This window comes from Sceloporus occidentalis, unplaced genomic scaffold (genome assembly GCF_023333645.1).
Source record: "Sceloporus occidentalis isolate IW3139 unplaced genomic scaffold, rSceOcc1.0.p SCAF_10, whole genome shotgun sequence".
Lineage (NCBI taxonomy): Eukaryota > Metazoa > Chordata > Lepidosauria > Squamata > Phrynosomatidae > Sceloporus > Sceloporus occidentalis.
In genome coordinates, this window is record NW_028316990.1 from 10,948,132 (window position 1) to 11,020,220 (window position 72,089).

At 40.9% G+C, this 72,089-nt stretch overlaps 1 protein-coding gene across 1 annotated transcript; it reads left to right on the forward strand.

Annotated features, from left to right (window-relative positions):
• The first annotated feature begins 6,492 nt into the window (after positions 1-6,492).
• On the forward strand, positions 6,493-36,372 carry SHCBP1 (SHC binding and spindle associated 1). The gene is made up of 13 exons (XM_089540798.1): positions 6,493-6,649; positions 7,982-8,164; positions 9,072-9,187; positions 10,021-10,229; positions 12,107-12,199; positions 14,585-14,818; positions 15,615-15,783; positions 16,908-17,028; positions 28,054-28,185; positions 30,880-30,998; positions 31,634-31,720; positions 32,613-32,754; positions 35,764-36,372. Exons 1-13 carry the CDS (start codon positions 6,493-6,495, stop codon positions 36,072-36,074), a joined length of 2,073 nt encoding a protein of 690 aa, XP_089396924.1. The 3' UTR covers positions 36,075-36,372.
• Positions 36,373-72,089: the final 35,717 nt, after the last annotated feature.

Sequence of the window (72,089 nt, forward strand, 5' to 3'; positions counted from 1 at the left end):
TAATTCCAAATGGAAACTGATTTTGCATCTGTTAAATTGCTTTCTGAAGGACTCTGAAAAGATAAAGGTATCCAGATGGCAAAAAACAGGGTTTCTTTCTTTCTTTCTTTCTTTCTTTCTTTCTATCTTTCTTTCTTCATGGCACCTCTGGGGAAATGTTGGAGATGACTGCCAGTTTAAAATCAAAGCAAAAACAAATGCCTGTCTACAAACTAGTGCTTGGTGGGTGGCCGTTTCTAGTTCCAACAACAGCTCTTGGCAGGTGGAGAAGTGTGACAATCTTCCCCGTTGCCATCAGCAGCAATGGCTTGGGGTCACCTAGGGAGAATGTGAGCCTTCACTGCTGCTAAACCCAAACTGCCAAAATTAAAGCAAATAAACATGTCAGGAAGCTCTGGTCTGAGTGACTCAGACCTACATGTATCAAAGAATAAAGCCACCCTAGGTCAGGATTTAAAAGGCGGCACATGGCTAGCTGGCTCTGGGTGTCAATAGAGGCTTGGGGCTTGTGTTTTTTGTTACATGGCGAAATGCTTCTGAAACTGCACTCTCCAACATGTCACAGAATCAATAGTCAAGTTTGCAGAGTTACTTCAAATAAGTAATGAGTCCCAGCTCTGGGGACAAGTTGGTATATAAATAAATAAGAGAGAGGAAAAATCATTATCTTTACTTGTGTATAGTATTACTAAAAGATTGTATGTACAGCGCTGTGTAAATTTACAGCGCTCTATAAATAAAGGTTAATAATAATAATATTCTTCTTGTTATGTGCCATCAAGTTGATTCTGACTTATGGTTACACTATCCCTGGGCTTTCTGAGCAAGATTTATTCAGAGGTGATTTGCCAATGTCTTCCTCTTAATCTGAGAGAAAATGTAACTTGCTCAATGGCACCCAGACTAAGCAGGGATTTGAACCCTGGTCTCACAGGAGGGTTGCTAGACTGAAAACTGAAAAGGCTTCCTTCATGTTTAATGGTTGTGTAGAAGAGGGAACTTCAATAAGCATTGCTTGTCATGCACTCAGGTAACAACAGAACCCCACAGAACAGAAGATCCGTTCACCATGTTTTGGGAAACATTTTATGCAAAGCTAACAAAGGCTGCGTCCGCACTGCAGAAACAATCCAGTTTGGCACCGCTTTAACTGCCGTGGTTCAGTGTTTTAAATAATTTACAATGTGTTAAATAATGTGCATGAAACAAAATTTGTGTACACTGAACTATCAGAAAGCAAAGGTGTCACTATTTCAGCCATCCATGAAAATGTTTGGGGTTTTTGGAGTATTTTGGAATTCCAGATAAGGAAGACTCAACCTGTAGTACCAAGTAGAAGGTTTCGGATAATGAGTGCCATTGATTGTGCTTAAGAGTTTGGGGATGCCTAATGTAGCCATGGATTTCTCTTGGTTAACTACTGTATATTCTTTTTGCAGAACTTCTGAATATAACATTCTGAATATAATATTTTATTCAATATAACACCAGGTTGTTTTTTCTTCTTTTTAGTAGGAAACAAGAAAAGAAGGCATTGCAGCCACAGGGCATTAACCTTTTCACTCCATGTGCAACCACTCCAATTTTAATTGGTCCTTTGTGGCTATTGTGGGGCTAAAATGCTTTTTTATAATCCATTCTGATGGCCAATTTAAACCATATCTGAGGATGTTCTCTAGAGTAATGACTGCTATAAAACACACCGTTCAATGCAGTGCCTTTTCTAAACCATGAAATAAATGTCAGGTTGACTTCTAATTGTTTCTGTTGTGAATATTGCATTTATATTCGTCTTTGTATTCATATTTAAGGAGCCAGTGTGGTGTACTGGCTTCAGCACTGGATAATGATTTTGGAGATCAGGGATCACTTAGCCATGGCAACCCACTGAGTAACACCTTCTCAGCCCCAGAAAAAACCCATGAGTGGTCGCCATAAGTCGAAAACAACTTAAAGGCAAGCACACAACAACATTTATATTTATCTAAGAAAAGTTGTATTCATTGTAGTAAGTACTGGTTGAATGGAATCCAGATGAACTGTTTTGCTTTGGCTGCAGAAGAGAACCAGAGTACTTTAATTATATTTCAAATTCAAACATTGCAATTACTTCCATGAAGATGAAAACGAAGGAGTTTTGTGTCAAAAAGTTCTCATGTCCCATCTTTTGATTTTCCTCCTTGATGAGATCTATGGAGAAGAATGCATTTTACTTTTATGCAATTTGTGGTACATGCTGTACCTGAAATTAATGGATAATGAACTTATTAATAAAGGCATACACATAACATGTGTTGTACCTTTCCTCTCATTTTTCCAGTTTTGAATTGCACATTTTCTCCCAACCAGGGCATATTTTTTGTCCATGTGCAAACTTTAAAAACCCTGGCTTGGGATCAGTCCTATTTCATGTCCCCATCAACATGACAAATGTATGATGGGGCTAAAAGAAATACTTCCCTTAAAGATCTTAAAACTCAGGCACTCTCCTATGGGATAGTATTGTCAATTGGCATTCAAATAGGTTGGTCCCAAGTTGTCTAGTCAGAATTCACACTTAGTTCAGTGTCATTTATTCACAGGAAATGTGTATAGGAATCTAGCCTAAACTGAGTTTATTAAGTTTAGCTATGGTGACAGAATAACTTACAAAGGAGAATTGGGGGCTAGACAGATGGGTGGCTAAATGCCGCCCCTGTTTGCCCCAGATCATTGCTACGGCAACCACACGCCACGGCAACGATCCACTCCCTCTCAGGAGCAAAAACCTGCTCTAAGCAGCTTCCTGGAAGGACCGCCATAGTTGTGCTCATGCGTCATGATGATGCTTCTTCTGGCCAGCACCGTTTGGGTGCTCTGATGCCCGTGCATCATCATGGCGCACCCCGTATGGACAGGTGTGCCCCAAGATGGCACACGGGCGGCAAATGTAGGGCTGGGCATGTGTAACCGTTCAGTCTTATCTAGCCCTACTTTTGGGCCCAGGCTGGCACAAAGTGCTGGTCTGTTTAGGGCCCAAGAGAACAAAATTTCAACAGATCCAAGATGACACAAATGGAAACCAATAAGCTCTCTTTTACTTGCATCTCAGGAAAGATGTACAGTTTAATTGGTTTGAATGGAATGACTTCTGGCATCTCCTTAATGAGACACTCGATCTATTCTGCAAACTGCCAGTGTTGTGGGTTGTTTTAAATTGCCAATGAACATAATAAGGCTGTTCACTGAAAAACATATTAGCTTCCTGTTTACAATAACGTCATTAGTGAAGGGGATTAAAAAAAAGATGTTATATATTGACCCCAATGTTGTCAACCACTTTGGGGAAAAATATGAATCCATTCAGTGTCATAGATATGTACATGGAACTTCCTAAGTTCCATCTCTTGGTCGCATTGCCAAGTGACCATCGCACCCAATTTTACAGTGGCATTGCTGAGGTTGGTGTCACCCAGTGCAAGGGGGGGAAATGCCCTTTGGGGGTGTGATCTGCACCCCCTGCACCACCATAGTGATGTCTCTGCTAGTTTATGAAGGTATATCCCCATTTGGCATCTTTCCTGGACATTCTAGGTATTTCTGGAGCCTTCTTGGGACATTTTCTGATATCATATGGCAGACTTCTTGCTCCAGAACGTCTTTCCGCAACACATGGAAGACATAGGTGACAATGTGACAGAAAGGGTGGGGCCATCACATTTGGGCTCCTCTCATGCAACAGGGATCACATGAAAGTGAAGATCTTGGAGCAACAGGCCATTTGAGTTTGCGCAGGCTTGTAAATAGGTTGGATCTGGTCAGCTAGGATGACAAGAAAACTTATCCAGGTGGCAATGTCAAAATGATGCATAACACTGGGGGAAACATGGTTCCTTATCTACTTTAATAGATCTCAGAATATAAGTACATATGTGTGTGTTGTGTGTGCCTTCGTCATTTCTGACTTATGGTGACCCTAAGGCGACCCTATCATGGGGTTTTCTTACTAAGATTTGTTCAGAAGAGGTTTGCCATTGCCTTTCCATGGCTGAGTGGAGATTTGAATCCTGGGCTCCAGTCATAGTGCAATGCTCAAACCATGCCACACTGGCTCCTAGCCTTTGTGAACAGAGCAGAAGAAATGCAATAAAATACAATAAAATGCAATAAATCTTTCCTTATATTCTTCCATTTTGCACCCTTCCTTTTCCTGCCTATCTAAAATGTGATATGGCAAATTCTTTAAGGCACAGACTTCTTTTCTGTAATGCACCATCTGTAGTGGTGCTGGTGGCAGTATTTGAAAATTACAGTGAAGGCAATGACAGTTTGGCAGTACATAAAATTTTTGATTCATGAATGACTTTGATTAAAGCATTTGTTTTTTTCCCTTTGGATGAGATCTGCAGAAATGAGGAAGTCTGCAGCAGCAACCACAAATCAACCATATGTAACATGATGCAACCTATCAGTGGGTCAGAGACTGCATCCGCACTGCAGATATAATCCGGTTCGACACCACTTTAACTGCCATGGCTCAATGTTACGGCATTCTGGGAAGCGTAGTTTGTTGTGGCACCAGAGCTCCAGATAATTTCCGCAGTGCGGACACAGCCAGAGAAAGGGTGGCACACCTGGACACGGGCATGCGCCGCATGCAGAAGAATGAATGGAATACTGATCAAACTGGCATTGAGGCTTCCTAGCCTGATTTGAAACATTGCGTTGCCCTCTTGTGGTGATAATTACGACATATTCCAAAATGTCTCAACAAATCTATTGTTGGAGCAGGGATGGGGAACAAAAAATAAGGGGGTTTCAGGATATTAGGTCAGCATGGCATAGTGATTTGAGTGTTGGAATATGACTCTGGGGACCAGGGCTCCAATCCCCGCTCAGGCATAAAACCCATTGGGTGTCCTTGGGGAAGTCACACTCTCTCAGCCTCAGAGGATGGCAATGTACAAATCTTTGGAGTTTATCAGACAAGGGGAATTGGAAGTATACGCCGATGGCAATCTGAACACATTTATGGGGTTTAACATTTTTGTGTGATAGACTGCTGCACACAAATTTGGGCAATGGCATGCTATTTTCAGGCAATGGGGAGCCAGTTCGAACGCAATGCGCATTCACATAATTGCGCGAAACTAGCGACTTTAAGTGAATGCATTCTGGCCCCACTTTCTTTTCATTCGAATTTAAGAGAAATTCCTCCCGTTTGATAAACTCCAAAGAAAACGGATAACAATAATGAATATAAATGAATAATAAATAATAATGATAGCAAATAACAACAATGAATAGGAATAAATAACAATAATAGCTGTGGATGAAATACGAATGAATCATGAATAATAAAAATGAATAATAATGACTATGAATATGAATCATGAATAATATTAATGAATAACAATAATGAAGATAATGAATACCAATAGTGGATAACAACAATGAACTCGACTACCAATAATTAATATGAATAATAATGAATACCAATAATGAATATTTATGAATACCAGTAATAAATCTAATGAATAATAATGAATAGCAACAATGAACATGAAAAATAATATTGAACAATGAATAACAATGAATAAAGAATAATATTGATAATAATGAATAAAGAATATAAATAATAATAATACTAATATTATTAACAAATAATATGAAAAATAACAATAATGAAGCTAATGAATAATAAGAATTATTAATAATAGTAATGAATATGAATAATAATAATGAATAACAACAATGAAGAAACATGAGTAATGAATAATAATAAATACCAATAATGAACATGAATAATAATAATCATGAATAACAATGAATAATAAATATTAATGAATACCAATAATAAATCTGATGAATAATAATAAATACCAATAATGAACATAATGAATAACAACAATCAGTATACATGAATAAAGAATATTAAATAATAATAATAATAATAATGATAATAATAATAATTTATGTATAGCCCGCCTCTCCTCAAAGGATCGAGGCGGGTAACAATCATAAAATCACAATGACATTAATTAAACAACAATTCCCTAACAAAAATAAAGCTAATGAATAATAACAATAGTAACGATAACAAATCAGATAAATGAATGAATAACAACAAGAAATATACATGGATAACGAATAATATCAATAAATAACAATAAGGAAGCTAATGGATACAGATGAATGATACAGAACAATAATAGCGAATATGAATGAATAGAAGAGTCAGGAGCAGATGCTGCTGCTGCTGCTGCTGCTGCTGCTGCTTCTGAGGATGAGCCATGCATTCCTCCTTCCCTCCCTCCTCCCTCAACGTTCCACGGCCTCCCTTTTCCGGCTCTCCTATTGGTCCGGAGGCTCTGGCGGTGCTCCCGTCTTGGCCAATCCCTGCGCTCCTCCGCGTGACGTAGAGGCTGCCCGGGAAAGTTTGAAATCGGAGTTGCGCTGAGCAGTATCTGCTCAACTGAAGGCGGAGGCTCTTCCTTGCTCTCGTTCGCGGCCATGGCGCTGCAGCCGGAGGAGCCCCGGGCGCCCCTGCCCTTTCCGGGCCTGGAAGAGGAGGCAGAGGCCGGGAGGGAGCCGCCAGCAGCAGCAGCCCAGGAGGAGGAGGAGGAAGAGGAGTCTCCCGCTGGGCTCCCTGCTCCCCTTCCTCTCCTTGGTACTCCCTTCTCGTTTCATTTATATTATGCAGAAATAACCCGCTTTGAGATCGCCTTAACTGCCCCGGGCTCAGTGAACGTTCTGTCTGTCTGTCTGCCTTCTCTGTCCCGGTGCCACTAATGCTGAACAACAACCCCAAACCAGCCCAGGATTCCAGAGCATGGAAGTGGGCTCAGACTGGGTTATTTCTGCGGTGCGGATGCAGCCATAGAGATAGCTTGTGTCAAGGTCTACCTAAGCTATATAAACTTTTGCATTGATGCTCAATAGAAAGAGCAAAGAAAAAGAAGGATCTAGAAAGAAAGTGTGTCTGTGTGTGTAGTGTGAGTACATGTGTGTGTGTGTATACTGTATTTGTGTGTGTCTTTTTGTAAAGTGTGTGTAAATATATATGTGTGTGTAGTGTGTATATATATATGTGTGTGTGTGTCTGTATGTTTAGTGTGTATGTATATATATGTATGTTTGTGTGTTTGTATACTGTGTGTGTATAAATGTGTGTGTGTGGTAGTGTGCATGTGTGTGTGTATATATATATATATGTATGTATGTGTGTATTTGTGTGTGCATATATATGTGTGTGTAGTGTGTGTCTGTCTATCTATCTATAGAGAGAGAGAGAGCTGCATCTGCACTGTAGAAATAATCCTGTTTGACACCACTTTAACTGCCATGGCTCAGTGCTGTGCAATTCAGGGAACTGGAGTTTTGGGAGACATTTAGCCTTCTCTGTCAGAGAGCTCTAGTGCCACAATGAACTACAATTCCCAGGATTCCCTAGCAGTGAGCCATGACAGTTAAAGAGGTCTCAAACTGGATTATTTCTGCAGTGCAGGTGCAGCCTCTATATATGTGTCTCTCTCTCTCTCTCTACAAATATACAGTATACAGTGAGCCTTGGAATCTGCTGGGGTTTGGTTCCAGGATCCCCCTGTGGATACCAAAGTCCATGGATGCTCAAATCCCATTAAATATAATGGTATAGTAAAAGGGTGTCCCTTGTATAAAATGGCAAAATCAAGGTTTGTGTATGGAAATTGATTTTGGAGTATTTGGGGATTTTGGAATTCCAGACAAGGGAGACTCATCCTGTATAAAAATTAAAAGCAGTTGAAGATTCATAAGAAGACAGAATATAAAAATCAGGGAAATAGTATCATTAAAAAACCATTGCAGTCAATAAAAACTTAGGAGCCTGTTGGAATAAGAAAGTTTTCACTTTCCAGTGGAAGTAAGTAAGGAGGGAGCCATTCTAGCTACCCTAATTATTATTTTAGGATAATAAGCCTTATTAAAAATAGCTGAATATTTTTTTTCTATCTGGTCCAAGATGGGAGCAAAGAGAGTGATGGCAGTGAATATGGCAGCTGCAGTGATGGCAGGAGTCAGGACAAGCCAGGGACTGCTTTGCAGAGATTCGCGCTGGAAAATAACGCTCACTTCCCAGATACGTTCCAGACAAGTAACCTCCTTTTCTATGAGCGGTTCAAAGCCTACCAGGACTACATGCTGGGTAAGTCCCTTCCAAGGTTGTGATCCTGATGTCAGTGTTGGTCCACAGTTAGGAATTATCTGTCATTAAATGAATTTAGATCCTGTGTTTCTGCACTGCAGACCATGTCAAGGCACAAGTATGTTCAGGCTGCGTTCACACATCAGAACTAATCCAGTTTGACACCACTTTAACTCCCATGGCTCAATGCTATGGAATCCTGGGAACTGCAGTTTGTTTTGGCATTGGAAGAGAGGGAAAAGAGAAATGGCCTTGCCTGCTTTATCTCTGGTCTTGTCTATCACTGGCTTTAGCCTTCCTTATTGCTGGCATGTGGTCCTCAACAGGTTTTCCTGCAGGGACTATGTCCTTTAATGTAAGCAAGGTTGCCCATCCCTGCCACAGACATTCTCTGTCAACTTTCTGGAGGAAAAAAGGATGAATTGCTGATCTTTTAAATAGGCTGTAAAACCATCCCAAATTATTTAATATGGAAAAATTAGCATTTTTCAAAACTAAAGTGCACTTCTGGACATTGTTGGATTATTTATTTGGCATTTTTATGTGCCCCACCAGAGCAGAAATTGAACCCTCTGCAGTTAACCTGTGTGTGCCTTCAAGTTGTCTTTCGACATATGACAGCCTCATAAATTTCATAGCATTTCCTTAGGCAAGGAATACTCAAAGGTGGAATTGCCATTTTCTTCCTTGGAAATAATTGTATTGGTTGTGGCAGTCTCCCATCCTAGTACTAACCGGGACTAACCCTACTTAGTTTCAGGGATCTGGTGCCTTTAGGACATTTAGGGTCTCTGTAGTTAACTACCTCTGGTGTAGACCCTTCACAGTCTAGTATTGACATATATGTGATAAGCATGTTGGTTTCCTACCCACCCATCCTCTCTTTCCTTTGCAATTTGGTTTTAAGCTGACTGTAAAGCCTCAGAAGTGAAAGAGTTCACCACAGAGTACTTGGAGAAGGTCCTGGAACCATCCGGATGGCAGGCAGTGTGGCGCACCAATGTTTTCGAGGTGCTAGTCGAGGTAAATGTTGCTCAGTTAAATGTTTGCCTTCACTGTTAACATCAGTTAATGGGTAACTGAAATATATTAATGGAGAGAAAAGGAGGGCTACTTAAATGGCCAGTGAGAGACCTGGGATGGTGCTCAACCTGCGGGTAGTGCGGCAGGAACATCTGCTGCATTGTCTGGTTCAACCTGAAGGCAAATCTAACTAGGTATTTGTTAACATCTACATATATTCAGCTATTTGTTAATGTCTTTCTAACCCAGTGTTGATCAGCATGTTTTAAGGCGAGGTACAGTCATTCAGGTTGTTTTTACAACCAGTCTAAAATGATTCAAGCAAAGTAACTATTCAGGGGTAGCCATGCTGGCCATTGGTAGCACAGCCAGGGCTTTACTATTACTATTATAAATGTATATATGGGGAATTGTAATTAGCTCAAATGGAATTGGCTGTGTTACTTAGGAATCTTTTAAACCTATGTATACCAGGTCCAAAGTTATAAAGAACTCCAGAGGCAACTCCCAAGTTACAAGTTTTATTTAAAAGAGAAAAGTCCACGCGCGCGTGCGCGCGCACACACACACACACGTATTTGGTTCAGCAACTCTTGGAACCTGATTCAATTCACCCATCCATCTATCGAAAGCAACCCACCTTCTATCTGGTCTAGAATTTCTCAGCCAGTGGGGCCACTGGTCATGCTGACTGCATTCTGAGAGTGGTAGTGCCCCTCCCAAGTAACTTTTCCAAACTGGTATTTGGTGGTTCTTGTTATTCTGCCCTGGGGTGGTGTGATGCAGAAAAACTGCATGCCTTAGCTCTTCACTCATCTTCTGTAACACCCCAGGTTGTCGATGTGGAGTACTCTGCTCTCAAAGCTGTAGTGCGCCTCTGTGAGCCATTCCTGTGTGAGACCTGCGAATGTGCCTTTACCCTGGAGCGCATGCAAGAGCTGCTTGAACTGAAGGAGCATCAGCTGCCATTGCAGGAGTTGTGGGTTGTGTTTGACGAATCGGGGGAGTTTGATCAGACCGCGCTTGCTATTGAGCACATCAGGTACATTATGAGGGGTGTGTGAGTGAGTGTGAGAGGGACTTCACAAGGCTGATGGTAAACTAGACACATCAACTCAAAGTCTTCTAAATTCCTTTTTGGAGTAGCTAAGTAACATCTCCTAGGGCACTGGACCTCAACTCTTGAGATCCTTTATCGAAGGCTTCTGGGAGTTGAGGACCAAACTCATCTGGGGACCAGTGTCTGAAAACCATCAATCTAGGGTAGGAGAAACACTAGTGGCTGAAAACACCAATCTAGGTGATGATCATGTGGCCCCCTGATGTCATTGGCCTGCAATTTCTGTCAGATAGAGTAGCCCAGGGGAAAAGACAGTTGCAGTCCATCAACATCTGGAGTGCTACACAGTCCCCATGTTCTAGGGCAGGGGGTGGGGAATTTTTCTCTTTCAGATGTATGCAGACTCCAGCTGTTATCGTCCTTGATAATGGCTGCAGATGCTGCAATGGCTCTTCCCTAGTTGTCCTTAACGGGATGTTAAGAAGTAAACCACCTTGAGCCCCTTACCACCATGGAACCCCAAAGAGGTATCTTTCTAAGTTGGCTCATTTCACTATGAACTTCAACAGGGAGAAATGTAAGGTACTGCACTTAGGCAGAAAAAATGAAATGCATAGATATAGGATGGGGGACACCTGGTTTAATGAGACTATGTGTGAAAGGGATCTGGGAGTCCTAGTAGACCACAGGATGAACATGAGTCAACAGCGTGATGCGGCAGCTAAAAATGCCAATGCTATTTTAAGCTGCATCGAAAGATGTAAAGTGTATAGATCAAGGGATGTAATAGTTCCACTGCATTCTGCTTTGGTCAGGCCTCACCTGGAATACTGTGTCCAGTTCTGGTCAGCACAGTTGAAGAGGGGTTTTGACAAGCTGGAGTGTGTCCAGAGGAGAGGGACTAAAATGGTGAAAGGTCTGGAAACTATACCCTGTGAGGAGTGGTTTAGGGAGCTGGGTATGTTTAGCTTTTGGAAAGGATGTTGACAAGCTGTAGTGTGTCCAAAGGAGGGCCACCAAAATGGTGAAGGGCCTGGAAAATATGTCTTATGAGGAAAGACTTAGGGAGCTGGGTATGTTTAATCTGGAAAAGAGACACTTAAGAGGTAATATGATAGCCCTGTTATTTGAGGGGGTTTCACATTGAGGATAGAGCAAGCTTGTTTTCTGCTGCTCCAGAGACTAGAACATGGAACAATGGATGCAAGCTCCAGGAAAAGCGATTCCACCTAAATATTAGGAGGAACCTCCAGACAGTAAGAGCTATTCGCCAGTAGAATGCACTTCCTCAGAGTCTCTTTGGGAGATCTTTAAACAGAGGCTGGATGGCCATCTGCTGGGTATGCTTTGATTGTGAGTTCCTGCATGGCAGGGTATTGGACTGGATGGCCCTTGTACTCCCTTCCAACTCTATTATTCTATCTCTGAAAATTCAAAGCTTTTTCGAAGCACTCTGCAACTCAGCCTAGCTCTCAAATAAGCCAGCACAGATTGATAAGCACTTTGGAACAGAATGGTTAGCTGGACTTTGTATTCTATGTATATTGTAGTAAAATAATTTTAGCAAAATTCTCTTGATGTGAAACGATGCTGAGTTTTAACTCTTAGAAATGCAGAGTTTTTTTCCCTGATAGCAGAATATTCTGCTTGGGATATTGGTCTTGTCCAGAGTGTCAGCAGTCGATGGGAAAAGCCTCAGCAGGAAGCCCTTAAGAGCAGACAGTACTATAACAGGAGTGGGAAAATATTGCAGTTAGAGGGGAGTATTAGCTCCCGCCCTCCAAGGATCTTAGATCCTGAACATTTCAAGACTCTCTCCAATATCCCCTTTCTCATTTTTTGTTTTTCTTTTTTTGCAGGTTTTTTTACAAGCACATTTGGCGGAGCTGGGATGAAGAGGATGACGATGACTTTGATTACTTTGTCAGATGTGTGGAGCCTCGGCTGAGACTGTAAGCCCCTCTACTTGAAGATATTTTTCAGCCTTTGGGGTGGGAGTTACTGAACAGCCTGTGCTCCTAACACCATAGGCTGTGCATTGCATTGTTTTGTGCTTGTGACATAGGTTTGGTGCAGAGCGGGTGTGTTGGCTTCGAATATTCAGCTGCTAGGGCAACAGAGCTTTTTTGCCATCCATCTGTCAGGGAAGGAGATGTCATTCAGTTTGACAGTTCCATACCCAATACAGAAGACTTGAAGGATCCCTTAGAAGTAGTGGGGATCCTAGATGATGAGGAGACCAAATGCAAATCAGTTCAAGGAGATGCAGTATAAGCACTGCAGATATTTGAGAAAGAGGAACACACGTGAAGTACAAGTCGAGACTGAAGAGATGAGGAGTCAAGGCAAAAGGGGTGAGCTATGTATCGCCCTCCAACCCGTGGTTGGACTGTATCCCCCATTGACCTACAATCAAAACAGATGCAGCTAAAAAAAATTACATTATACAGTTTAAAATATAATTAAATTATCAATAAAATTAAAAAACAGTTAAAAGTATAATCATTAAAAAGGAAAAATAGACAGTACACTACATGAAAAAGCTCTCATGGCCTGAACAGTCAGCTCTTGAAGGCCTGTTGGGTGCCTTCAAGTCTTTTCTGACACTAAGGCCACTCTATCATGGGGCTTTCTTGGCAAGATTTGTTCAGAGGAGATTTGCCATTGCCTTCCTCTGAGGCTGAGAGCATGTGACTTGCCCAAGGTCATCCTGTGGGTTTCATGCCTGATCTGGTAATTGAATCCTAGTCTCAAGAGTTGTCGTCCAACACTTTGAGATCTTCATCTGTCTACAAAAGGCTAGCAAAGAGGGTGCCAATCTAACCTCTCTGGGAAAGGAGTTTCAGAATCTGCAGGTGGACAACAAGAAGGCCTTCTCTTATTTTCTCATCTGATGTAACTGAATATAGTGGAAGAGAGAGAAGGGTCTCCACAGAAGATCTCAAAATAGCCATAGCAAGATACAATCCTTCAGATAACCTGGAACATTGGGCTTTGTAGATCACAACCAGCACTTTGAATTGTTCCTGGAAACTGACTGGCAGACAGTACAGTTCTTGCAACAATGGAGTTGTGGGCTCCCTGGCTTCTTTTAGTCCTAAAGAAAAGAAGATTTGTGGGGTGCGGAGAGTCCCAGACATATTGTTAACTCTATCCCATGCATGGTACCTGCATGCCACTAGATGGCACAACAGAACTGCTTGTAGGATTTCTGGGCAGGAGAAGCTATTTTTATTTCAAGGCATTCCAACCAAGTTAGAATATATCAGATAATCTGAGTTTTCTTCATAATCCAGCTCTATTCACTGCAGTAGAATGAGTGCGTTTGGAAACCTTTGACTCTGCGGATGATTTGGACTCCAGTATCTGCCATTCCTAAGATGACCTGGGCAGTGCCCTGCAGTCATGGAAGCTGCAGTCCAACAACATCTGGAAGGCTACAAGTTCTTCACTCTTGTGGAAGGAATAAAGCAGGATTTCATTATATTATTCCTCACATGCACCTCTGCTTCTACCCCTCACCCTCTCCTTTGATCTGAAGTGTTACAGCTAATCCCTTTTTGCGAACCACTGGATGTGCACCAGAACACCTTTTCTTTCACCTAGGAGCTTAGAGTAGCCAGATCTTTATGGGCTGAATTACCTCCCTCACCCTTCCTTCCCCACTGGTAAGAAACAGTAGCCCATCCCAGGGCTTGACAGCTACAGGGTATTGGAGGTGAATGGAATGAAAAAGGGCAAGAGAAGAACCCCTGTACCCCATCTGGAAAGGGACTTGTGCACCTTGTAAGCTGTGTTTACTTGTATGTAAGGCACTGACAGCATACCAGCCAGTGTCAGCAACATCTGGAGGGCTACAATTTCTGGAAGATGCATTTTATCAAATGATTCCCCCCCCCCCCCAGCTGTCCTGAATTGGCTACAGTTCATTTCATTGAGTAAGCTTCATTTTCCTCAGGGCCAGAAAAGTTATTATGCATGAAGTCTGCATTTGGGATTATTTATTTAGAGTATTTGTACCCCAGACTTCAGCCAAAAAAGCCTCCCAGGGCAGCTTACAAATCACTAATTTGACAGTTCCTTGCTCTCAGGCTTGCGATCTAAATAAGTCATGACACATGAGGAGAAGGGGATGACAGTTGGGGAGTAGATTAAGTCCAGGAGATGCTGGCTGTGCTTCTCCCCCAAAGAGGACAGAGCAATGGATCAGTGATGGTCACTTGTAGAAGTCCTTCAGGCTTTCTGAAGTTTGTTTTGTAGAGGTTTCAGGCGTGATTTCTGGTACAGAACATTTTCAGCCCTCCTCACAGCAACCTTCTTCCAATTTTATATTCTAGATATTACGACATCATTGAAGACCGTGTCCCATCTGCTCTGGTTGCTGAGTACCAGAGCCGTCTTTCCCAGTGTGAAGAGCTCTATCGGAGTTTCCTAGACTTCAGGAACAGCATCTCAGGAGCTGATTCTGACTCTGAAGCAGAAAATGTCTCTGTGGTGGAAGGGATGAAACTCTATGAAAGGATTGAGAATCTGAAACAAAAGCTGAAGCTTATCGAAAATCCTCTGTTGAGGTAAAGCCTCAGTGTTTACTTTATGTAAATGTTTTAGATTTCCATTTGATTTAAAGCTGTGATGAAATAGGTCAGGATAGAAATAGTATAGCCCTCCAGATGTGGTTAGACTGCAGCTCAGCAGCCCTAGCCAGTATAGCTTAGTTGAGCTTGTTTTCTGCTGATCCAGAGAACAGGACCCAGAACAATGGATGCAAGCTACAGGAAAAGAGATTCCAACTCAGTATTAGGAGGAACGTCCTGATAGTAAGGGCTCTTCGACAGTGGAACACACTCCCTTGGAGTGTGGTGGAGTCTCCTTCTTTGGAAGTCTTTAAACAGAGGATGGATGGCCATCTGTCAGGTATGCTATGATTGGGAGTTCCTGCATGGCAGGGGGTTGGACTGCATGACCCTTGTGGTCTCTTCCAGCTCTATGATTCTATGTGGAGTACTGGGACTTGTAGTCCAACAACATCTAGAAGGCCACCTGATTCCTAGTCCTGAAGTTGATGAATGGGTATCCCCTCTTCAAAATTGGTTTCAGAAGACAGTAGCAAACTACTGAATATGCCTTGCCTAAGAAAACCTTATGAGATTCATGGGGTCACCATAAAGTACAAATGTGCAGGCAAGCACACACATCATGTTGGACTGACACTCCTATCATCTCTCATCATTAGTTATCCTGGCTAGGGCTAATGGGAATATCAGTCCAGAAGTGTCTGGAGGGCCACAAGTGCATCCCCCCAATCAAGGAATTGCAGTCCCCTAAGAAAATGGGGGACCACCTATGATTATTCTGTTCTTTTTGAAGGTACGTGTTTGCTTATCAAAAACACGCCCGCCTCCAAGCAAAAGGTGTGCGTCCGTCTGACACCACAGTTACTCATGTTGTGTCTTCTGCTATGATGTCAAGCCTTTTGGAGTGCCTCTTTCGGGACAAACTTTCCCCGGAGTCCTTTAATGGAGAAACAGAAATCCAGGTACATTCATAATTTCTTTTTCACAGCAGCTGTTTTATACCTGATTTTCCCCACCCCTGTCTAAGTAAGCAATCTGTGTTTATTTATTCTTTCTGCACATAGAAGATGGAGACAGGGAATTCCACTTTTAAGTAAGTTGCTTACAAAGTCATTAGTAACAAAATGAAAATTTAAAAATGAAATTAATTCCATTAAATTAAATTTAATAATTAACAATTATAATTAACAATGGACTAATTTAATAATACATTCTTTATACATTAAAATATGAAATAAGTTATTAATATTAAATGATAGTATCGTTTGAAATAAAGCAATTGAATTTTAATTTTATTTTTTAAGTGGAATGAAATTTTTAGAAATGAAACTGGGCTCTCTGGCCCTCCAAATTCATGACCGTTCATGACTGCTCCCTGTTCTCTGGAGATAGCAAAATGGAAGGCTTTCAATCTTGATTAATTCAATAATGAAGTCAGATTTCAAAAGATGAAAAAGTTCTGCTTTCAATTCTGGCTGTTCTAATATCTCTAACTAGTATGCCTCAGAGCAGCACCTCTGTTGTTGATCTTAAAGTTAAATGAGGTTGATATGAACACAACAAATCCTGTTGGGTTGCACTGTTTCCATCCATAGGGATGGAAAGAATATTTATAATGTTTAGTTCTCAAAAAACGGGTTTCCCAATGGTCAGGAACCTATACTGGGAAAAGTAATAAACCTAATAAAATTTTGCATATTTTTCTCTTGGTATTTGATGTCCTTGTAGGAATTATTCTGTGGAGAAGTGTTTGGATGTGTATACTCTGAACCAGGGACTCTCTATGGGTCTTGGGGACATGTTTTTCAGCCCTCCTCACCTTCTAGAAGGCATTTTGGAATGATTTGAGGCAAAAAAGTGACTCCTGGGGGATTCACAGGGGCTCCAAACATGTGGAAATGCCCTTTATACTCACTAGAGATCATTGGGGTGGGCTGCATGTGACCCATGGGCCTCACTTTGCCTACCCCTGCTGTAAACCATGAAGGTGTGAAATTGAAATAACTAAAGAAAAAGGTTGCTGTTTTTCCTTCCCAGCCTCTCGTTTTTATGGTTTCTCACTCTCTCTCTCTCTTTCTTTTTGCAGTTCCACCGTGACCCACTGTCTGCTGTGCATGCTTGCTACGAAGGGGATAGAATCATCATTTGTCCAGGGCATTATACAGTTGAAGGTGCATTACACATTGCAGACTCTATTGAAATTGAAGGTAGGGATTTCTGTTTGTAATCTGTTTCACTTATGTGCCTTCTCTTCAAAGCAGGAGTAGGATTGACACTTCTCTCCAGATTTCATTGCAGCTCGAAGTAGTTCTTATGCTGCTACTAAAGATGATAGCATCTACTCCTTCTGCAGCTCTGCAACAGGAGTTGGACTATCCAGGTGCAGATCCATGACCCATCTGTCACTGGTGAAAATATGTCATAGCCACATAATCATTGGTGAGGGATACTGGGAGATGCAGTCAAGCAACTTCAAAGAGCTTTGGAGACTAGCCAAGAATCCACTTGGTTACTTCTACTGGCGTGACTCCCTTTACACTATCATAAACATGTTTAAGAGTGCATTGCACAAGAAAGTCTGTGGTACCTTCTTTCACAACACTTTAGTTCTGGCTGTCCAAGCTGAACAATTCCCTGACACAGCTCTATCCCCTTGCCACAGATTGGCTATGTGTCTGCACCCAGTTACTATATGGCTCATTGGACAGCTGCAGAAGATGTAGATGCCATTCTTTTTAGTAGCAGCATAAGTGCTGTGTTGAAGCTTTATGCACTGCTGGAGTTGAACAGGATCTTGACCACTGACCAAAAAGAATTATTGTTGGTTTTTTTGTTTTTGTGTGGCAACCCTATAAGCGAACCTGCCACTGGGTTTTCTTGGCGAGATTCTTCAGAGGGTTTGCATTTGCCATTCTCTGTAGATGAAGGAGTGTGACTGCCCAAGATCATCTGGTGGGTTTACATGGCCGAGTGTGGAATTTGAACTCTGCCCTCCAGAATCATAGACCAATCATCAAACCACTACACCACATTATAAAGAGTGATAACCTACTTATATATTCCCATGCCAGGGAACTTTTGGATAACAAGGGCCATCATCCCTAGTAGCCCTATGGGTACAATAATACAAAGTAATATTGGCACAGATGGATCTACTTATTATTTTATGTCATCATCTAGGCAAATGACTCTACAATGAAAATGCTCCTGGGTTATCTTGGGAAAAATGTCTTTTTATTGCCACGTAGCTCCCCTGGAGACGCCTCCGCTGTAGGCATCCCGGTGCTTGTTCAGTTTTTCCAAAAGACCTTCAGGTCCCCCATACAGTTGTTAATATAATAGGCTGTGTACCACTGTGGGGTTGCTGTCGCATTCTGTTGCTGCTTGCGTCTTGATCTTTATCTTGTCACAACGTCTTAATGGAAAGAGAGCCAAGGGTTTAATTTCCTGCTGTTCCGCCTCTATCTTCCCTCCCTCTTTGGCACTCTTTGTTTCTTTTTCTTTATATTTTCTTTTCCCTTATGGTGATTTCCCCCTCCCCTTTTCTTTCCGTCTCTCGACTCCTTTTGATTTATACAGATATCTGTGGCAGTGTGCAATGCCCCTGCAGGATATGGGGTTTCAATAAATTTATTTTATCAGTAGGAGCAAGGCTAAGATAGTTTGGGCACACGGGGTGGTATTTATGACAAATCGCATCCCATCAGAGAGGTCAGGCGAATGTTAGCAAGCAAATTAAAGTATACTAGACCAGACATTGCCACAAGCTTTTAAGGAACAAAAGCCTACGTCTCGTTTATTCATGGAGTTGACTTGCTGATTGAACAAGTGCCAGGTAGTCTCTTATCGCTTGTGGTTTTGAGAGCTTTCGGTCCCCCTCCATCCCTGTTTTGAAAGCCGGAGCATAAAAGCATTGGCTGACATTTTGACAATATGTACTATTCATGATGTTGGAAGAGCATTAATGATGTAGGAGGTGTTTTTGTGGAAAGCAACCAGAGTGGGGAAAGAAGTTACCTATAATGGTTAGCTTTTTTGCTTTCTTTTAAAGAAGGCAAATCATAACAAAGTATAACAAATATAGTAAAGTAATATTTTAGAAATTATGCAAAAAGTGGGAACCCATTTGAAGGTTCTGCATTCAAAAAACTATGGTCTCTAAGCACCTGGAGGTCTTCCAGTGCAACTCTATAGTCAACTTCAGTCAGAAATACTGGGTTCACTATTATCCGTAGCAAGTCTGGGAATGTATCCCTCATGTATACAGCAGTCATACTGTATTGAACTTTTGGGATGTAGTTAGTAAAGCCTACTCATTGGGTCTAAAACTATTTTTTAACTTCTTTGGAGTTACTTTTGGCTGGGTTTTTTCCTATTTCTAATTAATAAAAAATGAAAATAAAGACTAATACTAACTTGCCGACTTTTAAAAATCAAGTTCCAAGCTCTGGTTTTAGTTTTGGTTACTGTGATGTCCTGCCAGGACTGTTTGAATTTCCCCCTGCATTTTCCTTTGTGTTGGTTCAGGCCATAGATTATTTTAGTGTAGAAAAGTTCTTTGTATTAGTTTATGGGAGGAGCTGTAGGTTTCCCCTGCATCATTTCTAGGTTTGGTTTGCCCTTTCCCAGCAGGCTGTGCTGTAGCTAGAGGTTTTTAGTTGGAGCAGTTTCTCTGAGAGCTAGCAGAGAGCTGTCTTTTGGTGGTAAGCAGGCCCAGGCAGCCGGAAAGGGCATTTCTTACACCACTTAGCCAAATCAGTTACCATTAGCATAGAAAATAGAAGAATTTAGGAGCTGAAAGACCCTGCACCAGCTCCATTGAGTAAGGAGAACAAACTACATCGGACCCAGAAAGATGTCGTCTGGAAGAAAGCTGAACTGTAAAGTATCTTTGGTTTAGAGCTGGGGAGGAGAAGACCTTTTATTTTTGTCCTTTAAATTAAATTTCCCCCCTTTTTTGAACTTTACATCTAGTTTCAGATCTTTTTGGGTATCACGGTTTGTTCTCACCAGGGTACTGGCGTTGCACACCCAAACCTGCCACCACCTTTAGTTGGGTGTGTCTTCATAGTGTAAGAAATCCTGGCGGCCATTGCCGCTTCCGGCCTGTCAAAGAGAGTCCAAGTGCAAGGCCCTGCATTGAAGCAAGATCCCAAGATTTGCATAGAAGGAGAAGAAGACTCTGTGGTTATAAAAGGGGAAAAGGTTGGTGGCCATTTTGGAGTCATTTCTTCTTGCAGAGTCCAGAGCACAAGGTTGGCGGCCATTTTGGAGCCATTTCTTCTTGCAGAGTCCAGAGCACATGGTGGGCGGCCATTTTGGAGCCATTTCTTCTTGCAGAGTCCTGAGCACATGGTGGGCGGCCATTTTGGAGCTATTTCTTCCTGCAGAGTTTTGAGCACATGGTCGGAGGCCATTTTAGTTCTACTTCTTCTTGCAGAGTTCTGAGCACATTATCAGCAGCCATTTTAGAGAGAACTTTTTCCATTCAAGTATATGGATAGAGTTTTATGAAGAGATTAATGTGTGTTTTATGTTTGTTCACGTTGCAAGCCTGAAGAAAGGAGCTAGAAGACTCTTTAACCGACTCCAGGTCTGGCTGTGTTGAAGTAGCATAAGAGTGGTGACAGTAGGAAAGCGGAGCAGTAGCAGGCTGTAAGTAAAATCAGCACTACACCGTTTGTCCTCTTCATCCTTGCTGAGTTGTTGCGTTGGCAACTAGGACCAGCCAGAATGGATAGGCTTTCTGAAGAACTGGCACATGGACACATACACGACACTCGTTCTCTTAGGGACAGACACCCGACTGAAAAGGCCTTAGAACTGCTGTTACAAGAGGAAAGACACTTAAGCGTGAAAGAACTGAAAGCTTGGAAGAGTTTGCAACATGCCATGTCCTTGCTGTCAGCAGTCTGCGACTCAGAAGACATGCAAAGAAGAGAGCTTGCCCAGCAATCCAGTTTCCTAAAGTGGAAAGAAGTGGTGAATAAAAGGATCCAAACACTTCAAACCATGAACAATCCCGATGCAGAATCCAGACTAAAACAGTTCCTGGAAGAAGTCGCGGACAAAGAAAAAGAATATAGTGCAGTTTTGGACACAGTCAAGTTCCGGCTGCAGAGCTTAGAGCTTAATAATGAGAGTGAAAGGTCCCCTGCCGGCAGTGCTAAGTCCAGCAGAGGAATATACCCAGGGAAGCCTCAAAGTACAAAGAGCTCAAAAACCTGTCACACCAGCAGGTCTTCTTCCCACAGGCATAGTTCCCGCTCCAGTAAAAGTGGTAGTGGCAGTTCTTCCTCCCATGCTAGCTGGAGTTCGTCTATGGTAGCCCAACAATTCAAAATAGAAAGGATGAAATTAAAGGCTGAAATATTGCATGCCGAAGCAGAGGCAGCAATGGCCAGTAAAGAACTGACCCTTTTTCATCAAGAGGTTGATTTAGAAGAGCAAGAAGCTGCCCTCAAAGCAGAACAGGAAAGGCAAAAACTTGCTATTCAAAATGAAAAGAAACTTCTTCTCAAGGCTAAGGAGGCTTCAAAACTGTCCATAAAGGCCAGGATTTTAGCCAAGAGCTTCCAGGATGATCTCAGTGAAGAAAATGTGAGGTTGCTTCCTACACAGGAGCCTAGAGACAGGATATCTACCTTGTTCCTTGTGGATGAGAGCTCCCCACAAGACCCTGTGGTCAAGTCACCTCCTAACTTAGATGCTAGCAAGACACAATTGCTTGCCGCTCCATGGCCTCAGCCTACAGAAAATTCTGTCTACAAAGAAAAGATCATCCATCGTGACTGTCTACCTATAAACATGGCACTCAATGAACCCTTTGGAGACCAGAAGCCCATGGCGGGGAGCCAAATTCCCAGCCATGCTAGTGTGGCCTTTCAGCAAGCCCCGGCTGCTGAAGCCCCCAAGACTTACAGGCCTAGAGAATCTACGGACTTGCCTGCCAGTCAAGCTGATTTGCCAACTAAAGGGAGTCCACACTTCTTCCAGCCTGCAGAGATGATTCCTAGCTTCATGGAGTCTTGTTCACCATTCATGCTTAAAACTCCCAGGAAAGACCTTAGAGACAAGGGAGTCCAGAAATTCTCAGACCTTCCTGAAGACTTTATCTTATGGAAGGTAATTTTTCAGAGAGCCATTAGAGATTTGAAACTGCAAGCAGATGAGGAGCTCACCTTACTCATGGCATGGTTGGGCCCCAACTCATCCCTTCAGGTCCAGAGAATCTACGCGGCCTACGTGTCAGATCCAGTTAAGGCGTTGCAGACAGCGTGGAATAGATTAGAAGAGCGATATGGTGCATCAACAGAAATAGAAGCATCGTTACTAAATCGGCTTTATAAGTTCCCAATCCTCAAGTCAAAGGACTACCGTCAACTTTGGGACTTAAGTGATCTTTTAGTTGAACTTCAGTCTGCGAAATGTAATCCAGAGTTACCTGGTCTAGCCTGTTTAGATCAATACATCACACAGCGACAGGTGCTCCAAAAACTACCCTTTCAGCTCCAGGAGAGGTGGGGAAGAGAGGTGTTTTCTTATAAGGAACTCAACATGCAATGCTACCCACCCTTCAGTTACCTTGTGAACTTTGTGACAAGAGCTGCAAAGGAAAGGAATGACCCGCAGACTGGGTTCCCAACCCTTTACCAAAACATGCGCTCAGAGAAGACTGTAAAGGAAGACAAAATTCCTATCAAGGAAATGGGGAAGGCCACAGTTGTAGTTAAATCCACTGAGGTCACTCAGTTTAAGTCGAATAAAACACAAGAGACTAAAGAAATTCCATGTCCCATTCATAATAAACCACATAGCCTTGCAGATTGTAAAGAGTTCTCAAAAAGGCCTTACAACGAAAGGCTGGAGATAGCAGCTAAAGCAAAAGTCTGCTTTCGATGCTGTGGTTCAAAGGTTCACTTTGCTAGAAACTGCAAAATAGAAGTAAAATGTGCTGAATGCGGTAGCCCGCGTCATTGCTCAGCAATGCACCATTTCAAATCACCTTCAGTGTCACCTAAACTTAAGAAGAAATCAGAGGGTCCTAAAAGTGAGGCTTCAGAAAAGGCAGCTAAACCTACTTCAGAAGCAGAGTCAGTTGTGGCATGTACAAAGCTATGCCAGGACTCAACGCAGATTAGGATATGCCATCCGATTTGTCTAGCTGAAGTTTTCCCAGAAGACAAACCTCACTTTAGAAAAAGACTTTATATTGCCCTAGACTCACAGAGTGACGCATCCTTGGCCACACCAGAGTTCTTCAGTACCTTTGCGGTCAAAGCCAAGATTCTTGAATATACCATATCTACCTGCACTGGACAGCAACAAATGCAGGGTAGAGTGGCAACGGAGTTCATGATTTCGCCTTGCAATGGCAAAAGGTACATTAAACTGCCTCCTTTAATAGAGTGCTCTTCTATCCCTAGGAACAAGAACCAAATAGCAACCAAGGCTGTAGCTGAAAGCCATGCACACCTAAAAGCTATAGCAAAAGAAATTCCTGCATTGGACAAAGATGCTGAAATTTCCCTACTGATAGGCTCAGATTGCCCAGAGCTGTTCCAGGTCTTGAAACAAGTAAGTGGACCTCCAGGTGCACCAATAGCACAAAAACTGCCACTTGGATGGACAGTTATTGGACCTGTGTGCGTCCATAGCAAGAGCCCGCCAGCAGCGTTAAATCTTACAGGAAATAGCCAATTTCCAAATTCACGACCCACACAACTACAAAGTTGCTTAAGCCACATTAAGGTGTGTTGCCTTGGTATTATCCCAGACTACGGCTCCATTTTTGAAACTTCAGCAAGAGATGAAGACATAGCCTTTTCCCGTGAGGAAAGAAAGTTCCTGGACATAATGAATTTAGAGACAGTCCAAGATAGTGAAGGGAGCTGGATGGCACCTCTTCCCTTTAGAGAAGACCGACCAATTTTGCCTAACAACCGTCATCTTGCGGAAAAAAGGCTTTTTGCTTTGAGAAATAGAATGCTCAAAGATCCCACTTTGAAGGAACAAATTGTACAGTTCATTGAAGATCTGTTTACAAACAACTATGCTAAAAGAGTTCCTTTGTGTAGTGAACCCCAAGAGCAATGGTTCCTGCCATACCGTAAAGTAACTCACCCACAAAAACCAGAAAGGGCAAAAATAGTTTTCGACTCAAGTGCCAGGGAAGTTTGCTTCTCCCCCATCAGTGCAGAGACATGTCCACTTATAAAGTCCTTCCTCTGTCCGATCAGAACATTCCTTCTGGATGGACGTGTACAGCTAAAGACAGGCCTACAGACCCAGGAATGTCACATATTCCTCTTCACTGATACCATCGTGGTTGCCAAACCCAAGTCACAGTTGCATTTCAAACTGAAGAGACAGGCATGCCTTTCCGAAATGTGGACAACATCTTGCATGGAAGAGGTCTGCGAGGACAGTGCTAGCCTGGAAAAATCTTTTGTTTTAGGATGGCCCACCACTAACTGCGTTGCTAGTTTCAGTTCTGTGGAACAGAAAGAGAAGTGGCTGACTTCCTTTCAAAGTCGAATAAAGGAAGAGAAAGGAAAAGACTACTCCAAGAGCATTCACTTGAAGATTATTGCAAAGGATGTTGGAAACTGTGCATATTCAGAAGCTTTAACCATAACCAATATGGACACAGCAAATGATGTGATCCTCGTGGTCCTGCAGCAGCTTGAAATTAATGGCTGTGGAAAAGACTATCAGCTGTGTGTGAACTCTGGGAAAGATGTTTCGTATTCCCTTATTGGACACGAATATCCATTTGGAATCAAAATGAGCCACATTCGTGACACTTTTCCTCAGATGCAGGGATCAAAGGGCTGTGTCTGCCCTCTGGACCTTCAGGGGGCCTTTCTGATGGAACAGCTGCCCCGTGAGCTTCAGTGCCAGTTCATTCTCAAGTCAAGTCACCTGGCCACTGGCCATGAGCTGAATGAGTTGAGCCAAAGGCCATTGAAAAGGAAAAGATCCATTATAAACTGGGCCTTTTGGCGGGGAGCAGGTGCTCCAGTGGACAATGCACCACCATCTTCAGCATCTCCTGTATCAGGGAAGCTGTTTGGTCTTTCCCTTCCAGACATCTGTGAGGTTGAAAATCTGCCCCCAGCCCAAGACTTAGCATGGAAGGCCTGGGTGTCTCAGATCAAAGACATTGAACACCTTACTGTGCCCAGACAGTATGTTCCTATAGAGCCTAGATCAAACATCAAGAAGCATCTATTTTGCAATTTTCTGAGACAACCACCATAAGAACTATAAGTGAAGGCAAAGTGGTCAAGTATCAAAGACCTTTGACTGATTTAGTTTCCTTGTTCAGTGTTAGGTAGAACTTTTGATCTAATGTATAAATGGATAGGATAGGTCATAAGGTTGCAAAATTTCGTTGAAATTTTGAGCGGGGAGTGTGATGTCCTGCCAGGACTGTTTGAATTTCCCCCTGCATTTTCCTTTGTGTTGGTTCAGGCCATAGATTATTTTAGTGTAGAAAAGTTCTTTGTATTAGTTTATGGGAGGAGCTGTAGGTTTCCCCTGCATCATTTCTAGGTTTGGTTTGCCCTTTCCCAGCAGGCTGTGCTGTAGCTAGAGGTTTTTAGTTGGAGCAGTTTCTCTGAGAGCTAGCAGAGAGCTGTCTTTTGGTGGTAAGCAGGCCCAGACAGCCGGAAAGGGCATTTCTTACACCACTTAGCCAAATCAGTTACCATTAGCATAGAAAATAGAAGAATTTAGGAGCTGAAAGACCCTGCACCAGCTCCATTGAGTAAGGAGAACAAACTACATCGGACCCAGAAAGATGTCGTCTGGAAGAAAGCTGAACTGTAAAGTATCTTTTGTTTAGAGCTGGGGAGGAGAATACCTTTTATTTTTGTCCTTTAAATTAAATTTCCCCCCTTTTTGAACTTTACATCTAGTTTCAGATCTTTTTGGGTATCACGGTTTGTTCTCACCAGGGTACTGGCGTTGCACACCCAAACCTGCCACCACCTTTAGTTGGGTGTGTCTTCATAGTTACCAAATGGGAAACAATGCTGTGCACACTAAATGCAATTTTACATACCTTGTAAATATCTGAAAATATTTTTTCCAGTTGCCTGAAGTTAGTGAACAAAAAATTTGTGATTAAGGGGGGAAAGCAAGTAAAAGTCCATTTGCTGTGGTGTAAATGCTTCTATTTCAAGTCTTTATTGGGCAGTGCATCTTATAAATACATTAAGAAATGGCAACTCAATAACAGCCTCCTTCCTTATATTATATAGATATTAAGGAAAACATCATGTTAATAATTTTTAATGGAACAAGACACTGCTAGACATGGAAAACTGTATAAAGGGAGAAAGGCAGTTATGGTAAATTTTCCATTTCTGAATTTTTTCTACTTCTGCATCGCTGAAATGGCTCTTCTTAGCAACAATTTTTAGAGGCTTCCATGTCAATGGTGCAGCGAATTTCTTCTGGGCTATAGTACGAACTTCAAAGGAGCTATTCAAGGTACTGAGCCCCATTGCCCACATAGGTTGAATACCTTGTTTAGCTTATTTAATGTTTAGACAAAAACTTAGAAAGGATTTATTGCCCCACTCATATAGAATCTCCAAGGCTCTTGGTAACTCTTTATGGCTCTCTCTCTTGGATTTCTAAATGCTCAACTGAAGTGCTAGAATCTGAGGATAGAATGAAAATTTAATGGTGGGGGAAGAATTCTTATGGGGGGTGGAATGCTCACATCCCCCTCATGGATACATCTATGGACATTAGGGCAGCCATATTGAAAACTGGAGATGGCATCTGCAATGGCTGTATGGAAAAAGGGATTTCATCAGGTATTGCTTGTCAGGCAACTAGGAACACCTGGAATTCCTTCTGTTATACATATAACTATTGAAGATACAAGAGCCCTCCCCAGTTTTCACTCTGGGATCCTGATAAGACACTGACATTTGCCAGGCTTCCTTGTTCCCTCTAAGCTGGGGCTGGGCAATTTCAGAAGTTCTGGGGGCCAGTTTTTCACCAACCCATCATGGACCCTCCTGCCAAAGCTCACAGTGACTATAATCTGCTTCCAGCTTCAAAACTTTTAAAAAACATTTTGAAAACCAACCATGCAGGGGCCTTGTGCCTTGTTTTAAAGAAGAATCACATTTCCTGGAACACAATTCTCTGTGTTTTAACCATTTTTTCTGGGGGGTGGGTGGGTTGGTTGTGATTTTGATGGGGGTTCCATATGGGTTCTCCATCTATGCTTAGGATGAGATAGACAACCGTTTTCAGGAAGTATTGGTGATAGGGGTTAACCCTGGGATTTCTCTAGAGACCTCCTGCTCTCCCAAGTGGGGAACGCCAGTAGTTTGCATGGAATCTTTGCTTAGGGGGAGATGAGACTTCCCAGGACCATCTCTAAGCCAGAGGGGATCCAGATCGTGGACTGCAAGTCATACTCTGACATTCAGACCACTGTACCGCACTGGATCTTGGGAGTTACAGTTACCTTTCCATGAATACAAATGAATGGTTGTGGCTTTGGTGTTGTTTTCTAGCTGCATCTTCCTAAAACTTTCTTCTTAGTTGGCTAGTTTTTATGGAGTCCTTACCTGCGGGATCTGTGTCTTGAACAAGTGCTTGTGGGTGTTGTTGGGGAGGGGGGTGATTCCAGAAAGATCTTGTGGCTGTAATGGTATCTGTATTATTGCCTGCCTTATGATTCTTGCTAGCGACAAGCCATAAAATCTTTACATGCTCGTAAATTGCTCTAAGTGGTTCAGAGTAAACAATTTTAGATAGCTTAGTTAACTCAGCATTGTGTCTTTTTTTTCTAAAGTGCATGCAGTTGGGAAGGTTTACTTAGATGCCATAGCCACATACACACATAAGAAAACCATGGGCTACTAAAACATGATTGGGCCTCTATAATGGTTGAATATTCTCTTTAATGTGACAAAGCATAATATAGTGGCTACTTGAAAACAATAACTGGACACGAGGAAAAAGTTGTCTTAAAGCTCTTTGTGTCTATCTGGCCTGTTGTAACATCTTAGTTAATACCACAAGGTAGAGATCTCAGATTCACATCTTGGCATGGCCATCAGCTGGTCATAGTTGCTTGTTTATTTGCTTCCATCCAGATTGGAATAACACAGCCCTTAAAGGAGTTCCATTTTATCTCAAACTGCAATAACTCACATATCCTTAATATTTTCCTTCTCTGTTTTTTTTATTCTCTAAAGGATATGGTTTTCCAGATGACATAGTGATAGAAGAACGAGGGAAGGCCGATGTTTTTGTTGAATGTACGGGAGCCAATGTGAAAATCTCCAGCTTGAAGCTAGTCCAGCATGATGCAGTGGAAGGCATCTTGAGTAAGTTCCTTGAGGTTGGTTTCAGATCTCCCAGTTCTGGTCAGCACAGTTCAAGAGGGGTATTGACAAGCTGGAGTGTGTCCAGAGGAGAGGGACTAAAATGATGAAAGGTCTGGAAACTATGCCCTGTGAGGAGTGGCTTAGGGAGCTGGGTATATTTAGCCTGCGTATATTTGGGCTAAGATCAAGTGTAGTGTGTGTAGCCTGGGGAAAAAAAGTTTAAGATTTGACATGATAGCCATGTTTAAACATTTGAAGGGGCTTGAGGATGGAGCAAGCTTGTTTTCTGCTGCTTCAGAACCTAGGAGACGGAGCAATGGATTCAAAGTACAGGAAAGGAGATGCCACTTAAATATTAGGAAGGATTTGCTGACAATAAGAGCTGTTTGACAGTAGAATATACTGCTCTGGAGTGTGGTGGAGTCTCCTTCTTTGGAGGCTTTTAAACACAGGCTGGATGGTCCTCTGTCAGGGATGCTTTGATTGTGTGTTGCTGCATGGCAAGGGGATGATATGGATGACCCTTGGGGTTTCTTGCAATGCTATGATTCTATTATCATAAGTTGACAGTGCTCTCTCTCTCTTTTACACACACACACACACACACACTTGGGATCTTCAAACTATTCAAGGTATTAAATGGTCTTGATGGCACTGTCAGATGGTAATGTATCTTCAACATGTGGTAAGCCAACCGTTTTGGGAAGGATGCTGTGGCTCATTCTGCTGAGTGGTGCCCTAGGCCTTTGTCCCAATGTACAACACTGATGGTTGTATGGATAACCAGGCAGTGCTAGCTATCACACAGTGCAATTCCTCTAATAAAGTGCTGCTCCTGAAGATCCAAAGGCACTATTTTCTTTCAGTTGGCATAATTGATTACTAGAGCATGCCATGATGACTACTCTGATATCATTTTCTCATTTACTTTTTATTCTAATTTTTGGGATGGGGCTTTTCACTGGAAAGCTGCCTTCAATCCCCCCTTCCTCCACGCACACACCCCATTTGAATTTGACAGTAATCCTGTTGGCTGTGTCCTTCTGCCTTTTGGAGTAGGTGCTAATTAACACTTCATCATGGAGAGGTAGATTTGAATAACAAATGTGACATGGGCTAACAAGACTATTTCAGCACCTTTTTATGTGAAAATATATTCACACACAAAAATGCTGGGCGGGGGGCTTGGGCCACTGTTGGAAAAAAAATACTAACTGCATGTCCCTAAAATATTCTTAGGCTAACTTTCCTTACAGTGTTTGTGCTTTTGAAACCATTTAGCATAGGAAGTACTTTGTGTGTAGTTAAAACTGTAGAATTGGCTATCATAAGCTCCAACGTTGGCTACCTAATTGAGTAATTTTTAAGGTATTATACACCATCAGGGAAGACAGGACCATTAGTGGCCGCCAGTTGTGATAACTGTGTGGAATCATAGAGTTGGAAGGGATCATAAGGGCATCTAATCCCTTCCAAAATACACAACTAAAGCACTCTTGAGAGACGGCCATCTAACCTCTGTTTAAACACCTCCAAAAAAGGGAGAGTACATCACCCTCTGAAACAGTCTATTCCACTCTCAGACAGCTCTAATAGGCAAGAAGTTCTACCTGATGTTTAGGTGGAATTTCTTTGCTTGTACAGTGGGCCCTTAGTTTAGTTCCAGAACACTCCATGGATACCAAAATCCATGGATGCTTAGGTCCCATTAAATACATTGGCCTAGTAAAATGGCAAACTCAAAATTTGCCTTTTGGGATGTGTGTGTGTGTGTGTGAGTGTGTGTGTGTGTGTGTGTGTGTGTGTGTGTATATATATATATATATATATATATATATATATATAAAGTATTTTCAAGCTATGGATGGTTGAATCTATGGATAATGAATCCATTGATATGGAAGGCTGACTGTAATATGAATCCATTGTTTTGTGTTCTGATTTCTGGAGCACCAGAAAACAAGTTTGCTCAATTTTCTACATGACACCCCTTCAGATTTGAAGATGGCTCTCATATTATCTTTCAGTCTCTCACCAGGGAGGGTTGCAGCCTTTGGGGTGTTGGGAATTACTATGCATGGGAATTGAGCATCCATGGATTTTGGTATCCATGGGGCATCCTGGAGCCAAACCCCAGTGAATACCAAGGATTTCAACTCTCAGAAACCCTAGGCAGTATAACCAACTGAGAAAAATGCTGAAATGGCTGCATATGTCCCATTCTGATGCCCCTTTGGCTGTGTAATGAAGCCTAGTTTTCAGAATGTGATTCCTATTAGGAATTGCTTTCTATCATCATCAGTAATTGCAAGCTCTCATCCTTCCCACACTTATAGGTTTAAATGGTAAGGGTTCCAGGATCCCTTTCACACTGACCATTTATATCACTACAATTCCACTTTAACTCGCATGGTTCCCTCCTATGGAATCATGGGGCATGCGATTTATGGAGGAGCATTTAGAATTTTCAGCCAAAGAGCTCTAGTGACCTATTGAACTATAAACCCTAAGATGAGGCCATGACATTCAAAGTAGAATCTTAATGCTATAATTGTATAGGACCCCAGATTGGATGGCATGTTTGCTTAGAGCTGGGTTGGAGGAAAGGACGAACCATTACCCATCATTGTCCCCAGTCTTTCTGGTATCACATTTGCCTCACATTTTATGTGTGATGTTATTTTTGTGTTACAGGTGTTCACCAAGGGAAAACTATGCTAGAGAACTGTGTCTTACAGTGTGAAACAACTGGAGTTGCTGTCCGAACATCAGCTGAGTTTTTAATGAAAAACTCAGACTTGTATGGTGCAAAGGTAAAAACTGCTTTTGACTTCTGATTGGTTATTTACAGTTCAGTGCTTCACATACATGGCTATACACGGCTTCCAGCTTACACAGAAGCTGCATCACAATTAAAGTAATGGTGCATGTGCCACCCTGATCCACAAGGATGCGCCTCATTATTAGCAGTGGGGTGCGAGCATGTGCTGATTTCCCCTTATGTGGGGGGATCCAGAACAGATTCTCTGTGTAAGGGAAGGGCCCACTGCATTTAGATAGAAACAACTCCCGCCATGTTCAGCGAGACTTTTTCCCTAGTCAGGGTATTAAAGATAGCCTCGGAAAAGTATGTGTTAGCAAGCTTGGTATGTTTGTTGTTGTTGTTTGTCAGTGACCCCTCCAAACCTTTCAGTTTAGAAACTTAGCTTGCATGGTGTAGTGGTCTGGTCTACAACTGGAGTTCAGGGTTCGATTTTCCGCTTGGTCATGGTAATCCACTGGGTAACCTTGGGCGAGTCACACACTCAACCCCAGAAACCCCGTGATAAAAAACTCAGCCTTAGGGTTGCCATAAGTTGGAGGCAACTTGAAGGCACACAACAGCCAAGAAACTTAGTGTATGCTTTTAAGAATGTTTATTAATAGCTTGCTCTGATCTTAATTTCAGGGTGCTGGTATTGAAATCTACCCAGGTGGTACGTGTACCTTGACAGGAAATGGCATCCACCATTGCAAAGAGGGAATTCTCATAAAAGTAAGTTGTGGCTTAAATGCAGAGCTTTTCACATAGAACTGGGGAGCAAATGTAGTCACTCAATTAGAATTGTGTCTTATGGCCCCATACAGACAGGCCAAAATAAAGCTGCTTTGGGTCACTTTGGAGGTATGCTGTTTAAATGATGCATGCGTACCAAGAGTCCGGAAGCTGCGCCAAAGCCACGATCCAGTCCTAAGGACTAAAGCACAGTTTTGGTGCAGCTTCCGGACTCTTGGGATGCATGCATCATTTAAACAGCATACACTCGGCCCCCGGGTTACGAAATTAATTCGTTCCGCCGCCATTTTCGTAACCCGGAAGGCTTCGTAAGGCGAAAAAGCCATAGGCGCTAATGGGGAAAAGCCGCGATTTGGTGCAAAATAGCGCCGAAAAGCACCAAAATTTTATTCGCAACCCGGAATAACCTTCGTAACCCGGAAATATTTTTTATTATTTTTTTTTCGTAACCCGGAAATTTCGTATCGCGGCGCATTCGTATCCCGGGGTAAGAGTGTACCTCCAAAGTGACCCGAAGCAGCTTTATTTTGGCCTGTCTGTATGGGGCCTTATGTTTCTTTTTACAAGGGAGGGTTAAAAATCAACAGTGTTTTTCTAGTACTAGGGTATATGTTATTTTCTTTTTGTCCTCTCTTACGGAGCTATGGACAGTTATGGTGCTAGTCTTGCAACAACACAGAGGAAAGCATTTTAGGGCATGGAATCACCTAATAAGTATCATGGCTGAGCAATGATCCATTTTTTACCTATTCAGAACTGGGGTGGGCAATTGAGTTGGAGACCAGGGGCCAATTTTCCCCAGGGCCTGAGGAAGTCCAAACACCTCAGCTCTCCTTTGCAGTCTGTCTCACTCAATTTTCTTGCCTTTCAGGACTTTTTAGATGAGAACTATGACATTCCCAAGATAACAATGGTGAACAATGTAATCCACAACAATGAAGGGTATGGTGTCGTCTTGGTGAAACCTGCAGTCACTTTGGATGTGAAAGAGAATCCTTTAGAAAGTGTGGAAGGTATTATCATTACAATTATATTTATTTATATTCTGCCTTTTTCCCCAGTCTATGACTCAACGGAACTTCAAAGCTTAAAACAGATAAGGCTAAAAAATTTGTTATGCAAACTTTAATTCTAATCTTACTTGTTTTTTTCAAGTTTAGTTTCAATTTTTTAAAATTCACTTATTCCAAGGGAAAAAGAAGCATTAGGGCTAAAACATCCATAATTAAGTAAGATTTTCTTTTATACCCCAGCAGCACTAGAGCACTGGTTTGTAGCCAAGGCTGGCTCCAAGACAAGCTTAGATCAACTAAAATCTTTCCCTGAATCTAAGAGAAGGTACCCAACAGCAGCAATAATCTAATTAAATTAGGAGCAAGAAGCCAATACATGCTAAGAAGACTTAAGAGCAGCAAATCTAGTTATTAAGGGTTTTCATCATGCAAGTGGAAATGAAATGGCTCTCCTTTTGCAGTGGCAATGGCAAAGAGACAAAAGAACTTTGGATATTTCAGAACAGCCTATACACCTCAGCTCCATTGTGGTAGAACTGAAAGATATGGCTGTGTTAATTTGAAAAATCAGTATACAAAGGGATCTTGTAGCACCTTTAAGACTAACTGGTAGAATGAGCTTTTGTAGACTTGGGCCTACTTTCTCAGATGTATGCGGAAGTAGGCTCAAGTCTATGAACACTTAGCCACCAGTTTCTTTATTTCGGTTAGTCTCAAAAGTGCTACAAGATCCCTTTGCATACTTGAAAGACAAATTAAGCTATTAAAAAAACCATAGTTGCTAGTGTGCTTCTGATCTGATGCTGGTGATGAAATTTCAAAAATTCATGCTGCCAGCTTCTTTCTTTCAGTCAGTTCCATTGTGTTCACTTGCTTGTGTATTAAAATAATAAATAATAATAAAATTTATTTATATCCTGTCCCTCTACAAGATGCAATCGGGACGGCATACAAAGATTAAAAAACATGTATTCCAAAACCTTCAATCCTCCTCTTAAAATACAATGAACGATATAAGAGTTTAAAAACACACACATAAAAATAAAACAAATTAAAAAAAATTATACAGCAAAGTACAGACTGTGATTAAAGTGATTAAAATAATTGTGTTCTGAAATCTTGCATGCGAAAGATCTGGATCTGAGGAGCAATTACCAACCAAAAATTGACCATATTGGATTAGCTAAAGTGTTGGTCAGACTGGACACTTGGAAGTTTAGAATCTGTGGAAGAGATGGCAGGACAGACTTTGGGCCCTTTCACACTACACAATTAGAGTAATATGACTCCACTTTAATTCCCATGGTTCTGTACTATGAAATCCTGAAATTTGCAATTTGGGGAGGGGTGTTTAGAAGTCTCACGATTCCATAGCGTGTAGCCATTGTAATTAAAGTGGAGTTTATAACTGTGTTGTGTATAAAAGCCTTGTTTTGTATTACAAGAGCTAGGAACAGCTACAGCTGACTCTCAGCACTGCCGTTCTCAAACTGAAGAGCACAGCCTCATAATGCAATCTGAAAATACAAAGAAAACTATGAGCGGAAAACCGCATAGAGGTCAATAAATCAAAGGCACAGTTTGATTTCAGTTTAGCATTATCTTTTTAAAATGCACTTAAACAAACCACTGAGTGTTTCTCCAATAAGCAAGTCCATAATCTAGACGTTTTTCACAAAAACTTGATAAATATTCCAGTGGGACTGTAATTAATGCATCCCCCAAATAATTGTAGGCTGCCATATAGCAGGTATACTTTTACTCAAAGAAAGCGATCTGAAGAAATTTTTGATAAAACAGTCTCTGATACAGATATGGGCAACTAAGCAAATATATATTCATTCTGCAATAGACCTAAGATTTTGGGCATTAGAGAGGATAAGTACCCACCAGTGGTGATATGGTTTTGCCAATAAAGAAACTGAATTGTAAAATTAAAAACTCTGGTCATGTCAGGAGTTAGTCTCTCTCTCATACATTAGTTTTATTGGATGCTCTCAGGTTTTTTCATTTTCATTTTACAAATATCAGTAGTAAGTCATTCTGTGCTCTCAGGCTTATAGTCTAAAAGGCTTGAGACAGGGAAAAGGGAATCCGGTGATGAGGAAAAAAGCAAACTCAGTCACTGGTTTCTGCAGAGCCACATGTTCCCCACCCCAGCTGTATATCATTGCGCTATGAACTGCCTTGAGTGCAGAGGCTGTTTTTGAATCTGTGTGGGATTGCCCTGATGTAAAAAGGATGGAAGCATTTACAACATTAAATATACAGTACAATCCCCATGTTTGCGGCACCACTAACTGTGGTTTCACTTATCTACATCTGGGGGGATGGTCAATTTTAGGCATCTAGAGGTCCTCCAGTGCAACTCTATGGTCAACATCTGGAAATACAGTATTTGCTGTTAACTGTGGTTTCACTTATCCATGGTAACCATCAGAATGGATCCCTGCAGATACGGTAGTCGTACTGTATGTATAAAAAGATTTAAAAGACTAGAACAATGCAAAACATGAGAATTAAAACAGTCATGGCAGAATTCCTGGTTTTAAGAGCTGAACAGCCCTGATGCCTGTAGGAAAGCCAAAAGGGATGGAGCCTGCTTAACTTCCTGTGGAGGGGTGTTCCACAGTCATACTGCTGTTAACAGAAAAGGCTATGTTATAAATGTGTAATAATCATATATTGTGAGGTTTGTTGTTATGCAACTTGAAGTTGACTCTGACTAATGGTAACCCTACCCTAGAGTTTTATTGGAAACTTTTATTCAAAGGAGGCTTCATTGCCTTCCTGTAAGGTTGAGAGAGTGTGATTTGCCCAGGGTCATCCAATGGGTTTCTATGACTGAGCAGGAATTCAGACCCTGGTCTCATGGAGTCCTTTTCCAACACTCAAACCAGTACACTGTTTCTCTCTGATATATATTGAGACTACTATTCCATATATAATTGTGTAATATATAAAACCAGCTATGTAAAAATCTATTTAATGTCATTGTTTTTGACCCAGAACAAAGGAAGAATGGCCAGTCTGCTGCTGATGTCAATGTGGGGTGTGAAGACCTACACAAACAGGCTAGTGGTGAATTGGACCCCTGTAGAAGAATGGATGCTTCTGAGCCCATGGAAGACAATTCAGAAATTGCCAATGAACTTTCTGTTGCATCACTCAAGAAGAGCCAGCTGAATAAAAAAAGGCTGAGCAACTTAGGGATCACAGAGGCAGATGATGATCTCATGTCTCAAGAAATGTTTGTGTCCATTGTGGGAAACCAGTTTAAATGGAATGGAAAAGGGACCTTTGGAACATTTCTTTATTGACTTTTCAGAATGGCATTAGAATAACACCTGTTGGCTGACTTGTTCCAGAGTAGGTGAAGCTTGCCTTTTGGATTTGGTTACATTTCTCGCTTCAGTGTGATTTTGGCATATTCTTTTTAGCAATGTGTGTACATCGTGCAAACAAAATACAGATTCCTTACAGCAAATTTTGAACCTAGGACTTGAGAGCAAAAATGACTCCGGTGAGTTTTGAACAGTTGAGCTTATTTCCTACTATACATAAGTATGTATATATATATATATATCTCACTATTTTTACTATAGTATTTAAGTCTAATATAAGACACCCCTTTTTAATTTTTTTAAAAAAACAATGCTATAGGCACTTAAAAAAAGAGGCAATAAGGGAGAATTCTTTTTTTTAACTGCATGACCACACGTAAAGGAAATATTTCTTTGCTGTATTGTGATATCAGTTTCAGCTGGGTTCAATAAACATTTTTATATTTAGGAATTGGTTCTTAAGCAAGTGTTTCTTACAGAAATGAGTGCCTCAGTTCCATGGCCATGCTGGCTGGTTTTTTTTAGTAATCCACATAAGTAACTTTTCCTAAGTTTTGCACTTAAGGTATAGCATTTCCATGCACTGATTCTCAGACTTTGGTTCTCCAGCTGTTTTGGACTTCAGCTCTTAGAAGCCCCAGCCAGCTTGGTCAGCAGCCAGGAATTGTGGAAGCTGAAGTCCAAAACATCTTGAGGATTGAAGTTTAGGAACCACTGACAGCCTTCTAGAGAACTGATGGAGACTGAAATCTATTCCTGCCTTGTACATATGGAATTGGTTCCTTGGGGAAAGAAGGCACACCTTGACTTGAGTATGTCAGCATTTAATTTGGTGCTTTCTAGAGTCAACTGCTCCTCCAAGTTGTGTTCTCACTTCTGCCCAATGCCTTCTATGTGTTTGCCATGCTAATATTTTTGTGCTGATTTATGGAGTGATCGATCCCAAGGAAGATGACTAAAATAAAATGAATAAAATCATAGATGCTTCAGAACTCCCTCTTTCCAGGGACAAAGGTCCCTCTGATGAAGAAGCCAGAAGTTCCTCCTTCAATGGAAGACTTGTGTTTGATGCAGTGTTGGATGAGAGCCTTCCTAGTAATTATACTGAGTCCTGGTTGTGGCAATATAATTCTTCAATTATTTATATTGCCACAACCAGGACTCAAGCTGTAGAATGGCACAAAAAGGCATCCAGTACCTCCTTGTGTAACTACAGCTGGAGAGCAAGCAGGCACATTGCCAAGGAAGTTCTTAATGTTTAGGTCAGGTCCTACTCGCTGGAGCAGCAGAAAATCAGCTTTATCTGTCCTCAATGTGACATCCCTTGAAATATATAACATTGCTATCGTGGCAGTGGCAATCAGGACAGCTGGTAGTGGGTATAGATGGGTACGGTTCAGGGATTCACTTGTTGAAAACATATAGCTGATTGCCCAAAGCATAATGTCTTCTCTTGGTAGACTTCCTCAAAGCATGGCATTCATGTTGCTTTGCTTTTGCTTCATTTGCTTATTTGCTGATGAAATATTATTTATAGCTCACACAATGAATATCTAACTTCTTTGGGTATGTGTGTCAGGAATGAATTAGTTTACCATTGCGGTTACGCCAAACTATAATCCATCTTTCTTTTCTGATTTCAGAAAGGCCCATACATTTGCGTTGCCCTTTGTGCTTTTCATCTTCCCTAAAGACTCCTTGCCAAGGCAGACACTTGTATAACTAAGCGCTGATATTTAGATGTCTTCATCTCGCTCAATAACGCAGAATGTAAAATACTTTCTCTGTGCAACGAGGAGTGTGCCTTGGGGCCTTATGAATAGTCTTCTGTGGCAAATCAATAGTTCCAGAGCCTCTCTTCTAAAAACTTTGATAAATGATTAATAAGGCGAGTTAAGAACAATCGATGCTTGGATATATTGTCACCTTGCCATTTACTCCTGGGTATTCAGCTTTTCAGAGAGAGAAAGACAAAAAGTGGAGAGAAACACACATAGGTTTTGCTTTTTCCTTGGGTAAAAATACATTTTTAAAATGAAACAAGTACTTTCTCTAAATTGCTCCCCTCCACACTACAAAAGTTCAAATAAGTCTGGACTGTTTTTCTAATAGCTTGCTAATTAATTTTGAATTAATATGGACTAGTTTCTTGAGCTTTGCCAACTAAAGCTGCCTAGGCCATGCTTCTGTTTGACAAGTTGCATCCCCTTTTAGTTAAGACAACGGCCAATCTGAGGTTCCCCAGTGAATTTCACAAATCGGGGGACTTGAACCTGGATTTCCCAAATCCCAATTCAATTCCCTAAACTGGAGTGGCCAACTGTCAGAGGTAGAAGCATGCACTGAACACCTGGAGGCCATTGCAAGGCCCATCCTGTTTTTTGATTTGGGAATGAGTAATTGCAAATATTCTTTCCATCCCTACATTTTCTACACATTTCTGAGTGCTGTAAATGACCATGGCTCTGCAACAGCCAGCGTGCCCTTTCCCGCTCCAGCCCTGAAGGAGATGAAATTAAAAGGCATGCTAGCTTTATGGGAAAACTTTAAAATCTGTGCTTGATATATCTTGTCAGAAGTGATAATTAAGTATTATAATACAGCCAGCTTGCCAATAGCAGTACATTATCATGTGTTGGGAAATATGGTTTTTTTTTCTAGGGCAAAAGCAGTGTCGCCAGCTGGCATGGTGTCTAAAATTGAAATTCTTTCCATTTGCTCCTAATTAGTAGAAGGTAGTTCTTAGTTACTTGGAAAACACTCTTCTTTGGGTGTGAACAATATTTCTTGCGGTGCCAGGATGTCACTGTTGTGTCTGACCTACAGAATGCAGTTGTTGAGTGGGAAGAAAATTAAGCAACCAAGCGAGTTCACACACAGACTCACACACTTCATAGAATCATAGAGTTGGAAGAGACCGCAAGGGCCATCCAGTCCAACCCCATTCTGCCATGCAGGACATCTCAATCAAAGCGTACCCGACAGATGGCCAATCAGCCTCTGTTTAAAGACTTCCAAGGAAGGAGACCCCACTACAGTCCACTGTCAGACAGCCTTTACTGTTAGGAAGTTCCTCCTAATGTTGAGGTGGAATCTTTTTTCCTGTAGCTTGCATCCATTGTTCCAGGTCCTATTCTCTGGAGCAACAGAAAACAAGCTTGCTCCATCCTCAATATGACATCCCTTCAAATATTTAAACAAGGCTATCATATCACCTTTTAACCTTCTCTTCTCCAGGCTAAACATATCCAGTTCCCTAAGACGTTCCTCGTAGGGCATGGTTTCCAGACTCTTCACCGTTTTGGTCACCCTCCTCTGCAAATGCTCCAACTTATCAACATCCTTTTTGAATTGTGATGCCCAGAACTGGACACAGTATTCTAGGTGAGGCCTGACCAAGGCAGAATGGAGTGGCACTATTACTTTCCTCAATCTAGACACTATATTTCTATTAATGCAGCCTAGAACCACATTGGCAATTTTAGCTACTGCATCACATTGTTGACTCATAGTCAACTTATGGTTTGCTAGGACTCCTAGATCCCTTTCACAAGTAGTCTCATTCAACCAAGTGTCCCCAATCCTATATCTATGCATTTCATTTTTTTTTTTTTGCCCTAAGTGCAGTACCTTACATTGTCTATGTTGAAATTCATTTTGTTAGCTTTGGCCCAGCTTTCTAATCTATTAAGGTCATTTTGAATTTTGATCCTGTCCTCTGGTGTATTAGCTATTCTTGCGAATTTGGTTTCATCTGCAAATTTGATAAGCATGCCCCCTATTCTTTCTTCCAAGTCATTAATAAAGATGTTGAATAACACTGGGCCCAGGACAGAACCCTGTGACACTCCACTAGTCGCTTCTCTCCAGGATGAAGAGGAGCCATTGGCGAGCATCCTTTGGGTTTAGCGCTCAACCATTTTCAAATCCATTTAACAGTTGCTTTGTCTAATCCACATTTTACTAGCTTGTTTGCAAGAATGTCATGGGGGTATTTTTTATTTGAATTAGACAATATATGTTTAAAATTAAAACATTAAAGAAAATTCATATATATGTGTGTGTTTGTATGTAAAAACTACAGTACAGGAAGAAATTGACAACACAACAATACAGGATGTCAGGCTGAGCATAAGTGACTGAAATGCCAAAGTTGGAAGCAAAGAAGAATGAAAAACAGATTTGGATTAGGTAAAAGGAATGAAGATGTGAGAAGCTATACACATGGAAATCACCAGATGGCTAACACAACAACCAAATAGATTATATAATCGGAAGCAAAAGATGGCAAGCTCCATACTGGTGGCCAAGACTAATCTGCTCCGACTGTAGCACAGATCATGAGTTACTAATATCAAAAATAAGAGTAAAAACCAAGAAGAAAACAGAATACAGCCAGCCCTACTAAAGGTGTACAATCTAAAATATGCTGTAGAAGGAAGGAGTATACAATTGTAAAACAAATTATCCAGAGAGAATACAAAAACAATACAATATAAAATAAACAAACCGATAAGGACATATAATCAAAATATACAAGATAATAAAATAATATTAAACTAAAACTCCAAAAGCTTTGGGAAATGAAGTTTTCAACTGAGACTTAAAAACTAGCATACTACACCTGAAGGCTTCATTTTGTTAGTGTACTGAATCACCACTAACAGACCTGTCCCCTTCCATGGGTATGTCTAATCTCAGAGCTTGGAAAAGGTACAGTTTTGGATGACAACTCCCAGATTTCCCCCAGACAGCATGGATGTTGTAGTCTAAAAGAGTAACATTTCTAACTTCTGGCTATTCTCTTTTGAAAACTATCTACAGGAGAGGAAAGCTTGATAAACTTGGCCTGTCAAGCAAAAAAGAAATTTCTTGCCGTTGCTTTAAAAATGGTCTCTGCATCCAAAATTGATATTTTAATGAGGTTGGGTTGGGTTGATGTAGATATCTAGGATACATCTGCCATTTGCACACTGATGGATTAACTTTCTATGTCACTCACTAGATGTACAGAGTCCCTTATTTTTAGGCTGCGATAATGAAACAGGTTTCTTAATGTGTTCAGTGATTAGATAGTCTTATCCGTCAACTATCTGCCATCTAGTGCTGGGCTCTCACACTTGTTTGCAGCATGCAATGCATATTAATAGGATGATTTCTTTCCATCCTGTTTCCCTCCTGGTTTCCCATTTTGTTTTACTCAAATAATCCGTTGCAAGTTTCTCCCTATAGTTTATACACCTTCTGTATCATTTCCACAAATGAACCAAGACTCTAACTGTGATAGGTTAGAACATGATGGAGAGCCAGTGTGGTTTGAGCACTGAACAATGATTCTGGAGATCAAGGTTTGATTCAAACCACTAGGTTTGCATTAGGGTCGCCATAAGTTGGAAACGATTTGAAGGCACAGAACACACACACATATACTTGCTATCACTGTTGCAACAAACAGACTGTTGCAGTGCTAGGAAAAAGGTCAATGCCAGAAAAAGTTTCATGCAGCCTGATATGCAATAAGGAAAGCACAGGAGCAGGGTAAAAAAACAATCGCCACCTTATTTACACTGAAATTTTGGTGATGTAACACTTACAGGACAGAGGAGATAAAACTGTACATTTAGTGTTGCATTTTCCTTCAGATCAATAAAGATTTAGCAAGGGGAAATAATCACAATAGCTGAACATTGATTTTTTTGTTCATTAGGAACATAAAATACCTGTACTGATTCTACCCTAATGATAATTCAGTTTCAAGACTTTTTTATAAAGGTTAAGAGTGTAGCTTCAGTTCAGATAGCAGCGTGAATGCTTGGTGCAGACTTTGAAGTCAGCTAGATCAAGGCTTGGAAAAATATGTCTGGAAAACAATTCCCAGAATCCTCAGAAACAGAAAAGTTACTTTTTGGATCCCATGGGATTCTGGGAGCATAACTTTGGCACGGCTTCCGGACTCTTAGGGCGCATGCATAATTTAAATAGCATACCTCCAAAGTGGCCCGAAGCAGCATTATTTTGGCCTGTCTGTATGGGGCCATAGTTTCATGTGGTTGAAGTGAAAATTTGGTAAACTGCAGGCTCTCCTTTTTCCTCCCATTGAGCTTAACCTCACTCACACCATCTCTTCAGCATTTTAAAGGGACAGGTGAACACACATCTTGTTTTTGTCCAAAGGCAGATGTTTGAGGAGAAGTGGTGCCACCCTCTTGGGGTGTCACCTGGTGCAGTCCATCTCCCCTGCACCCTGCTAGTGACATTACTGTGTCACTCTGGTTTATATTATCTCCAAGAACCTGATTGGAGGAGACTGTTGACAAAAGAGGTCCACTAGAGATCTCTTATCTCCTTGGACCAGGTAGGGCAGCTAGCTGATAGGCTGAGCATTGACTGGGAAAGAGTATAAATAAAGCTGAGAGGAGACAGAAGTCAGACTGTTTAGCCAGTCTCCACTATAGGAAGAAGGCTGTTTGACAGCAGCTGTGCTGTTCTGAGCTGATAAACTGCCCAGACATGATGATGCAAATAGATACTGCTGGTAAGAGAAACGACTAGGCTATGCTAAATAGGTATTTCCCATTATGAGTGTAATGGCTATCCATAATAGGGTTTTATAAATAGGTAAGGGATGCTGCTAGACATAGAAATGCTTAAGGATATTAACTCTTGGAAGTCTATGTGTTCACAGATGCCTGTCTAGACATAAATAGTTCCTCAACAGAGAAGAGAAGAGGTTATTTCTTAATGGATAAATTGCTGGGGAAGTAGACTCAAGTCTACAAAACCTAATGCTACCAGCTTCTTTCTTGGTCTCAAAGGGGCGTGACAGATGGGTGGCTCCATGCCACTCGTCTTTGCTCGGCATCATTGCCACAGCCACCAAACGGTGCAGCAACAATGCGCTGCCAAAAAGAAGCTGCCTAGAGTGGCTTCTTTTTTGTGGCGCCGCAAATGGGAAAGGGCGCTGCCATGATGCCACTTCCTGCCAGCAATGTCTGGACTCTGCGCAGTGCTTGTGTCATCATGGCGGCCCCCGTTTAAAAAGTCAACGTTAAAATAATATAATATCATATAGCTATACACATAGGGTGAAGTCATTAAGCATGTAAAAAGCCAGATTTTAATTTGGTACCAAAATGAAGCTAACTTTGGTGCCAATAGGTCCTCCAGAGTTGATGCATTCCACAATTTAGCTAGACCATATCCCATAACTATACAAGTAACTTTAAAAATGGTAGTTACATTACGAGAGGGGTTTAGTTAGTCATAATGATAATGTAACCTAATCATGCCTTAGGGCTAGATCTAATGTTAATGCCAACTAGAGTTGACCCATTGAAATTAATAGGCCTTATGTAATGGCGGTGAACAAGTTTCATTCATTTTAGTGGGTCTACTCTACTTGGAACCAAAGTAGGATGTAGTCCTTTGTGACTGAAAAAGGAAGCTGACCAGACATACATAGTTGTTTGTAACCATTTACTTCCAATCTCTTGTTTGTTACACATTATAGTATTTGGGGAAAATACAGGGCATACTGGGCAAAAATTGTCCTTTCCCTTTGAAACTGAATGGCCTGTTCCCCCCTTGACAAGGATTCTTTTGCACGGTTTACACAGCCTGCAATATTTGCAACCCCTTGCAAACTGCAGGGAGAAGTCCCTCCAATGTTATACTTTCTGGTGAAGTTCAAGCAAGATTGCTAAGATCTAGGCACACTGTGAGGGCTGGTAGTGGGGAAGGAGTACAGAACTAATTATAAGTAAGGAGATCATTTCACTAAAGTGGCAAACATAGACGTTGGAGCAGAATGGCAAACAGCTGGGAAGCATTTTAATCAGCCAAAAGCAGCTCGCTTTGACTTCTTTTAGGAAAGAGGAATTTAATCAATGCATTTTGCTTTGTTTATCACTGGAACAGAAAGATGTTTGAGCTAATGATGCAGAATATATTTAGAGTAGCCGATTGCATGATGACACTTTAGGAGATTTAAACATCACAAGAGAACTTAGCAAGGCAGCAGAGTAAGGGAGGGATCTCCACCTATATCAAATTATTGTAGCATTAAAATCGTGCCATCCAACATTGCACTCATGCAAAGAGTGACCAGGTGACATAATAGTGTAGTCAAGAGGTCAAAAGATATTAAGGAGAACACACAAGCTAGGAGAGGCTGCAACAATTTATTTTTGCCTAAGTCCTACTGCGAAGGGCCAGATTCTTTCTCCTCCTCTCCTCTCTCTTGTTGCCTTAACTGACCGCAAACTACTTTTGAACTCAGTTTGCAGCAACTGACAAAGGGAGAAAAGGAAGTGAAGGAGAAAGAAAATGACACATTTTAAAAGCAGCTGGAAAAGTATGACAGTATCTTAGGTGTTAGTCACACTGTAAAAAATAATCCAGGAAGAATCCGGGTTGAATCTCTGTGGTTCACAAGCATCTCGAATGCACCCAATTAAGTTTTTTTTTTTTTTGGGGGGGGGTCTGCCATAAAACACACTTAATCCTGAGTAATAGATATTGGGTTTTCCCCCTGAGTTTTTAACAAAGATCTGGATTGTTGGTAATGTGAATAACCAATGCAAATAGACCCAAATTGGCCTGGGATAAAATGCTGTATACTTTGAATGTGTTCCGAATGCATTCTCATCATCAACTCCATCTTTATGCAAATGTTTGCATGTATGAGGAACTGAACATGCAAAGATATGCATTGATGCAGTTCTAATTGAGTGAATAACAAATCCAGAATGCATGAGTGAGATGATTCGCATTATTGCACTACAAAAAAAGATGTCTGAATGACCCCTTACTTACATAAGATCTAGGTCTGAAACCCTGCTCCTTGACATTTCAGTAACAGGTGTTAGACAGATGGATACTAGAGACTGGTCCTTTTAGCTGGTGGAACCATACCTTTGGAACTATCTCCAGAGGGAAGGATATATAGGTTTGCATCCTGTCATTAATCCCAACTACAGGAGACCCATTGAAACAAAGCTATTTTCTTACATGTTGAGTCACAGTTCAATAAATTGGTTCAATGGGTCTGGTGGAAAGTAACTAATAGGAATCAAGCTATAGTCTTGTTTTGAAGAAAACTCTAAATACTATTTTGGAAATGTACTTTTTGCATTTATTGACTTGTGCTGATATTTTTAGATGAATCAATGCACTGGAGAAATGCAAAAGTCGTTTGCACTTGACTTGGGGGGAGAGGAAGAGTGCGCAGAATCCCCGTAGTCTCAGGCAAAAGCAAACTGCTGTAGTCTCTTCTAGTTTATGCTTTTTTCCTCTTTAATAATCCTCACCATCTTGATCATATTCTGATGTTGCTTGGACACACCTGTCCCAGGTTTCTGTGAAATGTTGGAAGGTATGCATCTCCATCTGGAACCTGGGAAAATACCACATAGCAGCGTAACGGGAAGGAAAGGCACAGCAAGGGGTTGGATTGAGACTCCAGTAGCATGGATTTGGTCCCAGGCTCTAAACAAAGGATTTGTTTCCAGGACCTGAGACTCTCACCTCTGATATAATGCAAAATAGGACAGCTCTGATGCTATTGAGTTTTAAGTCCTTGAGTAGTCATCATGGTGCTTTTGCTGGTATTAACAAATGTTATCATCCTCAATTCAACAAGCAGTTAATTATAATTATTAATAGCTTGCAAATACTTTGCATTTTTCCAGGATCCTCTGGAGGGTGGTTTTTTTTTTTACAGAGAAAGATTAAAACCATCCCCCGCCTTGTCCTGTTTTCTCCATGTATTTTAGGCTGAAAATGATATGATGGTTTGTTTATCTTCTCCTTGTTGGTTGCAGCAACTTTTACTGTTCAGAAAGTGATTTAACTTTATTGGCTGGTTGTTTCTCTCCCTCCACCCCAATTTTTTTTTTAACAAGGGAAGCTTCAACCTTTCTAGCTGTTAAAATGTTACAGTGCCGGAATATGTTTTAAAATTGTTCTATTCTGTGTTGGGTTTCATTAACATTTGTTTTAACTTTTTGTTGTTGTTGTTTTGTATGTGACAGGGTGAAACATTCTGTGTTTGTTTTTTGTTTTCTAAATTAGCATGCTTTATTGCTATACATTTAGATCTTTTATAGTAATTGCAGCTAGCATGAAAATAAATAACAGACAGGATAGATGCTCCAGAAAGTATTCACTATAAGCAAACAAATATCCCTCTTTTCAACAACCATTAAAGGTACAGGAGCCCTCTCCAGTTTCACTCTGGCAACCATAATGGAGGAATACCGACTGACAGTCCTACACAATGTGTGATCTTTGCAGCAAAGGAAAATGCTAGTGGGCTATTGCTTGAGCTTGGAGGAATTTTCTAGACAATAGTTGGAGATTTGGGGGACTGGTGCTTGCTTTATAGGATAATTTCTTTTGACTGAACCCTGATGCATGTCCCCTCCGAACTTCATACCAATTTTTAAAACACTGACATATTGAAAACCACGGCTTTGTTCTATCACTGTCTGGTTGCCCTTAAATGTAGCCCATCAAGAAAAGCAAAAAGGGAGGAATAGTTTAAAGGGCTTGCTTTAAAACAGTGCACAATATAGGATGCACAATATAGGATGGGCAACTGTAATGCACATTGTAGGATGCAGAATCACAACAAATGCACGGTACAGGATGCACAACCACAATGTACAACTGTAGCATGCAGCATGCAACTTGTAATTGCAAAGGCAAGAACATAGGATCATGCTGCCTGCATGATTCTTCTTCCCCCACTGACAGCAGAGTTCATTGCACAATGGTGACTTTTTGACACGACATGCATAGCAAGACTTATGCATAGGTAAGTCTCTAACTATGAGAGCCAGCATGTTGTAGTGGCTTGAACACTGGATACAACCCTGGAGACTAGCTTTGGAAGCTCATTGGGTGACCTTGAGCAAGTCATACACTTTCAGCCCCATAAACCCCCATGATAGGTTTGCCTTAAGGTCGCCATAAGTCAGAAATGACCTGATGACACACAATAAAAACAAATGTCTCTAACCAGATGGGGGTCTAAGTGTGTTAGTTTCAGATGATGATGATGATGTCCCAGTTCTTTAGCCCCTGGCTTTACTGCAGCATTGTCCAACATTGTCTTTTCACCAGGTTGCAAAAGTGCAACCTTGACTGAACAGGAAATGTGTGGGAGCCTGGCTGATGGGAATTCTTGTTACCCGCCTTAGAGGAATAACTATAGAGCAAAGTGAACCTTCTGACCTAAGCATCTATCCTTTCCCCAGCAGAAGCATCTATAACAGTTATTTCCCAGTGGAATAACTGAAATCAGTGCATTTTCAGACAAGGATGTAAGTCCCAAATGCTCACTTACATTAAAAAAAAAAAAAAGAAGGGGAAAAAACCCCAAGCAATATGGAAAATGGATCTTGTTGCTCATTTTTATGCACTGTGTTCTGTCTCTCTGCCTGCCTTCCCTTTAACAGAACGTTCTTCTCTTTGGAGCCTGCATTCTTGCATGCTAACTATTTAAGATTTAAATCCAACTTTGCAACTTTATAGGCTGAAGATGACTCCTGCTGTGGGAAGGGAATGGGACAGATGGCATGAGATATGACTGTAATTTTACTGACAAAGCACTAAGCAAGCCACAGAAGTAGTTCAAAACCCATCCATCTATCTCTCAGTAGAAGGTAGTTTAGCTGTCACCAAACCACAATCTCGATAAACGGCCTGGTGGGTGTGACAAGAAGGAAAAATTAGCTCTGCGAAGGGAGCGATTCACATGTTTGGTTTGTTCGTTCTCATTGTCCCAATTTATTTCTTTTATAACCCAGCCCACCCACCTCACACAGTTCTATTAAAAACAAGTGCTGTGTTTAATTTCTCAGATTTATGGTCATAAGCTACAGCACAACGCTGGCTGCAAACAGAATCAGACCCTTATCTGTCTTTCCATATGGCCCTTATTAATTTATCCCTGATCCGCATTACCGTTTAATCCAGACTCGGAACAATACTAAGGTCAGAGAGTCACAGAAGGTATGGGGTCTGGATGATGGACATTCTGTCACTTACTTCTCAGCTGAAGTGAGAGTTGTGAACTGGGGTGTTTTCCAGGGTTTGGAAGACACTAATGACATGTATACTGAGTTACATGACCCTTGCAGTGTAACCGAATTACTCCCTTTGCAGAGCAACTGTAACTGTAGCTTCTTTTATGAGAGAGTGTGGTCTCATTAAATTGTGGAAGAGGATGATCACACGGTTCAAATGCTGCCTTGCGCGCTGTTGTAGGTGTTGAAGTGATGACAGAGTGAACAGGAGAGAAGGTATTATCTGCCTCAGGCCACCATCTTGTAGTATTCAGCTGACTTTTTAAATCCTCTGTTTAGGATTAGAATACTCTATCCCACCGTCACTTTGATTGTACTATTTTAATTGTTAAATGCCATATAGAGTCTAAATATGTTGTAACATCACAGAGGGGCTTTTCTATCTCTGCCCCCAAGCTCTGGAACTCACTTCCCAGTGAGCTCCGCTCTTCCACCTCCCTTGACCAGTTCAAAAAGGGTTTAAAAACCCATTGATTCCAACAGGCTTTCCCCTAAACTGCCTTGCAGCTAGTTTTTTCCCCTCTTTAATTTGTAATCTCACCGTATTGTATTGTTTTATTTGCTGCTGGCAGGATTGTGATTGTGATATGTATTGTTGATGTTTTTAATCTGATTTTCTATATGAATGTAACTGTATTATTGATTGTTGTTGCCACTTTGATCTATGAAAAGCAGGATACAAATAAACATTTTATTTTATTATTATTATTATATATTTTATTGCTGTACTTTTATTGTATATTATACTGGGTTGTAATCCCGCCTCAATCCACCTGGGAAAGGCGGGAAAATATAAATAATTATTTTATTATTTTATTACTTTTAAAATTGTAACTATAGTGGCAATTATTTACTTTGGAACTATAATGATAACTAGTTGTTATTATTATTATTATTATTATTATTTTTAAAATGACATTTAGAGCTCAGTTTTTTCAGTGCTTCTATTTTCTCAGTAGATTTCTGTTCTATTCCAAAGAGGTCAACTATTTCAAAGCCATTGACTTCCAATGACAAAATAGATCCTTATTATGCAGTCTGACTGACAAAAGATATGGGTGGCCAGAATGTCAACAAGATTATCATAATACAGGATTTCTCCTTCAGTGTAATAGTTATTCAACGCTATTCTATGTAAATACTTTATTTAGTATTGTGTTGCTATTTGTCTTCCCTTTTTGTTTTGTTTTGTTAGTTGGATAACCTTTTAATTTTTTTTTCTTTATTCAGTTTTATATATATTTTTGGTACAAATCTGAAATAAAAACATATTTTAGAAATGTATTGCTTTTAAGAGAAGTAAGCCAACACATTTAGTAATTATTGACTTTTCCAATGATAGGGAAGGGCCATAGATTTTACAGAGTTTGGAAAAATAATGTTATTTTGGCCACATTCGTATACCAACACAGCCATATCATTTATAAAATAACTTTTTTAAAAATAGTTATTTTGTGGGTTTTTTGGGGCTATGAGGCCATGCTTTAGAAGAATTTATTCCTGACTTTGTGCCAGCATCTGTGGCTGGCATCTTCAGAGAATGCTGGCATGGCATTATTGGCAGATCGCCTGATGGAACAGGAAGTTGTATGTGTTATTTCTACTGCTTTATGTATGACATATATGTGAACTATGTTTGTCTTCTTTGTATTTCTCTTTTTATGTAATAAAACTTAAATAATAATAATAATAATAATAATAATAATAAAACCCTGTCCCTTATTGTTCTTTTGAAAACCTGGCAATACAGCAGGCCCTTCCCTTATGCGTGGGATCCGTTCCAGATCTCCCTGCATCAATGGAAACCTGTGTATGCTCACACCACATTGCAAACACTGGGGCGCATGCTCAGGGCTCAGGGCAGTCTGCGTGCTATGGGTGCATGTGCCATTTCTTTAATTGTCGTGTGGCATCTGCGTAATCTAGAAGCCATGTACAGTGTGCCCGCATATGGTGCAGGCGCACTGTATTACCTTCAGGAGAAGGGAATAGCCAAAGGACTCAGGAAGGGGAAATAGATATGTTACTGCTGCAGTTTCTGTCAGCTAGGGTAGTTAATCCATGTTGCTTAATGGTAGATCCGTCTCTGGAAACACTCTGTGATCTTAAAGACTGGATGGTCAAGCTGAGTGCATGTTTCATTTCTGAACCAAACAGGTTTGGAGATGAATATTCCCCAGTCCTAAATCATGTATATTCCTCCACCCCCTCCAGGAATGTGTAAGCAAGCCCAGAGGGTTTTCTGCACTTTGCGTCTCATTACTATTGACAAAGCATGAATTTATGTATTCGGAGCAGCATGTGGCAAAATGTGTGCTCGGGTTTTATGAAAATCCTCCATTAGCTTTTTCATATTTTCCGGAGCTATTAAAATGTCAGTTGGGGTAAATAATAGGTGATAATGTACCTGATAAATCTCACCTGCTTTTGTTTGCTGTCTCGAACTAGTTTGGTAATAATTCAGGCACTGGATGGTTTCATTGGCGTGAGCTCCACTGCCATAAAGAAATCCTTGCTTTCTGCTTGTAATTCCAATTTCATCAAACCCAATTCAGTTACTGGAGATGTCATGCAATGAGAATTTAAACAGTACTGCAATGCATCACAGCCTTCGCTTTTAACTAGTCTTTAATTTACCACAGTTATGGATGAGTGTCATTTCCCGTTGATCACCAAGAGACCAAGTCTGTTTTGACTTGCAGAATGGCATAAAGCCATCAAGGGTTGGGGATGTGTACTTATTTGGCTGGTGAGTTGCAATCACTGAATAAAATCTCATCTCCTCATCATTTATTTGAATGTTCATTCCATGTCCGGTGGTCCACAAAGCCATCAAGTCTCCCTTGCTTGTTCACTTGATTTCTTGTAGGTTCACAGTGTTGGTTACCCAGTGGGTTTCCATTGCTGAGTGTGAAATCGAACCCTGATTTCCAGAGTTGTCGCCCAATGCAATTCTCCTGAGCTGTAGCCCAAACCACTACACCACACTGACTCTTTTCAGCGTTCTCCACTGTACTTGAAACTAGTAGGCATGTTTATGGCAAGGTGTGGGGCCTGTACATCTTGCCTACTCCTTGTTGCTCATTTTGTGTTGCTAGAGGCTGATGCCTTCCTTTACCTAATGGTTAGCCCCTGACTCTGCTTGGAAACTTCAACGTGAGAAGAGCCTGTCCCCCGGCCATATCTAGTTCCATTTTCAAACTATACCTATTGTTGTTTTTGTGCTACACATATATATCATACTTTTTACAGCCTTAGCTTGGTGGTCCTATGGAATCCTGGGATCTATAGTTTGGCGAGGTGCTTAGAATCATTAGTAGAGAATTTTAACTCTTTGTAGAGAATTTTAACAACTTCACCAAACTGCAATTCTCAGGGTTCCATCGGATGGGGCCATGGCAGTTAAAGTGATATGAAACTGATATAACTGTGCAACACAGATGCAACTTTCACATTGAAAACTTTCTCCTAATGTTCAGCTGAAATCTCCCCTCCTTTACCTTCTGACCATTAATGCAACAGAAAATGAGCTGCCCCCTCTACCATGAACACCGTGTGTGAACAACACACACACACACACACATTAAAACAGCACTTTAAAAACAATTAAAATAATAGTTAAAACAGTAAAACATTTTAATATATTCAAAATTTAAAATATATAGTGTTAAAATAATCTAAACCCACCCACCCCTCTTTTTGAAAGCAGCTCAAAAGCACATTGATATGAACTACATTAACCAACAAATGAAAGCTTTGCAGGCAGCCAATCATTTGCCAAATGCCCACCCAAACAAAAAAGTATATGCCTGCTGGCAAAATGACAATAAGGAAGATGCCAGTCTCGCTTCTTGTGGCAGGGAGTTCCACAACATGGGAGCTGCCACCAAGAAGGCCCTGTTGGAAGAATATTGTTCCTTTGGCCTTTCTGTATGGGACATATTTTTCATACCGCCGACTATCTTTCTTGCTCTTTTCTAATCTGTTGGCATAAACTCCCCAACTGGATATATTTCTCAAGATGAAGTTTAATTTGGAGCTGTTACTCCCTGCTGTTTCTTCCGGATAGAGATGCCTGCCAATCACAATTAAAATTAATGTGCGGCTATTCTGCCTTTCCCTCTCTCTTACTGAGTTTTGTCTGATAAGAAGAAAAGATCGAACAAAGGGAAAACATGGGAGGGCTAACAGCTGAAGATAATAATGACTGGACCTGCTATACATTTCCATAAATGAAGCAGTGAGATTGCATAGTAAAAGCCTTACCTAAAAGCACTGTATAGTTCTACTAATGCAGACTGAAATCACATTAGTCTATCTGTCTTTCTTTCCTTTTTTTTTTCATTCTTTGCAGTCACATCACACTTGGAGACACATGTTCAGATTGTGATCAGCCACGATCCTGAGATCCTTTTCACAAGGTGAAATCAAAGGGGATGAAATATAACATTGCCTGATAATGTATTGGTGTTACCGCATTTCAATTCTGTATTCACAGGATGCATGCACATATTCAAAGTACAGTGGGCCTTCCACATTTCCTGGGGTTATGGACCCTGGATTGCTGTGAAAGTGGAAAACAAACAAATAATAAACCACTAGTCATCTCTAGGTCCTCCAGGGCAACTCTATGGTCTTCCTAGGGAGAACACAAGAAGCAGACTTTTAGTCTATGAAAGCTCATGCTGCCAACTTCTTTCTTTCAGTCTCAAACGTTGTACAAGATCTCTCTACATCTCTGATTCTACAGACTAACAGGGCTATATTTTTGAATGGGAATACCTATATTTATTTTAACATGAGAAAGTTAAAAAAAATTGCTGGAGCATACAGTATATATGTGAAGATTCACCCACACATACCACTTTTTAAACCATGTATCTCCCATCCTACTTATTTGATTTTTGTGTTTCCATGTACATATTTAAATACGGAACATTACATTCTAGCAAGATTATTTTGAATATCATCCCCATCTTCTGGAGCGTAAACAGTTCCAGTTTTGAGTCATCTGAATACTGGTGAGTAATCTCTTTATCTAATTGACTGATGAAAATGTTGAACAGTATCAAGACCACCGTAGAGATAGACAGTACCCATAGGCATTCCTGTCCTTAGATTTGTGTTAGTGTCTCCCCTGCCTTCAACACACCATTTTTCCTTGAGCTGATGTTCTCAGCTAATTGCACAAGCTAGTTCTCTCCTTTTAGTCAGCTCTCCTTTGGGATTGCCGTATTTTAGTCCACCTGTCTCATGTTTCCCACCAGCCTTCCAACTGCTCTGCTAAAATCACACATCTTTCCTCTTTCTTGATCTCATGTGAGCCTTTACTTAAGCCAACTAAGGGCCAAAACAGACCGGCTCAAAGGGGTGGTATGACACTGCCCCTGAAAGAGTCAGCTGGAAGCCGCAGCAACTGCACACTGTGGCTCCACTCTGGCATTTTTCCACCACAAAAAAGAATTGGCAAATTGCTGCTCCTTTTTGTGGTGACTTTTCCACTCTTGCCATGTCTTTTCGGCATTCCTGCAGCATGTGTGGTCAGCCATGTGGCTTCCTGGCAGCATGGGGGCATACTCTGTCTGTCCGAACTCTATGCCCCCACATTGCTGGGAAGCTGGCCGTCTGTTTTGGCCTTAAGCTATCATTTCCCTGGGAAAATCTATCTCTTGCTGAAATTTGCTACCTCTCTGTCTTTAAGCAATTAGAATGCTTCTGAAAATTCAATGAAAGCACAATAGCTCTGTTAATAGCTATTAGAAACTCAATGATAATGCAGTGAGTTTTTAGATTAACAAGTACATAAGAATACACTAAGTTGTCTTCAGTGGCATTCAATGTTTGTTTTGATGTTGAGATCAAAGGGAGGACAGCTAGGAAAGTTACTTTTATGATGGATGAGACTCAGTGTATCTCTCTTACTCAATTATAGATAGCTTCAGTATGTCATCATAGCAATTCTCATTCAAAGTAACTTTCCACCTCCGTTTGGAAGGAGTCAGAAATGTTACCTAACATTCCTTGTGTGTGAATATTTACTCCTTTTATCCTAATTGCTTGCATTTGTTTTCTATCTGTTTTTCAACCTTCTGATCAAGGCTTCTTTCATCTTCCCTGAGTGATCTCAGCCGATCAGGGATCATGTCATCAATGCGAAATCAGAATGTTATGTAGTCAAGTTAGATTTAATGGCATGCTGATGTTGCAGAGTGTGTGAGTGAGATTTATTTAGAATAAAGGCAAATCTGTCTTGGTTAGTGCTATGCTTCCTTTTGAGCACTCCTTGTCAGATGAGGAACAGATCTTATCCTGCCAGCATGAAGTTCAAGCAACCACCCAGTCAGCCAGAGACCAAGCAACTCTTCTCCTGTTGGGTTAAGTGAACTTAGAATTACATCTTGAAGAAGAGAAGCCCCCAGCCTCTGAGAGAACCATTGGCAAAGGAGATGAGCTCAAATCTTTTCCCACGGGTGCAATGCATCATTACAGCATAACGCAAAGGGCACCTTGGGTGGAAAGTGTATGGGGAAACCTAGGCTGGAATCTTGTAGATTAGTCTCAACTAGAATAGAGCCATTGAACCAATTGTTGGCGATTCAGCATGTCAGGAAATATGTCTGATTCAGTGACTCTACTGTAGTCAGGACTAACAATAGGATTTTAGGCCTCTGACTGATAACAACTAGAACCTGGGTGGATTAGGACTTTTCAGATTTATAAACTGTGCATTCACTCTGATGCTTGAAGCAACATCATTTTGTGTGATCAGCCATCTCTGTGGTCTCTGGCCTATCCTCATGTTTCTGATCTGAGCTGCTTTATGACTTCATTTGCTGTTGCACTCTTTGGAATTCCAGAAAAGGAACTGACCTTGGGCAAGTCACATGCTCTCAGCCTCAGGGGAAAGCAATGGCATATCTCCTCTGAACAAATCATGCTCGGAAAACCCTCTGATAAGTTCGCCTTAGAGTAGCCATAAGTTTGAAACAACGCAAAGGCGTGCATGCGCGTGCACTCTCACACACACATGCTTAAGAAAACCCTATGGAATTCAGAAAACCTTATGAATAAATGGATGGGTGACATGAGGGCACACAAACAATTAGCCAACACTTGACCTTGGACTACTACTGACATATACTCCTTGCTTCTGGCTTCAGTACTTTTAGCCTGGCATACTTAAAACTCTTCCCATCCCTCTCATTTTAATTCTGGCACAGACTAACTACAATCATGGCAGGATAGTTGATCACATGAGTGGTCTGAACTAGTCCAGAGTCACTTGGTATATTGATGATGATGATAATAATAATACTAATACTAATAATAATATAATAGTTTATTTGTAACCCGCTTTTCCAAAATTTTGATCAGGCAGAAGACAGGAAAAACTAGATGACACCCAATGGCTGCTCTTCATCCTGGAGAGAAGGATTATTAGGGAGCTTCAGGGTTCTGTCCTGTGCCCAGTGTTGCTTAACATCTTTTTAAATTACTTAGGTGAAGGAGAAGAAGGCATGCTTATCAAATTTGCAGGTGACATCAAATTAGGGGGACTAGCTAATACCCCAGAAAACAGGATTAGAATTCAAAATGAACTTAAGATCTGAGCCAAAATTAACAAAATGAATTTGAACAGAAATAAATGTAAGATACTACTACATCTAGGAAAGAAAAAATGTGACACCTGGCTTGAAAACAGAATATGTGAAAAATACCTAAGAGTCATAATAAATCAAAAGCTAAACATGTGTCCTCAGGGAGATAGCGTTTGGTGGGACTTGATGCTGGCTGGCAGAATGTGTGGGAACATGTTTAGGTTTCTGAAACCATATATTTACTGGAACTATGTATTCATATAGTATCTATCTATCTATCTATCTATCTATCTATCTATCTATCTATCTATCTATCATCTATCTACACACACACACACGAAATGCAACTTTGGGTCCCCCCCACGTTATTACGTGTGGAATGCAAATGTATGTGATTCTCATTTGTGAAATTGCATGTCATTTCCCCCTTTATTTGTGGGAAGGTTTGAAATTATATGGAACTGTTTAATGCCTTTGAAACTGTTTAATACTTTTGCTAAGTGAACAATTCAAGTATACATGGATCCTGAGGAAAGCTAGAAAAAGTTACTATTTTGTATTATAAGTCTGAGAATCCCAAGAAATTCTGAAAGTTGTTGTAGAAAAGATTAAACTTTTCCAAAATCTGGTCCCAAGTTTTGGGCACTCACTTTGCCTTTTAAACTGCTTAAGGCTTTACATTCCAAATTAATACTAGTCTACAAATATTGTACCATAAGCCTCTGTGTGCTATTTTTACAAATGTTCCTGGCATATTGGCACAGATCTTTCTTGCTTTCTTTCTTTCTTTTAATAGTTGTCTTGTCTTTGGGAATAGAAGAGTCTCGCCTCAGAGGTTTGCCAAGCAGCTGTATGATCAACTAGAAAAATATTACAGGAGACATTGCTTAAAAATGCAAATGCACCAAGTGTTTACAATTGCATTTATGCTCCGTTGCCATGTTTTGCTGTGATTCTCTTTAAGCACATTAAAATCCACATAATGAAAGTACAGTTGTGTATTCCCCAAGGCAGGCTGATTTATCTTTCTGAAAGTTTTCAATTGTATCTCAGCTGCTGTGGGAGAAGGCTGGTTTCCCTCTTGGTTGGTTCTATTGTGACTGATGTTGGTGGCTGTTCTGTACCAAGGTGGGAGGTTGGGGGACCCCATTATGCATCTATTTCTGGTCAAGTGAGGGCACAGAAAGAAATAATGCATGTATAAGCTGCACATACTTTTTACCTGGATGTAAGTCACAGTATTCCGGCCAATATAATGTATTATCAGTATGCTGCTTGCATGCAGTGACTTGGCTGATAAATTGTGATTGCCAGCAGAAAAGCAGGTTTGTGTATGTGTGTGTGTTTTTAAAAAAATCAATAAAAATATAAAGAAAGATTTGCAATTGATTTGTGCCTGCTCTATTCATCTCCTCAATAAATTGCGTGGGATTTATTCCCAGGTGCATGGGGACAAATTTCCAGCCAGTGTGACTAATCCATAGCCTCCATTTGCCCCCGTTTGGAAGGGAATGTCCTGATTAATCCTTTGTCGTTCTGCTTTTAACATGTATCAGTTTCTTTCTTCTCCTCCCACTTTCTCACTTTGTCCTCAGCTTATTCTGTTGCTGCAAACTTAGTTCAAATTGCTATAGTAGTTTGCACTCAACTCAGTGGGGCGGAAATGGGGAGGAGAATGGAGGAAGGGGCACAATCTCGCCCTTCCCAGTAGACTGAAGGAAAAGCAGGCTGCTACAGCTTCTCTAAGCTTGTCTGTTAATAACTTTTGCTACCTTGATGTTGCTTGGTTATACATATTCCAGTTTTCATCTATAAAATGTTGGTGGATATGCTATAAAACACTGGAGGTCACAGAGTCACAATCTGAACCATGAAGATTTGGAAATGTGATGTTTATGATTCTCATACAAATTGACTTGATCTACATCTCTGACTACAGTGCAGATCAGGACATAGCTATGCTTTGGATTTTGCAGTTCTATAAATTTTGCAAGACTATTTTCTCCTCATATACTTATCTCACAATACATTTAAAATGTCTACATGGAGATGAAATATGTTTGGAAATTTTCTTTGTGAGTAAATGCATTAAAACAAGCTTTTAATTTTCAAGCACATTTTAAAAAATTCGCAGAATAATGTAAAATAGCATGGAAGAATAAACATGTGCCAAACTAGTGTGAATCATAAAAAGATTGATTCAGCTGTCTCTGGTTTTTCCAGTTGTACCAGAACAGAGTGACAGTATTTGTGAGAAATTCACTCAGTTTTTTTTAAAAACAGATTTACTGAATAAAAATGGAAATGGACTCAGTTTCCACTTCGGAAATGTATGCATTTCCAGGCTTCTGCTGCATTATGTGAAAGAAAAAGAAAATGCATTTGACAACATTAACACATTTGCAAAAATTATGCAAAAAGCACAGCATACATCTCAAAAACGTTTGTAATAGAATTTACTCAGTAGGGGCATGCATCTGTTTGAAAAATGCACATAAAAATGGACACAGAATTTCTTTTTGGCTAAATGGTCTTTAATATTTCACAGAAATTGAGGTATCGGCCTATCTCTAGCAGAGTGCTGGCTAATGACAAACAGAGGACAGGATTAGTGACAAAGCTTTGAAAAGGGTCTGTTGCACTAAGAGCAGTGGCCACACTAGTTGGGGGACTCTGAAGTACAAAAACCATAATACAGTATGTGCCCTCCAACTGTCCCATCTGGGAGGGACAATCCTTATTAATCTTCTCTCATCCCAAATTTTCATCTGCTTTTAAATTTCCCAGTTTCTCTCTCCTCTGCCCACTTTCCCTTTTGTCTTCATCTTACTTCCATGGGTGCAAACTGAGTTTAAAATGCAAAAATATTTCCCACTCCATTGACTCAGAAGATTGGGGGGCGGAGGAGTGGGGGAGTCTTGCCCTTTCCTGGGACACAGGCAAAAGCAAACTGCTGCAGCCTTTCCTAACTTGTCTATTCATCCTCCTTTATAACGTTTTCCATTTTACCACTCCTCTCTCATGTTTCTTGGCCATGCATATCCAGGTTTTCATCTGTAAAAGATTGGAGGGTATGCTGTATTTTGAAGCCCTGATTAGAGCTGGATATTGATATCGATATGAGAATGTTGATCATTGGATGGTTGACTTTTCCCATAAGAAGCCACACTCAGTAGAAGGATCCATCTTAACAGGTTAGGCTCAATCGTAACCCAGAGTAAAGCAGCTGGTGTGAGTGATGGGTTAATGGAGGGGCAAAATTCATAGAATCATAGAGTTGGAAAGTGTGTGAAGTGTGGAACTGTGTGCCCCGCATGGCTTACTCTGCATCCTCTTAGATTGCTTGCTTGCTTCATTCTGATGTGGTGGAGGAGGACATGGTTTCATCATGGGTGTAAACTGTTAAAATACCCGTCAACATTTGATAGATGAAAACAGGGACTTAACTGGGCAAGCAAAATCACAGTGTGATCAAGATGACAAAACATGTTATTAATGAGAGAGAACACACAAGCTAAGATAGGCTGAAGCAGTTTGCTTTTGCCTGAGTCTACTGGGAAGGCCAAGATGCCACCACTTCCTCTCCTTCCCCATGGCTATCAATTGAGTGTAAATGACTTTTGCATTTTGAACTCAGTGTGCAGCAACTGAAGGAAGCTGAGAAGAGAGGGAGACTGTGGGAAGAAAAGAGAGAAACTGGGACATTATAAAAACAGTGCAAAAATTGGGATTGACAGGATTAATGGAGACTTTCCCTGCCAAATCAGGATAATTTGAAGGTATGCTTTTAGTCATCTCTTGTTAGGAGATGGTTGGAATTGATGTTAGGCCCCAAGTTTGTATCACTAATTTTGGGTTGAAGGAAGTGGCTGGCCGCATCAAGCTTTGAAAGCATGCTTTCTTGGACAGCAACTCTCAGAATTCCCCATCTAGCATGGCAGTGACCATGTTGTCTGGCGGGTTCTGAGAGCTGTAGTCCAAAAAACAGTGATTTCCCCAAGCTTGACATTTGGGTGTCATGAAAGGGCAGCACATTTTTCTATTACTGTATTTTGACAGCCAAGGAAGGGGAGAGGTAGTTGTGAGATTTTCTGCTTCACTTGTCAAAATAACTTGGCTGTCTTTGGGAATTATGCAGCTTCACTTGGGCAAGGGAAGGAAGTGCCATGTGCTATTCCTCCTCGGGCAGCCAAGTGTCTTGGGCAGGCTTTGCCCAACCTTCCTGACCAGCACACCCATCCAACATTGCAAAGAGATAAGCAGAAATGAATAAACTTGGCACAGGCCTTGTTGAGAAGTGGCTGGCTATTTCAAACTTAGTCAGTGGATGTCTACCCAGTTTGTGTTTTCCTTGCAGTGTGACTGAAATCCAAAGTGGCGACAGCAGCTCAAAAGTGGTGGAGAAGAGCATTAAACTTGAAGCTGCTAAAATGGAAGCCAAGAAGCATGTCAGTGACTCAGAGGCTTCATCCTGCTTAGAATATATTTTCCTTCTCTTCCTTTAAGGCTTGAAGTCAATGCTCTGACTGCATCCCCCCAAAAAAAATATCAGTACAGTATTACTCATCTGGCAATATTTACAGACTTGGAAAACAAGGGGAAGGATTTGCATACCAGACATGATACCACTGTCAGAGCTTGCAGTGCCAGCTTTGTTCATTCTACCTCCGTTTGACAGCGTTGAGTGATGCCTAGCTATTTTGAGCTGTCCTTATCGTCTGGGGATGTCAGCACTGTTTCGCCTCTTGCTCTGTGTTTTCTCACCACGTTGACACCAAGATATCATTTTTAAAAACTAAAAATCACAAATAATTAGGCCTGGGTCAAACATTCTATTAAATTCTCCATGTATTCTCCTTCAAGTGTCACAGGGAATTACTCACAACAAATTCCAGGATAAATGGGCAGTTGGCAAATAGAGCCCTGTGTTTCTGACTAGGGAAAAAATATACATTTAAATTTATAGGTGGCTTGAGACAAATTTTGCATCAGGATTGAGGAGTATGTAGGGCCAGATGAAGACATGCTGAGGTCTTAGCTTGAAGGTAGAAAAAGTGTGTTTGTGGGTTCCATGTTGTTCCTGGTGTGCCCTTATGAACCAACCCAGTTTCTTTCTATTTTGGAATTGTTGGAATGATCCACCCTCAGGGTGATTTGACATCCTCCTTTTCCAGGACATGTCCTACATTTCAGCCTTCTATGCAGGAGGAATTCCCAAATGTCCTCCATTTTGAGCATGACTAAGAAGCACACTGAATAGCACCACATTTGCAATTCGCTTTTGAGAAATTTGTCGACTTGGCATCCTGTCATCTCTGCAAATAGGGGGATCAGATGGATACATGAAGTTTTTGGGTAGGCTTGGAATGAATTCTTGTTAAACTCATTGCAGTCAAGAAATCAGAAGAAGATAAAGTGATAAAGAAAGGGAAAGGAAAGCGAATAGAAGTGAAGGAGAAGAGAAGAAGGAAAGAGGGAATGGAGAAATGAGAAAGAGAAGGGATAAAAGGGAAAGAGAGGAAGAGATGATGAGAAGGAGAAATGGAAGGGGAGAAGTAAGAAAGATAAGGAGAGATGTTTGTTTCAGGTAAATGTATAGAGATTTTTGTGTGTGTATGTGTGTTTATAGTGATACAAGTTAAGCATATAGCATATAGAGTGTTCTTTTGTGTTTATATTGTATTTGTTGTGTTAATATGTTTATATTTGAAAATATTCAATAAAATATTCAATAAAAATGACTTTGACTTCTTGTATTTCTTCTCACCCAAGTGAGTTACAAGATGGCGGACCAGAGCAACATTCAATAGACGGCTTCCAAGAGCATCCACCCCTTCTGTTCCAGTGAGGAGTATCTCTACGCTATGAAGGAGGACTTGGGAGAGTGGCTCAATACCCTCTCTGACCTGGACATCCAGGTGGAGAACTTCATTGACATTCTGAAGATGGGTTTCGACCTCTGCCAACATGCCAACAACATCAACCGCATCACAGTGGAGTTCTAGCAGTTGCACCTGAAGACAGCCTCCTCTATACACATCCCCCAGAAGGAGGTGGTCTTTCAGGCCAAGAACATGGTGTCCTGATAACATTTTAGTTGAACATTTAGAAATGCAGAAAAGAGTAGGCAAAGTTACCAAGGGAATTCAAAGACAGCAAATACAAGAGTTCTAGATGCAAACAGTTTAATCGTTTCACTCTCTGCAAACTAGAAATTTGGGGAACTGAAGGATATGTTCAGTTCTTATTTGCAGGGAAGCTACCCTCTTATATTGCCCCCCTACCCTGTAGCAACATTCCTTGAAGAAAAGATTGGGAATTTACTGGGAAGTAACACTTCAAAAGTGACTTTTCTATGCTATGGATGGAAGATGTAGAAGCTTAGGCTATCAGATGAGCCAAGCATTCCAGTTTTGAACTAGGCTAGGAAAGTGAGAAAGTAAACAAGAGAAAGTGAATACATTTCAAAGATCTCTCAAGAGGTTAAACATCATTTCATATATTGTCTGGTGTTAGTGACTGTACTTTAACTGGCCATTTCATCCCCCAGCTCCCTATGGCAACATTTCATTTTACGGAGGGCTGGTTTTTCAGAAGAGTGGTGCAGTTTTGCTCCACCTGCAGCAGGAAAGGCCTTTTTTGCTTCATTAAAAATGAATTGATCACTCAATGTTTTTTTCATTGCATTCCTTCCTTCAGTATTCGAACAGTGCCATTTACCTCGCCAGAAAATATGTGGGTGGGAAGAAGAATCATATCTCTGTCTGTACTGTTTACACACATGCCTAACATCTTGCTATTCATTATTTGACAATAGCATTCTTTTTATTACAAAAGAAACCTGTCCTTTGACCTGAATGAATGGAAACAGGTGACATTAACTGCAGAAATGGCTGCAGGGATCCCCCCCACTCCTTCTGTGCACTGGAAGGTAAGAAAAATCAAAACAAAACACAGTTGGGCATCTGGTGTGTTGATTTATATAAGGGGAAAATATATGAATCTGTATCCATGGTTGTGCTGAAAAAGAGGGGGAAATGGTTACTGCCACATTGTCTGTTCACAGGAAGATCAGGAGAAGTTAGAATCATGAAAAAGATTAAAAAACAAGCTTCTTCTCTTAATAGTGTCCCAGTTGGGGTGGGGTGATGGGAATTGTGGTATAATACTTCTGAATGGCAGGGAAACAAAGAAAAAGAATTTTAAAAATGGGGTAAACCCTCTTTATAAGCCGGTATATGCCTTTTCCTCCATGTACTAACTTAGTATGGGCCAAACCTAAAGTTGCCATACCACCCAGTTGGTTGAATTTTATCCAGATTTTAAGCATGCCGCCCAGTACCTATTTGGGATATCAGCTGCCTGGATTCCAAGTTTTCCTTTTAAAAAAAGTAAATGCAGCTTGTTTTCTGCTGCTCCAGAGAATAGGACCTGGAGCAATGGATTCAAATTACAGGAAAAGAGATTTCACCCCAACATTAGGAAGAACTTGCTGACAGTAAGTGCTGTTTGACAATGGAACACACTCCCTCAAAGGGTGATGGAGTCTCCTTCTTTGGAGGTCTTTAAACAGAGGCTCGGTGGCCGTCTGTTTGGGGTCCTTTGATTGTTGAACTGTGGGTTGGATTGGATGGTGCTTGGAGTCTCTTCCAACTCTGTGATTCTAAGTCTAACAATTTCAGGAGCAAAGATGGAAGTAAAATCTGTGCTCACTGTTCTGCCCAATGATTTTGTAAGAAACAAGACAAAACAAGTGCGTTTAGTCAATGAGTGAAATCTCACAAATATGGATGGAACAGGGGCAGATCAGTGCAGCTGCAAGACCAGAGTACTCTAGGCTGTCCTTGGAATATTCTGGACAGTGCAGAGAAGGTCTGTTTTTATCAGCCAGCTACAGGTAGATCTCATAATCTTCCCAGGCTGCCATGGATATCCAAAAGGATGCTTATTTCTCTTGGTGACTGGCTGCACTGGTCTTCCTCAGCCACTAAAAGGCCATGGAAGTGGCGGTACGTGAACAGATCTTGGGACCTGGAATTTCCTTTCTTGTCCTCAGGGTAGCATACTCTGTGCAGCTGTGGTTGATGCTTAATGTATGATGGTTAGGGATATCATCAGGGCTTGCTTCTTGTAAAATTACCAGGGCCCCTGCACACTACAAAACTATAGTGCTATTATTCCATTTTAACTGCCATAGTTCCATCCTTTGGTTTGTAGTTTGGGGAGGCACTACAGGAGGTTTCTGGCTGTGAACTCTAAATGCCCTTCCTAAATTGCCAGTCCCAGGATTGCATAGAGTGGAACCATGGCGGTTAAAGTAGAATAACAGAGCTATAATTCTGTAGTGTGGATGGGTTCCTGGGCCCATCTCCAGTGACCTTACATGGATTTGTCTCTGATCTTGGTGCTGAAAGCTGCTCTAGATCCTGTATGTGGAGAAAGGCAGGATAAAAATAAAATACATTCGATCTCAGGGCCTGGGATAGTCTTGAACTGGCAACCCTAACCAGTTAAGAGTGGGGTGTGGGAATGTAGTTACACCAGGAACCCATTCATACTACACAATTATAGTGCTATTATTCCACTTCAACTACCATGAACTGTCTTATGGAATCCTGGGATTTACAGTTTACGGAGGAGCATTAAGTAGTCTCAGCTAGAGAGTTCCAGTACCTCACCAAGCTACAACTTACACAGGACAGAACCATGGCAGTTAGCGGAGTAATGACACTATAACTGTGTAGTGTGAATGGGCCCCTGTTGAAACTTTATATTCCACCGGTAGGATCTGGGATCTGGGCCAGTTTCTTCCATTTTGGGGGCAAATAATATATTATGTCTAGTATAGGACATGTACAAATGGATGCATTTTGATATGTTTTGAGCTGACGATACTTTCTTCCTTGAAAGTGCTGCCATTTAGGTCAAGAAAGAAGCACCAAGTTGCTTTAATCATTCTATGGAGTGCATTTATCTCCTCAATGGGCCCCATCCCGGTTTAAAAACATGTTACAGTAGCTTCCTTAATCTAATTCTGAATCTTTTGATATCATGATATCACACCCTCTTTTCTTGTTTCACAGAGATGTTGCAAGTCATTAGTTAGCTCCCCCTCTCACGCCTCGCAAAATGACTTGAAAGGCAAGATATAAGTGCAAAGTCCTATTATGAATACATTTTCTCTTTTTCTTATCTTTAGTGGTCACTTGAGTTTCAAAGGGATCTCCTCCAAAAGCTCTCCATGTTTCAGACTTGGCTTGTATTTAAAGCATCAAAAACATGTCCCTGATGTGTGCATTATTCTTTTTTCATGAAAAGCACTGATGGCATGTAACATAAAACCTACATTATTGCCTCAGCTTGGACAATAAAAAGTCTGGTCTATTATTTCTTTACTTTGTAATTAATTTCACATAATTTTGAAGGTGCTTATAATAAGAGCCAATGTGGTGGAGTGGTTTTAGTGCTGGAATCCCTGCTCAGCCATGAAAACCCACTAGGTGAGCTTGGGCAAGTCACACTCTTAGCCATGGAAGCAGGGCCCCGCGCTGCATACACCCCACAGCGCACTCTACCATGCAAAATATTGGGGGGTTGGGGGAGTGCTTTGGGGAGGGTTAGGTGGGAAAGTTTCCTTCTCTAGCTCATTTGCATTGTCTACATCCATCCCACACTCTGTTGATTGGAAAGGGATTTGTTCCTTTCAGCAGACCTCTTTCTGCCTTTGCTGTTATGTACAGATGATGATCTATCTAGAATTTATTTTGTGTGTGAAGCAACTGGAGAGTCATTTTCTTCCCCGCCTTTTTTATGAGTGCAATTCATTTCATTTTGGAGAAATTTCATGTGACTAAAGAGGCGTCAAATTACAATGATTTAGAGGCAAGCTGGCAATGCATCCTTGGGCTCTACTTTATCTGACACCTTGGGACTTCAGATTTAATCCTTAAGAATGACCATAGGTAGAGGAGATCAAAGTCAAGGACACTTGCGTGCATCTTCTGAGTGATACAGAAGAGAGGTCAGATTTACTTTGCTAGTGTATTGAGTATCCTGGGACATTCTCCTCTGCTATTGTTGATGTGCTATGGGAACTAAATCCATTAAATATGAAAGCAGGGTTAAGCAATATGTAGTCCATGGGCCCCACATGTTTTGTAGAGGAGCAAACATCTTGGTTACCACACAGAGATGCACCCTCCAGTAAGTGTGATTCCTCTTTAAACCATGGCACATGACTGTCACATGCATCATTTTGTCAGGGATGATGGGAGTTGTTGCTCTTCACCTCAGGCTGTAACTCACCACCTTGTTAATGAAGCTGAGCTGACCAGCTTTGGTCAGTGGTTATTGCTTTCTCCCAAAGCAGCAGAGTTTTCTGAGAATAGGCTGAAGACCCTGACAAACTTCTCCAAGCCTTCTCACTCTTCTTCTTCAGATGTCTCCAAACACCATCAGGATTCTGCTGGTTCTTGTATCTTCACTCAAGACACCAACACAACTCAGTAGTCTTAGATAAAAGATCTACTTTATTCTACTATATACAGTTACTATCTCTATATGCCCAACAATCCACAATATCTCTACACTCTACCAATACTCCACAACTACCCACAAGTTACATTAGCAAAACTGGCAATTATTATAGCAAATGTTTGTTACCACCCACTAGACAATTACCACCCAGTGGGTGTGTACATTCACAATGATTGGTTGACTTTTGTTCATCCCATACTCAAGTCCAACCCATGAACATCATCTGATCACCTTGTACATGTAACAAGTCTCAGGTGTTACCAATGTACATTCCTTAATTTTGTCCTTGGCTCCCAAGACTTCTAAATTATATCATCCTTTACACCTGTGTGATTTCTTAATTGTTCATGCTTAGTCATTCTGACTCTCACATACATATTTTATTTCTATAACTGCATGTCCCATGTTGCATTTCCTTGACACGTTTTGCTTTTTAAAAAAGTACAAATGGATGGAGTGTTGGGTTGAAACCAGAGACAAGACTTGTAGCCATCTTCCTTTTGGATATGCGGTGTGGTCTGCAATTGGTCTGGAGGGATGGGAAATTGGCCTCTGGAACCTTTATTGCATGAGAAAAGAAAGACTACATGGAGCAGGAGAATTGTAGCTTCCTCTAGTCTGCCAGATCCATGCATGGTCTCAGCCTTAATGTGGTTGCACATTAAAATGGACTTTAAAAAGACATGTTAACAGAAAACATACATTTGGCTGGAGCTTGGACAGATATTTAGTTACTTGCAATTAAGTCATTTATGAATAACTGAGGTGTAACTTAAGTATACTGTGCCTGGAATGGAATGAGAGATAACATTATTCCTTTTGTGATGTAATTGTTGGTTATTTTTAAAGTTACAGAAGGTGTAACCTCATTATTCCATGTATCTTGTGCCATAGGTTAGTGGCTTGAAGCATTCTGGTTTTAGTTGCTTTTGAATAATGAGAGGACAAAAAATCTGAACAGCCTCTAACTACCGTATATTTGGGGAAGGGGGCTTGTAGCAATCACTGTAATTAATTACTTTAAAAAAATTTTAAGCTCCACATTTAATGTATAGTTTACCCCTACATGAAGGTTGGTTCTGACTAATGGTGACCCTATGTGGAAACCTATCAAGGGGTTTTCTTCACAAGATTTGTTCAGAGAGGATTTGCCGTTGCCTTTCTGTGTGGCTGATAATGTGGCTTCCCCAAGTTCAGCCCGTGGGTTTCCATGGCTGAGCAGGGATTTGAACCCTGGTCTGCCAGTGTCCTAGTTCAACTCTCAAACCATTACACCACACTGGTTCTATTTGTTAGACTCAGTCTAAAATGTTTTTTTGAATGACATACTCCATGAAGAGATGGAAAGTATTCTACCTAATGACATCACCAGAGATTGCCCCTTGAAACACCACTCTTGTAACATTACCAGGAACTGACCCCTGTGACCTCTCAGATTCTGCACTGAAATCTGCTATAGTCCTAACCTAGCAACCCTAGAGAGGAATGGTGGGAGGCATGGGGAGGAACCAAAGGAGAGGATTGCAACGGAGATTCATGGAGGGTGTACCAGTATTCACTGCCACATTTTGGTACAGATCTCATTTATACGTAATAAGAATCTGATGGCAAAATTCAACACTGTTGCTAAATAGGAGATCTTTAGGCTTTCCCTTTGACTGTAGTGATTACTGGAGGAGCGATTATCCATTCAAACCGGGGCTATGGAGCAGAGCTAGTTCTGGTATCCATGTCAAAATGATTAAGAATCCTGCCTTATCTTTTTGCAGAATTGCAGTTCTCTGTCCTTAATGCTAAAGAGGCAATTTGAACCAACAGTTGCAAATGCTGATGGATAAATAGCAGGTAATCCTAAATAATGTCTGCTCGATAGTTTGTCTGGATTATTCTTTTATAACTATTGCTTTGCAGCTATCTTTAACCACTAGAAGGCACTCTGGTACAATTTTTACCCTGCTCTCTTCCAGCTACCAAATAAGAGAAGGAAAAAGTGAAACAAATAGACCACGCCTGTCCTTTAAAAAGCCTAATTGCATAGATAATCATGTCCTCTTTCTTTTGAAAATATAAATTTCAGGCTTTGACTGAACTACTACCTGCAAATGATACCTGTCCCCTTCAAATTCTGATGACTGATTTCAAGAAATAGCTACAAGTCAATGATTTAGGGTGTGTTGGGTGGCATCAGCCATCTTTGAAGATACTATGAATTTAATGGATGACAGTTGGCACAACTCAGAGTTGAAGGTACCAGGTTCGATCCACAGAATCTCCAAATGGGACTAGGACAAGACACCCATTTGAAACCCAAGAGAACTATTGCAGATCAGTGGGTGGGGAACTGCAGCAGCTTTATGTCAGTTTATGTCAGTTGCTGCAAACTGAGTTCAAAGTGCAAAAGTAATGCAGCTGTTGGAGGGAATTTTTGCCTCTGTGAAAGCCACATAATTGAATCCAAGTGTATTGGAGATGATGTCATGTCACTTCCATGTACAATTTTAAGACTGATTCTTGGCTTCGTTTTTGGTGGGTTTTTTTTGCAGATGAGTGAGTTCTGGATAGGTGGGTGAGGTCAACTGCTGCAGTTGAATGCAGTTTTGGGGAATCTGGGGGCTGTTTTTCACCAGAAAAATCAGCTACAATTTTTAATTTTGAGAAGGGCTCCAGGAGGCTGGGGAAAGGTTCTCAGGAGAGCTTTGGGGAAAAATGGGGTTCAGGGGCTGCATGCAGCCTTCAGTGGCCAAATGCCCCCCAAAAAGAAAAAAAGCATTGATAACAATTCTAAGAGTAGACAACCAGCCATTAATTCTGGGAGTATGACAAACAGGCATTGACCCCTGGCTGATCACTGGAGGGGAACTCCCTGTCTCCCTTCTCCCTTAGAAACAGCCAGGTGGATGCAGTTGAGGGAACAGAGGAGCCAAGAAATCGCACCTGGATTGATGGAAGGGTCCTTGGTGTTTTACTTCTCCCTTGGACGCAACCATTCATTGCCTTTGGTTCACTGAATCCTACAGCCCTGCTGTAAGCTATTATCAAGATCCTTTGATGATCAGCAGTTTGCAGTCCTGTGCTACTGAAATACGCTGGCAGCTGTATTTAACAATGTTGTTGTTGTTGTTGTTGTTGTTGTTGTTATTATTATTATATTTACTTATATCCTGCCTTGGACTTAAGGCATTGCACATCAAATTTGAAACAATGCAGATTTAAAAAGTAAAAAAGCATTAAAAATGTATAAATATCAAATCCCAAATGTAATGTACATGGATTCTGGGGATTAAAAAGAAAGGGCACTGAGAAGTTTATGCTGCTTGATCAAGTCGCATGGCCTCCTCTGTTGGGGAAAAAGGATTTTCTTGTCTCATTGCATGGAGAAAAGCATCTTTGTCATTAAAACAAAACAAAAACAGAGAGACCCAAGTGCATGAAAGTAAATTTGCAGAGAGCAACAGTTAGGCTGGGTCTCCCCATTGCTGGCACTGGAGCTGGGTTTACAAAGATGGTTCTCTTGGTATAGACATCCATTAATTAAACATAATACTAGTTTGCATAATCTCTTTCCAAACATATTATCTTCAAGCTGCCCTGATGCTGTCACTTTCATTTAATTCCTAGGGAATACTTAGCAAAGATAGTAGGAAGAAGCTGGGAAAACTAAGCTATTCTGAAAGTGCAGGATTGAACAGGATGCACTGGCAGTTAAAGAGAAAAAACCCACCCCATACCCTTACAGAAAATCCTTTTTAAAAAGCATATGAAATGCAAGGAATAATGTATGCACAGTAGAAAGATTCTAATATTTGCCCTATCTAGAAAGCTAACATGTCAGGGAGAGAGCGGAGCTCATAATTTTGTCTTCACAGTTTGTCATGTCCCCCTGGTAACTGGTTGACCTGTCTCTCAGTCCACCCATCTACCTATTTGGAGGCTTTTCTCATAGGGGGAATATTTAATCATGCAGTCCCTTTCACTACAGCCCATAAAAGATACATCCTAGGAATTACTTTCCCATTGGATTCCGAGGACAAGTATGAAACTAACAATGACTGGCAATGGCGGTGGTTGATCAAGGATCCCCTCTTTACTTTATGCTACTGACCAGAAATGTTAAGCAAATCCATGAATTTAGGCTACACACTTGTATCTTGTGGAACACTTCCCTTTTTGGACCAGAACCTCTAGAGTCTCCCAGCTTTCTTGGGGAATTTGGGATATGTAGTCCAAAAGTAACTTACCCATGCTCTGTACCTTGAAATATACCCTTTCCAGGCAGAAAGAAAATGAAAAGTGAATTGAAAGCTCCAGTTTCATATCTAAACTGTGTAAAAGCAATGTATGTGCAGTTTTGCACTACTTTTGGATGCTTTATTATATGTATGTTTCTCTCGCTCATATGACTAATGTTTATACGTGCATTGATTAAACATGGAAGAAAATGAATTTTGCTGTGATTTTACATATGGGTCTGTCACAATTCCTCTTGTACAGCACATTACCAATGTGCAGGAGCATAAGGATGTATTAGTGAAACACTGCAGAAAAGGTCTTGAAACAATCCCAGGAAGACTGCTTTTTTTGTGGTGTTTTATCAATGCACATTGGAAACAGGGGAAAGAAAATGACAATCAACCTTCAGGAACTAAACTCCAGAGCAAACAACACATGTGACAATTTGCAGAATTGGAATGATTACTAAGGAAGGTCAAAGATGAAAGTGCAAAGGCAGGTTTAATGCTGAATATAAAGAAAACAAAAACAATGACCACAACAGTAATACATAAATTCTATCTAGACAAAAAGGAAATTGTAACAGTAAAAGAGTACCCATATCTAGGATCAAAGCTCAGAATGGAGGCTGCAATCAAGAATTCATAAGACTAGGAATGGGAAGGGCAGCTATGAAAGAACTAGACAAAATCCCAAAGAGTAAAAATATACAAATGGATACCAAAGTTTGTATCCAGCAGGCCATTATATCTCCATCACCATGTAGGAAGAAAATCAACTCATTTGAGATATGATGCTGGAGAATAATGTTGAGGATACTGTGGACAGCCAAAAGGACTAACAAATTGGCCCTTGATCAAGCCTGAAACCTTCGCGGAAACCAAGATGAGTAAAAATTGAATTACTTTGGCCACATCATGAGAAGGCATGACTCATTAGAAAAAACAATAAAGCTAGGAAAGGTAGAAGGGAGTAAAAAGAGAGGAGGACCACACTCCAGATGGCTAGACTCGACTAGGGAGATCATGGGCCTGAATCCACAAGACCTAAGCAGAGCAATGGAGGATAGGGGATCTTGGAGATGTTTCATACACAACGTTACCATGAGTTGAAGTTGATTTGAGGCAGCTAACAACAACAAACAACACATTTTTCTTCCTTAAATTGGAATTATGGGGAAGTAGGAAAGAGGGAGGAGTGAACCAGAGGAACAAGAAGACAAGGCAATGATAGATACTCTCCTGCCCCTAGTGTTAATAATTTTCTGAGCTGACCAATTGCAATCACTGACAAAGGAAGTATTTCCCACTCTCCCCTTCTAGCCTTTCCCCTTTCAGAAACTTGATGCTGGCGTGGGCACAGTAGTAGCAGAAGCCTTCCTTTTGATCATTCATTTCCCCTGTCTCCAGCAGTGACACGCAGTGTGCTGGCACACAGTCAGAGTCATAATCCTCAATGTGCAATTGATGACTGGATTGCAGGGCAGTCTCTCAAGCTCATTAAATCTACCAAAGGGACTCTGCGGGTGGCCCACAGGA

Bases quoted from the DNA above. Each gene is read 5' to 3' on its own strand.
- SHCBP1 (XM_089540798.1), top strand. From the start codon at position 6,493: ATGGCGCTGCAGCCGGAGGAGCCCCGGGCGCCCCTGCCCTTTCCGGGC. The intron at 10,230-12,106 runs GTACATTATGAG...CTTTTTTTGCAG, and splicing joins CTTGCTATTGAGCACATCAG to GTTTTTTTACAAGCACATTT. The intron at 14,819-15,614 runs GTAAAGCCTCAG...TTCTTTTTGAAG, and splicing joins ATCGAAAATCCTCTGTTGAG to GTACGTGTTTGCTTATCAAA.